This window comes from Mytilus galloprovincialis, chromosome 4, assembly GCF_965363235.1.
Source record: "Mytilus galloprovincialis chromosome 4, xbMytGall1.hap1.1, whole genome shotgun sequence".
Lineage (NCBI taxonomy): Eukaryota > Metazoa > Mollusca > Bivalvia > Mytilida > Mytilidae > Mytilus > Mytilus galloprovincialis.
In genome coordinates this window covers 38,954,088-39,017,942 of record NC_134841.1, presented here as the reverse complement: position 1 = coordinate 39,017,942, position 63,855 = coordinate 38,954,088, and the positions used below count along the sequence as shown (strand labels likewise).

The following is a 63,855-nucleotide window of genomic DNA, read 5'->3' as shown; positions in this document are numbered from 1 at the left end:
TTCCACAAGAACAACCAATCGTATGATAGATTACAAAAATGAAAAATAAATAAGCCAATCAGAGCGTTATCAATATCATGGTTGTTAGATCGCACGAACCACAACTAGTATACCTCCTTAGAGACAATTAGGTTTTCGCGTTTATCCACCTGTAAATTACGATTATAGTACTATAATATACAGAGACTCTCTGTATTCTATTTTTTTTTTGAAATATTTACTATCTAAGGGGTCATACCAGTTGCATATATATTGAAATGAGTAAAACATGTGGAAACAAGAATGTGTCCATAGTATACGGATGCCACATCGGCACTATCATTTACTATGTTTAGTGGACCGTGAAATGGAGTAAAATCTCTAATTTGGCATTAAAATTAGAAAGATCATATTATAGGGAACATCTCTACTAAGTTTCGAGTTGGTTTGACTTCAACTTCATCAAAAACTACCTCGACAAAAACTTTAACCTGAAGCGGGACAGACGGACGCATGAACGGACGAACGGACGAACAGACTAGAAAACACAATTCCCATAAATGGGGCATAAACATTTATTGTTGAAAGAGAAAACTTTAACCTGAAGCCGGACAGAAGGACGGACGAACGGACGAACGGACGAACAGACTAGAAAACATATTTCCCATATAAAATGGGGCATACAAATTTATTGTTGAAAGTGAAAGTAGTGATTTGGCCAAAATGAAAGTAGGGTATTGATAAGAGGGAGGCAGGACTTATTCGGGACGTCGGGATCGGTAGTTTTTAAGCGTAGGATTTCGTGATTGATCTTTCCGGGATGCGGGAATTTTTTTTTTTTTTTTTAATTTCGGGATGTCGGGATATAAATTTCGTTAAAATACGCACCTCGGGATTTCATTTTTTAAACCCGGGATTTCGGGATCAGGGCCCCTCAGACCACCCCTCAAATGAGCCTTAGTCATTTATACGAGATTCAAATCCTACCATTGGCATGTTAATAGGGCTCTCAAAAGGGAAAGCACTGAGTGATGGATTGTCCTAGAAGCACATTTTATTAGAATAATAATGGTATAAAAGCAGTTCCATTAATTTCATGTTTGAAGCGGTGCAAATTTTTAATTTAATTTGACTTGTACCAAAAATGCATGGTAGCAAAGGGAAAGAATAATTGTGGTATAAGGCCAGAAACAATAAAAATAATTGAATTTAACAGAAGGGAAACACATAACGGACTTTGGAAAAAAGGGAGAGGGCTTTTGATACCTTATATGAAATTCTCCAGTCATAATATGTTTTACAAAACTTCTTCCTACAACAGTTTACAAGCTGTATATGCCCGATATTTCGCGGGTGTGTTCTAGTCTTCTATATATTTATAAAATGCAGATAGTACATTGGGATCCTCATCATTCATTATCCAAATTAATTTGTTATCAATATTTAAATTTTGAAAGTTTTGACATGATTTTAATATATTTTGCATCAATTCCTCTCTTTTTAATAAATGAGTGTCACATTTAAATAAAAAATGAACTTCACCCTCAACCTCACCTGAGGTGCACCTGAGACAAATTTGGTTTTGTCGAAGAGTACCCTGGTATCTACCAAATTTAATTTGTAATTTGTGAGCAGATATTCTTAATCTAGTAATACATTTCCTTTGCTCAAAATGTCGCATTATTGACAAATAATTTTCAATCCTATATATAACACCATACAGCGTATAGATATAACCTACAAGACAAGGCAAATATCGCACAGGTTTATGTTTAATTTATTCTCTATGGTATTAATGAGATAAAAAGTCGTTCACAGCAAATAAGCTACTATGTAAATAAAAACTGACGTTTTTCGATGCTGAAATACAGTACTGGGAAAGACATAAAAAAAACAATATGGTTTACTAATGTTGAACTAGTTCACATTTTCATTCAGATGCCAGCTAAAGTTTAACCTCTGGGTGCGTGACTTTCTCTTTATGTTAAAAACCTGTTGTTGGCCATGGACTGTTTTTTTCTGTTTTTTGGTAAGGTTGTTGTCCCTTTGACAATTACCCCATTTTCATGACAATTTTACCTTCCATCGAAAAATAAATTTGAATGAAACCTATAAAGATATATCACCACATTCTTTACAGGTTCTGGGCTTAACATGGCAGGGTTAAAAGAAAATATGTTCTCAACCTCATGTTCTATGCATAAGCTGAATCAATAAAGATTCGCACAAGATCAGTAAGTAATTGAAAGGGACTTTTATCTATAGCATCAAAATTAAACCAAAAGATACGTACAAAGCATTCCGAATCAAAAATTACAAATCATACATTGATTTTGTAAATGATTCATGATGACGCTACGTAATCTGCCGTTTTAGAAACTCCATGTTCAAATACTAAAATGTCGGCCTTTGTTCATTTGTGAAGTACAAGAGAACACGATTTTGTGGATAGCATAAAGTGTCTTTTTTTAATACATAATTTGATATAGTAAATGTTAGTCATTTCTCAAAAAAGAGGCGATCCATACAAAGGGACAACGAACTCATCAGTTAAAAAGCAACCGACGATTTCATGGCTAAAAAAAAGGCAAACAGACAAACAACAGTACACAAAACATAAAACACAACTAAGGACTGAGCAATACGAACCATACCCAAAAATGGGGATGATTGAATGTGCTCCAAATCTGGCACCCGTGGTGCTGCTCATGTTATTACATATAATTATTTATCAGTTTAATTTGATACATCATATTCTGGAAAAGAGTGATGATAATGTAGAGAAAACCATTGGAATATATCCGCTATCAACTGTGATAAAGATATTCCATAACAAGCCACTAACTCATGGTGGAATCGAAACTTACAGCAGGTTGACTACACCTTTACAACTGGAAACTCTATGTTTAATAGCTTCCTTTTGAGAAGCAAAGGAAATCATGATAGGAAATACCAGCCCTGAAATAGTTTATCAACTGGGGGATATAAACTCCGTATGCAGGCTGCTTGAATGTTGCTACATAGAAATTGCATGTTCACAATTGAAAAGGGGTATCCTTCATCTTATTCAATTGAAGGCAGGCATTCAAATAATGTGTGATAGAATCGATGGAATGCGTTTATTTAAATGTTCTACATTAAAAACAATCGAAAAGGTCCTTACAAAATATTTTTTTAGAATTTATTTTTGTAATTAGGTCTCTGTTGACAGGTAAAAAAAACTTGTGATCTTTGTTAAACACACAATTTACTGATGATGTCGAGTAATATGAATGACGTCTGAAATTTATAGCATTTATAGCCTATTTCTCGGAAAGGAAGTGCCTTGTTTTGCGTATTCAACATTACTGTAATCAGTGCAGTACTCGTATGGTCTGATGTTTAAATACATATATATTTATCCTGCTCCATACATTCTCCGAGAGTGAGGAAACACCATAAATTTAGAAAAGCAGAAGAGCATACAGAACTATATAACGTGTATATGAAAGAGACATGTTCACTGTTGTTCTTTATCATGAACGTTTCTGGTTGGTATTAAGCGATAATCTTACAGTATCATATCTTAAAAAAAGACAACCACTGTCATCAACTAAAGAAGTATGTCTCGGTACATTTCGAATAGTCTTTAGTAATTTTCAAGGAATAGTCGATAACCTGCATTTAATTGAATACATATATTATATGGAGTAAAGCACTAAACATCTATCTAAAATAATAAGGTGTATCTCATTTATAAGATAAACTCATTATTTTAATGAAAGTAATTTGATTAATATTTTTATTTTAGATAAAAGACATATTTCATCATATGGATCCACATCACGCTTCCGGCTTATAAACAGCACGTGACTTCAGCCTCACATTTGAACTAACCGCTCTAGATTAGTGAAAGTTACAAAACACCACCCACTTCCCTTACAATCTACGTATAATTTCTTTTGTCTGCTGCTGTTTAATTCATGTTTTAGGCTGTTCAAAGAAAAGGCGATAAATAATATGTCATTGAACAAAATGAAGATGAAAATACTAAACCGATTGATTTGCTTGCTGAACAAACTTTTGAAGACTAAATAAACTCATCATAGATACCAGGACTAAATTTAGTATATACGCCAGACGCGCGTTTCGTCTACAAAAGACTCATCAGTGACGCTCGAATCCAAAAAAAGTTTAAAAGGCCAAATAAAGTACGAAGTTGAAGAGCATTGATGACCAAAATTCCTAAAAGTTTTGCCAAATCCAGCTAAGGTAATCTATGCCTGAGGTAGAAAAGAATACAAAAATTCAAAAATTTGTACACAGTAAATTTATAAATATAACCGTATCAATGACAATTCATGTCAGCATTGAAGACTAACTTAGTGGAAAATTTTAGTGAATGTTTTACAAAGATAATCAGACACCAGAAGAATGAAAAGGAACAACCATAATGATTCATTAGTTTATACGCCAGGACACATTGAACTTGAAATTTTTTATTATTTACTATCAGTATTCATCTCAAAGAATTTTTTTTTTAATTAATTCTTTCATTATATTGTACTACAATGATGAGTCACAGTTAAAAATGTTAGGCGGGATCTGGCAAGATTAAGGGGTTATGATCCTTACTGTATTGTACTTCGGCTCATACAAGTTTTATACTTTCCTGCGTTACAACAAGAAGTTCTGTGGAGACCATCTCGTGTCTACTATAAGTGGCCGGTTCATAATTGGAATCGCTCTGATCTTAACTGTTTTATGATCTAGACATTTTTAATCGCCACTCCTCTGACACCAGGAGGTGATACGAATAATACCCGATGTATTTGGGGAGCATGGCCCTCGTCCTCTTTAGTATTTAACCTGAAGTATTTTAAGCATCCATTGTAACCAATTGTGCACAGACAGGCATTATATTATCATGTCACACTTCGTCATTCGAAGTGAACTGTGGCCGTTATTTCCACATACATTGTGTGTTTGTTATGTTTTGCCTTAAACTTGAGTCTTTAATTAAAACGATTCATTAGTTTGTTTAAACAGTAAAAATTTAGTATTTATAAATGTAATTTAAATCACAGCATTGGTCCTGACTGAGAAATATTCGTCAAAACTAAAATAGATTATTTTGTATCAACTGGTTTTTACACTATAAAAGAACAGACATTTTTCCAAAAATTATTTGTTAAAATAAATATTATCAGGATTTCAATTGGCTGGGGAATAAGTTCATGCACCTTTTCAAACTTGATTAGGAAGTAGATTAATGTATTGTATTCTTCCAAAAATTGCATTTATTTATAAGTAGTAGTCATTTTAAAACATGCATAAGTAACTTAATATACAAGTACGTCAAAGTTAAATATACACTATGATATATGACACATGCATGATAAAATAGTGATTTTTGATATTTAAAAAAACTATTTCATTTATTATACATACCTTATCGTGTTTTCTGCACATTGATTTCGTAATGTATCATATGTGGGTCAGTATTTAAATCTCGTTTTGGATAATGAGGGCAACGATCAAACCCAACAGCTTAAATTGTGTTGATTGGGTTATGAATTAAGATATAAACATACATAAATTTCTCGTTTTTGCCTAACGTTCTAATTCTTGTAAATTTTTGCTTTCTTCTTACATTTACTAAACTTGGGTTTCCTTACAAAGATATACCTTTAAGTTTTCTTATCGCATTTAGATGTGGTTGAAACGTATCTTTTCGGACAGCGTGAATCATTCGTAGATTATTGTGCGGCTAAAGGTTAACTAGTAAACCAGGAGTAAGATAAAAAGAAGCATCTTCTATGAAACTGGCAATCATGAAAACATCATATTAAGTTTTCAATCATAGCATGGATCAGGTTGGTCATGCTATTGATACTGTTAGCAGTTTACTTCATGTAACTTTATAGTAAAAAGTTTTCGCGGGATTAATTTTATTTCATCTAAACTGGTTTGACATTTTCAATATATCATCGTATGCTTTAATTGTAAGTTAGTGTCCGATGTGAACAATTTGTCTTTAAACATTCGGCACGTATATCATTAGAATAACATAGCAAGAGAAATCAAATCGACTTATAGATACCTTTCAACTGAGTATTCAATTTTGTTTTAACTAGATGGAGATCTTCAAATCTTAAAAATGTATTTAGAGCCCGGCATACGCATTTTGAAAAATTTAAATAAACTACCAAATTGTTTGTCTTCGATACTTCATTATATGATCAACAACAACTACCAAAACTATTCTTAAATATTAACATTCGGACAACCAGTTGGATGGGTTTCAACGCTTCAATTTATCTCGAGAAGGAGAATCCTAGCATACAGCTCACAGCACACAGGAAAACATTAGATAGCAAACCATTTATAAGATACAGTCTGTTAATTAATTTCGAAATAAGTTATGTCAAAATCACAACTGCTAAAAAAATTAAAATCACAATAATAATGAACTCCGAGGAAAATTCGAAACGAAAAGTGGCAAAATCAAAGGCCCAAATACATCAATCGACTAGATAATCATAATTATCATATACTTAGACTGAATAAGATATGGTTGTTACTGTATGATAATAGCATTATTTTAACGTAAATTCCGTATTTTTAAAGTTCATCACATGCTTCGATTGTTATCACATGCCTTGCCGTAACATTATCGCATGGCATTCTGGTGATACTCGTCATATGCTGGAAAATCCACCTTAATGCTATGTTTTCTATGAAAAACATTACAAAGTAGTGTACAAAACAATTATTTGGATACTGGAAAGTATATTATGTATGTAAAATAATAATAAAAAAAAAAAAAAAAAAATATCAAATAAATGCATTTTCAAAAGTTTCAAACATAATTTAAAAAGTTACTTTAAAAAAGTTGATCTTTCCAAACAGTGTTCATTATGTTTATTTTTGTCCATTCGTCCATATTCAAATATGTTTTTTCTCTGTTGATGCATATGATACAAAGATTTCATATCGAATGTACTAAATTTGGGGTCCGACGTCCGTGAACTTTTCACTCTTTGAACTTCTATTTGGGAACCACGTAAAAGGATCAGTATATGAATCTGTTATTTTCTACATTGTTGAAGCATATGATAAAAAGATCATAACATGTCATTTTTCATATCGCATGTATTTTCAGCCCTCGGTCAATATCAGCTCATGCGACTCTTGGGCTGATATTGAACCTAGGGCTGATAGTACATGCGATATGAAAAATGCCATATAATAATCTGATAGTATCACCTTAACCTTTTCCCCTTGAATACATAGGCTATAATAAAAACAAAACAATATATTCGTATTGCCGATAACCCAGACAGCTTGAAGGACAACGGATTTTAATAAGTTGAAAATACAATTTATAAGCATCAATACAAAAATAAATCAATACAATTATAGACGATTACTGAATGCTGATATATGCTGTATATTTAGTTAAATACCAAATAATAACAAATGCTCTTTCATCGACGATCCCGCAGGTCAGGAACAACGAACTAAAACGAGTTGACTCGGGTCAAACTACATTAAACACCAAGTATGTAGTGGAAAAAAAAGTTGGAAACCTGCGTCAAAACCCTATGATCGGAAGACCGTCTCGTCATTCTCTTATATTTAATGCGTTTCCCTGGGTTTTTGTTTGTGACCCGGATTTGTTTTTTTCTATCGATTTATGAGTTTTAAACATCGATATACTACTGTTGCCTTTATTTAAGTATACCACGTTACTTTTGTTAATTGCAATCAGCGATTATGTCTTTTTAACAATGGCTTCTCATTATTTAAAGCAAAAAGTAAGCCCACTACCGTTCATTTCTCTATATTCAGAAATAGTAAAAGGATTAATGTTCTAGAATACAGAGGTGGTATACCGATAACTGCTGACATATCATTGGAGTGAAACAAGAGAACTAGCAATCGTTTTTTGTTTATTTTTTTATTGAGTCAAGATCTTGAATTCATTAGTTGTCATTTGTTGGTGTATATCACATTTGTTTTTCGATCATTTTTTAGTACATAAATAATATTACTTCTCTAGTTTGAATTGTTTTACACTTTTGTCTTTTGAAAGCTGACCATGGGGAAAAGATCGATTTTAATATAGTCATCTTAAATCTCGAACAAGGAGAAGTAATAAACATCACCAATTAGAGTAGTGACAAGGGCTCTTGTTAGTTTAGTGAACCTCCACAATCAATTATGAGTATTCTGAATTTAATTTAATTTTCGTAATCAAAATTGTTATGAATGTTCAATATTTTATCCCATACAGCCGTACGGGTCTAAGTGTAAATGATCTCCAAATCCTCAGCTTTTTAACTGTATGTCATCAATGAAAACAAATATAAATCAATTGCTTATTGAATGTGAAGTTTGCATACCATCTTATAGAATATGGTTATTAACACTTGATTGTGTGGCTCACTTTTACCTACGAAATCCAAGAATATTGGTAAACAAGGAATAATAATAAGTTCACAGTATTTGAATCTCGATAAGTAAAATTCTAGTACCTGGAACGGAACAAAATCTGTAGTATAGGTTAATCTAAAAACAAAATGTTAAAGTTTACAATCATAGATTAATGTAAAATTATGAATATTGTATTATTCACTTTATAAACCACTGATGATATAAAAGGAGTAATGACAGGATGTTTTTCCTAAATTGCGTATCGGCAAAACAAGATTTAAAAATTTCTTTATTTAGATTTAAAAATCAAGAAAACCCGTGAAAAAGCTGAAGATTAGCACTCACTGCCTATACTGGTAATTCATTGATATAAGAAGATGTGGTGTAAGTGCCAATGAGTCAACTCTCTATCCAAGTCACAATTTGTAAAATAAATGTACTAGTTAACATGCCTATGACATGTTGATCGTCTTATTATAGGAAGACTTCCTGTTATCCCGTTACAACATTAGCCTATTAAAATTTAACACGCATGGCTATCCACAACTATTGATTCATAACATAATGACAATAGTTCTTTCATTCTGGACGTTTAGAATTTCAGTAATTAATTTAAATATCAAGTGTTTTGCTAATATTATCCAACAAGGAAGTGATAGATTTCTGAAACTGGAAAAAAACAAATGCTATGATTTATTTTAGGCAATTGCTGTCAATTGTTTTACTCTAAACGACAAAGTTGCTTCTTTGGCGATCATTATCACTCATTTGAAAATGTTTTATGCCATATATACTGTGATATTTATGATACATATCTGTCTCTCTGATACAAGTAAGTGTTTTTATTGAAACATTTTATATTTCACCAACTTACATTTGATAGAGCTTTTAAAAGCATTCGTTTTTGTCGAGTTTTTAGTTGTGATGTGTTGGTCATAATGATATATGTTCTTGTTTGTTCTTATTCAATCTTATTTTAGTTTCAAATTGTACAGTGTCCTGTCTTTTGTGCGTCATTATTGATACAATGCAGGTATGATGGGTGAAACTATATATGATGCACAAAGTAACAATATACAGACTACAATTTTTCTTTGTCTGATAGAACATGGTTTTATTCGATAGTTATTATTGGTTTTGTACTGACTGTTTTAAACTGTGGGTACAATTGTACTCGTTTTCCAGCGCTCTGTGTTTATTGTTGTAATGTGAGTTATTTTTGTGCCTCATACTCCTTGTTTTGAATTATATCTATTGTAATTGATTTTTACAGTTGTGCTGTAACACCACTGTCTTAGGTGTAGGGTTGGTGATGCGCTAAAAATCCTTTTAACCCCGCTACATTATTTATGTGCCTGTCCCAACTTAACAAACTGTAGTTCAATTAGCGTTGATAATCTTTCATATTAGTTTTTCGTGAATTGTTTTGTAATAAACTTTATTAATGTCAAGCGCATAGTGACATTTTAATATGTTTCGTATGTCTTAAAACCACATATTTCCTCATTCAACTACTTTAAATATTTTTCTGACATAGTATGAAAACGAAAGCATACTGATATCAAATGGATAATAATTTGGTTTTTCTGATTTAGATTTTGATGCGTGTTCAAACTATACCCTAATGAAATATGTCGATCGAAGAGCGGTAGCAAATAAACTAGATTTTGGCAGTATAAATGCACTTAGTGATGACTTTTTGGACAGTGGATGGTATCGTATTGATAGTGCAGCTGGAGAAAATATGCCAACTGAGCCTCCAGGATCATTTCACTGTGGAACGTGGTATCCAATCTGGCTAAAAGGTACAGTATTTTGTGTTTTAACATTAAAATCTCTCTCTCTCTCTCTCTCTCTCTGTAAATTTGAAGTTGAAAAAGTAACAAACAACAAAGTGACTACCAACACGTCTATGGAAAGATGCAAGTAGTTATGAATAACTTTTCAAAATAAACTTTAACGGCCAGAGTGTTTGCGAAAAAAATGACATTTGTCAGAAAAGACGGTTGATACATATGTAGCAAGATTTGATTGGAACTGAGAACGTCCTTTGGGTTCATGTCACTTAGTTTTTACATTGCTATGTTGTGTTTTGTATGTCATTGTTTTTGGTGTTGTTTTGTTTTGGTGTTGTTTTGTTTTGGTGTTATTATTTTTTTATGCATTGTACTATGAGTTTATCATCGATCTATATGTTTGAATATCTCTTCTGTATGCGGTCTCTTTTTAAACTGTTAAAATATAGACATAACAAAAACGTCGTCACATGAGCTTTCAATTACTATAATGTGGCGTTAGTTGAATGATTTAAATATAAATGGAAGTTCATGAAGTATAATATACAACATAGAGGTAGGAAGTTTATTTTTATGATTTTTTTTTAACCAAAGGAACATTACCAACAACTATTGGAGAAGAAATAGTTGGACAAGTGTGCCTTCAAGGCTTTAAAAAGAACTGCTCCCTTACTTGGAACATTGACATAAAATACTGCTCAGGCGGCTACTTGGTATATAATCTGGTAACATCCGGATCTGCTAATTCAGGTTATTGCTTTGGTAAGTATATAACTAGTGTATCGCAGAGCATTTCAATTTCTTCAAGCTCGGTAGAAGCTTCTCTAATTATATTACTCGGTTGTAAACTACATGATGACGGTTTCTGTTTTCGTCACATATAATAATAACCTAAAAACTAACATAACATTAAAAAAAAGAATGGGGTTTGTGTTGCTCAGTCTTTATTTTTTCTATTATTTTTTGTTTTATGGAGTATTTTTGTTTTATTGATTTTTATCCATGACGATGCCAGTTTATTTTTGACTTATGAGTTTGGAAGTCTTTTATGTATCATTTGCCCCCTTTTAACAGTTGATGTTTTATAAAGTTCTGTATTTGCATGATTTGTATACTTGTAATGCAGTTTACAGGGTGTAAGTAACATTCTGAATTGTTGTAATGCAGAAACATGTACATGCATTACTGCTATGTTCATTGTACGTTTAAGGATATTGCGAGGAACTTGTACTTTTCCGAAGTTGAAATGCAGCATTCGAAATTCAATTGATCTATTCATATACGTTATGTATTGCCATTTTGTTAAATGATTATTAATAAATTTAAGATGTTCAGACAAATTATACTTATTTACAATAGAGATAAAAGAAGGTATTTGTTTTTCCTATTGTCATTTTTTACGATGATTTTCCTTTCCTTAATTCCCAATTTTCGTGTTAAATTTCCATCCTTGACTCTGAATTCAACATATAAAATCTGGCAGTAAACATTTGATACAATGATTGCAATTAAACAGATTACTGCAATCTTGTCTTAAAACCATCATCGAAATAAAGGTTGTGTTTCAATGTTTATCACTTCATGTAGAAAACTTATTACCAACTAGTATCACATCATAACTTTTGCGAATGATTTTGATATTACTTGTTCATGTTGTTCATAAATAAATTGTATTGGTATTAAGCTCTTTTTTTTTTGACGTTATTGGTAGCAAGTGTTTTGAATGATTTATGAAGTTTAACTCAGGTTTGTGTAGAATTAACTCAATATTTTAGTTTGTAAGTGTATCTCAATCTCCGATTTAATTTGGGTCGGTATATCTGTTTATTTAGCATATTAGCAAAATGTCCATATAGCCATATAATTGAAACTCTATATCGTCAATCACTTCAAATGACATTTTAGGAACTGAAGCCGTGACAGCTACAACGGAAACACCAAGTACATCTATGATGGGAAATACAGACAATCCAACAAATGGTATGTTAAGAGTTTACATGATATATTTTGTTCTTAAATTGTACAGATGTTTTTTGCAATTTATTATTGTATAACTCTTTTGATAAAATAAGATTTAAGTAATGAATCACGAATAAATCAATCAAATGTCAAAAGGATTAAAATGTATCGTAAACTGATACATAATTAAATTGAACATATAAATAATCTATCATATTGGAAATTTATTTTGTATTATATAATGTGTTTTATAAGTTATTACAATATACATATATTATTATACCTTATTATATTGAAAATCCATATTCATCTACCCATAGTTTTTCTTTTCTTTTTCGTGATTGCTGTTTAAAATAAAATAAAACGATGTTAAAAACGAATACATGCAAAAATGAAAGCAAAAACATATGTTTCACACCACCTAACCTTCTCTATATTTTTGTATACCAACGTTTTGATTAAACAACACACTCAATGATTTGCTTTGGCAGCTGGATATACGAAATTTGTATTTGATTAGTGAATAACATACTACAAATCAATACTAAAATTGAGAATGGAAATAGGGAATGTGCCACAGAGACAACAACCCGACCATAGAGCAGACAATAAGTATGCATAGTAAGTATATCACAGGTTTTTGTGTACACGTATTAATTCTTGTCAAGAAATATTTATTGTATTTATCTTCTTTAACAATTCAATCATTTTAATTTTTTATTGAGAAATACACTTTTTCTTTCTTGACATTGTCGTATGTTCTTAAATAAATGGTGTTAACATTAACGCTGTATCTGTTTCATAATTCTCATTTCATTACTTTGTGAAGGTATTGATCCATGCACCCAATACAGCATGATAGAGTATCCGGACAGACGAGCTGCTACACGGTCTTTGGTCTTTGGACAAGACTATGCAATCAGTGATGATTTCCTAACTAGCGGGTGGTACCGGGTAGAGAGAAGTACATGTGAGAGAATGCCTACTTCACCACCAAAACCTTTTCATTGTGGAACATGGTATCCAATTTGGTTAAACGGTAAATAAATGCAGAAATAGTATACACGTGTTCAAAAGTCATAAATTAATTGACAAAAAACAAATCTGGTTTACAAGCTAAAACCAAGGGAAACTTATCAACTATCAGAGGAAACCTAAGGAAAAACAGGAACACTGAACAGCAACTAAAAACAAAAGCCAACATACATAGAACGAACTATTTGATAATAACTGCTTTATTTGTGACCCGGTACAGAATAATTTAAGACATAACCTGAGAAAGTATTATTACAGCCTTTCATTAGACCAAAGCATCATTATCAGCTGAAACGATCTTGCTTTAACTTGTTTCAAAAGTTCTGAGAAAGAATTTACTTTGAATTTTGTAATATTGCATATTAAAATTTTTGGAGAGTCAGAAACTCTTTGGATATATTGAATAAATTATGTGCTTATGATGGTCTGGTTAATTCAGTTGACAGTTATGATTTGTGTACTCTTTATACTGAAATACCACACAATTTATTACACAGACGTTTTTGTATTCAATCAAGTTGTTCATTTGAACTTTCAAGCGGTAATTAAAGCTGCAGATTATCTCTTTGACAACATCAAAGTACGTTTTTAGAATAAAGTTTATCAACACATGTATCAATCAAATGGGCACCAATTAATCACATTAATAACAGACTTGTTCTTATATTATTGGGGATATTGGTTTATGGTCAAACTCGGATACTGCATACAAATAATTAAAACAACAGGGACAATGTTTCGTTCCAGGTTGTTGTATATTTTACATCTGATGATGTTCATTTAAACCTTTTTTTTTAAAAAACTACATATTCTAGAGGTGGCATGAATCATATATGGATACTCCTATTATCCAAGATCTTTTAGAGTACATTCAATTTAAGACCCTTTCATCTTGCAATATCATTAAACCAAGTATTTCCCATTCCAAACTAAAACACAAATTGAAAGAGCTGGTCCTGCTGTGTTTCATGAAAAAAAGGAGATACATCTTTGGGAGGGATACATGTAACTTTGTAAAGAATCACTCCGATTAAAACAAAAAATTCTCTGACGCTAACATTATCAAGATGCTTGTCTGCGCTATATTATTTCGCAATTTGTTTTTTTATTACTAAGTTTTCTCATTTAGATAGTTTTACATTTTCTCATGATGGGAACTTTTATAGCCGACTATGCGGTATTAAACTATTTGAAGGAAACATGGTTTCACATTATAACGCGAACTCAATATAAAACAAACAAGTAATAAGTAAACATAAGTTATTAGAAATGACAATCGAGTCGTTTAAACATCTCGTTGTATGTTTATATAATTATCTAAAATTATTCAATCTGATTTTAAGTATATTTTTTTTAACGATCACGTGTATGATAATACTCACGGATTTTTGTGATTATCTAACGATTCGTATTATTGCATGAACACACAGAGATTGTTGTTTCATTGAACCTATTATAATTATTATCTATTGATTTGCATACATACATAATTGTACTATATTACAGTATAAGATACAAGTGAAACAATTTATATATTTTAGGACAGTTACCAACAACTCCGGGACAACAGGTACGACAAACAGTATGCTTGCAGAGCTTCACACAGACATGCTTATATTCGTGGAATGTAGACATAAAGCTGTGCGCTGGAGACTTTTTTGTATACAATTTACGGACGAGCAAAACAGCCTCATCAGGATACTGCTTTGGTAAGCTTTTTAATTTAGAATCATTTGGGTTTAGACAATTAGATAATCTATTGTTAAAATTTCATTAACATTAATATTAGTTGTTTTAGTTTATGAATCTGTAAAACCTTTCATTTCAAGTGCTATAAATAATAAGTATATCGTTTTACAATATGTAAACAAAACATTTAAGGTAAAACCTGTTAGAATTTTAAACTATGAATACATGTTTTGTGCTAGTTTCGAACTTTATATACATTTCATATGTAAAAACTGTTTTATACTTATAGGCACTTCAGAGATATGTGAAGAAATAGTAGAAAAGAATACTAAACCGCCAAAGGGTGAGCTAATATGCGATCAAAGAGTTTAAATCACATGTGATATGTGTAGCAGCATCTGTTTTCCCCTTTCATTAAATTAGATCATTTCCGATATTTGGCAGGGTTTGTGTTGTTCAACCTTCAGGTTTATTTTTCTGTAAAGATTTTTGTAAATTGTATCTTTTTGTGTCTTTTTTGTTTTGCTACGGCGTTGTCAGCTAGTTATGGACTTGAATATCCCTTTGAATATTTTCCGTCTGTCTCACAAAGCAGTATTATGATCAACATTGATTGTAACGAATCAATGCAATCTTATCTATTGTTTGTATATTGTTGACAAACAAATTATTGATTATTCCCTCGGGTTTAAGAAGTCTTTTCGTCTATTGATTTCAAACAAAAGTGGTTTATCGACTTTTTATGCAAATATTTCAACCAAAAATGAAGTTCTTCACTTTAATAATAGTATTTTATATCTCCCCATTGTATATCGGTATGTCCCTATTGTAATAGACCTTTTCAACATCTCTCAACACCGACTAATGACACCTACAGTATACAGGTAAAATGAATGGGTCGTCTCAAAGACAAAAACCATCATGATTATCAATACGTAACATAATGGATTGGCGGTTATATACTGTCTTGACTATATAGCTTCAGAATATAATTATATCAACCAAATAAATAAATAGATATATGTCACTGTCATATGATATTCTTATTTTATATGTATTTACACGACATTTCATGTTGAATGATTAAAACAAATACAGCAACCGTTCTGCATCCTAATCCGCTTTCTCTTCAATTTTATGATTATGTGAGTCCTTTACCAATTATTTGCCGCATGTAAAAAACGATTAATTTGTTGGTGTAAAAGCTTTCATGAAATTTTCCAAAATTTATGAAAAATAATTACTGGACTGTCCGTACGTCCGTATCACATTTGTGAACATGACCAAATTGGTATTTTTCAACCGATCTTCACCTACCTTAGTTGATGTACATATTCAATTTCTAGAGGGATAATCACATATTGATTTTGAAGGTCTAAGGAAATTCTCCGCTTCAAGATATTTTGTTAGAGTTGATGTTTTTCATGATAAATTTTGAAAAAAAATATAATTGACTTCTCGTTTTAATGTTACAACATTGTAAGCAGTGCATTTTTTACGTACCTGTGTATAGAATTTATATTTCAAGTTGTTAGTTAATACTATAGGGCTTGTTGACATTGCAAAATCAATATGGACAGTGCTAAGCAGGGGTTTTGAGACCGACGGCTGATGTCCCGAAAACAACATACATTGTCCCTTCGTCATAGTGTCCTTCCCCCGTTCTTGAAAATGACCTTTCGGTTTCTTACAAGAAGTTGATCAAATTTCGTTGATTTCATTTATACACTGCCATTGCTATATTTTGTTTTGTTTTCATGGGGTCAGAATTTCTTTCTCTATTATCCAATTTCTGGAACAAAGTTTTCTACCTTTTTCATATTTTTCGTATTTAAGTTTTTTTTGTATCTCATCTATGATCATACATAAGGGAGGTTTTTGAATCAAAACAGGGAGAAATAATCCGCTGCATTTCCCTTAGAGACAAAGTTTATCCATATCGTCATCCTTTAGTTACACCATTTACAACACCTCAAATTAATCGTAAGCCATAACATTTGAGAGAAAGAGCAGAAAATTTAATCCCGTGATTGGTGAATACAGAATTCAAGTGGAACACCAAATTGGTGAATTAAAAATATACAAAGTATTCAGTACATTACGGAGGCACACAAGGCCAAAACTAACAGACATTGTGGAAACATGTGCCGCCTTTATCAACAGACATAAAACCTTGTTTAATTAAATATCAAATTCAATTAAACATGCTTCTTTTCATTTTCCAAATTCCACCATGACAGCTAGAAGCTCAACGTCTAAAAAGATGAAATGTGACTTAAGGCCATCATTTTCTTTATAATAAATTAAAAAAAAAATCTATGTTATTTGAACTCTGTGGGAAAGTTCTATCATTGTCAATGAAAGCAATAAAATCAATAATGCTTTCATTTTTTGAAATTTTGAGACGACCCCTCACAATTTACCTGTCGTAGTCGTTCTCAACTGTAGGTGTCGAGAGATATTGAAAAGGTCTAATAGAGTCATCAAACATCAATCTTAACAATATTTCGATTGACAAAATTCAACAGCTTAATGATTGTCCAAGAAGACATGAAAAATTAAGCTATGAAGAATTCGACAGTAGTCATTAAGTTATAATTACATGTATGCATCCATTCAGCTATTTAACTTTTGCATGATACATATCCCTGCGTTAGTTGTTTTTAATTCTACATATCTATATAATTATGATTGCTCTAAATATTAGCACAACAATGTATAATCTAACAAAAGGGTAAACTATAAATGAAAATCCAACTAACGACGAGTGTTCAGTTATGTTTTTTCTTGTTTTGAATGACAGTTTGTATACCAGGACACAAGAATTGTGATAAACAAAATTGACATGATTTCTCATTGTTTAAATAAAAATCTAGTTTTTTTTGTACATGCATGCATGTATGCATGAAATGTTCTCTGAATCAGTGAAAATATACCTCCAAGTTTACGATATAACAATTATAGATGGTATTCATGCTTATTAAATTAATTCCGGAGAAAATGTAATCTTACCTGTACATGCACAAATTAAAGTCATCAAGTTCAAGAAAAAAAGTTCAAATAAGCCTTTATTTTTCTGACTAGAAAAAATGTACAAATGATATGCAGTAAATACCACATCGAATGATTTATACTGTTTGCACTGTTGAAAGTAAATTTACCGGCGCTGATAAGACATTTTTATTTGAAAGCTTCGCAAGTCGACACTATTATGCATTCATCTGCCATATTTTAAACAAAATTTGTAGTACAGTGATGCTTTTTGAAATTAACTAGGCTAATGGCATTGTCTAAGTTAAATGTCAGAGGCTCGTTTCGTCTATAAAAGACTATTATCATTAACGTATCAAAAGTACAGTTGACATTGACCAATTGGTTTGTAACATTTAATAGAAAGTCACGTGGATATCAACTATAGTTGTTTGTGGACAATAATATTGGTTTGGTGTAAAAAAAAATTTCCACTTCTTTAGAGTCGTATACAACTAGAACATTTCTTGGTATGTTAAAAAAAACCTTGTGTTTGATTTTAAAAATAATTACTTGGTAGTGAAAAGTTCAGCTTAACCTCGGTTTTTGTTTATAACCCGGGTTTCTTTTCGCTTAATCTATTGAATAGCAGTATACTACTTTTTCTTTATTTAATTATTATGCCTTAAATATATTTACAAAAAATGTTTATGCTACTGATTCATTATTACTATTTATTGTAGTTACAGATAATCCGGAACATGAAAAGAAAAAGAAATCTACAGATTATGTAATAATAGCTCTCGTTGCCATACTATCTGCAGTCATTGTAGTTTTGGCAGTATTATTGATAGTATATTGTCGTAAAAGTAGGAGTGACACAAATAGGTTAGTTGTGTTCTGTCTATTTTTTCGCTCACCTGACCTCAAGGTTAGAGTGAACTGTTCATATTGATTGGCGTCCGTCTTCGTCTGTTGTTAACTTTTACAAAACACTTTCCTCTATAACAACTCCGTCAAATGGAAGCCACCTTGACACCATCTATGACTGATATATTAAGTATATAAAGGTGTCCGATGAACGTGACTGCTAAAATGTTAAAATGAATGGCATTGCTTCTTTTAAGGCAACTAGAATAGTATTTCTCTGTCTTTATGCACAAACACGGTCAGATGACTTCTTACAGCAAACAGAGCCCTTAATAAAGACTTTAACCCTGTTAAATTATTATTTTTATCTTTTATCTTTAAAACTGAAATAAACACTGAGAAACTTTAAATGGCAATCAGAAAAAAAGATCCTCTAATAAGTTTGTAAACTTCCTATAGAAATGTTTATTCTTAAATGACGATTGTTATCAATTATTATATTTTCAGAGTTTTTGCTTATGATTTTGAAATACAAAATAAATCAAAACATTCAGAATGTAATATTTTGATAGAGTGTGGATTTCAATGTCTTGTGACTCCACTCACGTACATTTTGTACCTTTTGGAGTTGATGCGATTCTTTCTGGTTTTGTTTGTAATTGTTTCGTCCACTTAATCGATTTTTGAGATTCAAACTTCGGTAGACTGTTTTTTTTATATTTTCAGTATTGCAAAATGCATATAATTCCAGGTGAACTACACAGGCTTTCTAGTTATCATTGAGGCGACCTTCGTTTTTTCTATAAAAAAAAACCAAAAAAAAACACATTAATTTTATAACTTTGAAAAAATATGAAAATCCAATATTCACAGAAAAGCGATGAAACGTTTTTCACATCAGCTGTTATACTATTTTTCTGATTTCTGGCATAAAAACATGGACATTCAATAAAATAATGTAATGTTTTACAGCAATACAATACCATCTAAAGGAAAAACCAACAAAACTGGAAGCATTCCAACGGTATATACAAGTGAAAGATCGTCTAGCCCTTTCCATTGTAAGACTTACACGGATAGTCCACCTCCATATCGTAGCAGAGAACCATCGGTCGCTAGCCTCGGAAATTTTAATCCAGAAAGGAAACTTACACCATCAGATATATTTACTGTGAAAGATAAGAATACATGAAATTTGACCTAAAAATCAAACTTTCAAGTGACATATATCAAAACTTATATTGAAGATCTTACATTTGCAAATGTAGATAAACTAAACACTTGTGTTGTGTACATTTCTTTTTTTCTTTTTTTTTATTGACGGCTTTAAAAGTGTGACATTTTATAATGTTATTGTCAAATAGCCTGTTGTTATGCATTTGTTCGGTTGATTATCTTCAAGATAACATTAGCCGCAACTTTCGACCTTTTCAACATAAAAGTGTTATCAGAGATATTATATGAAGGTTACATACATCCCCTTTTATAAAAAAAAAATATGATTGTTCAGGCATGAGTCCAATGTTTAAAGCAAAAACCTTTTTATTCAAACAAATAGTAGTCAAAATTATAATTTTCTTCATAATAGTGCTTAATTATGACCTCATAATAACATCATCATTTAATGCGTCAATGGTTGTTGATTCTGCATTTGGTAAAGGAACCAAGCATTCCGATGACACAATGTTAATTTCTTACTCGGCGTTAAATAAATTTATCAAAGTTACACCTTTAGTTTTATCTAGTATATACCGGTATTTGGCGTTACAATTAGTTTGATTTGATATGAGCTTAAAAGTGTTTGAAGTCTAACATCACTACTGCTAGTTCACGAATTTACACCTTGCTAATTAATTAACCTGACAAAAATATTGTATAACCAATTATGTTTTGTTTGCATATCGATCAAACTATAAACATGTTAAAGTATTAAAGCAAACCTGTTTTGATAGGTAATAATTGTTTAGTCTGTATAATAAAACCGGAATCCGGAACACACAGGGCCTATTTACATGATGACTTTAAAAAAGACTAAATTGAAGATGATAACCTTGATACTAAATTGAAAAACATTTCAGTAAAGTTTTTAAAAAGTATTTTAAAAAAGTATTATAGGAAATATCGATCAGCTTTCAAACTCATCCAGTTGCTATTAGTCACGATATATTAAGAAGTAAATAATAAGGGTTATCTATAGAGTCAGCAGAAAAAGCTTAATTGTATATATTTGATAATTGTGTCTTACATTTTGTATTCATTAAATATATCATTATCCGCCTTTATACTGCGCTATATTGTATTTCATGTAAATGTTTGTACTTATATTTTGTTTTAACTAAAGGAAACAGTATTTTGTTAAATATATTGTAATGCGTGTTATTGGTGCATATAAATAAGTCATCGTTATATAAACAGTTTCTTTTAAAACTAATTGTATGTCTGTTAAGGGCATACCATACAGTTACAGGGGAGGTAATGACGTTGCTAACGTAAAATGTTATTTTCGCGACGTCAAATTGTGACATATCGGGAAAAGATGCATTTTTTGACTGATTTTCATCATTCAAACTGATTTAATTTGAAAACGAGTGCATGGACCCCTATTTTTTAAAACGACATTTTGTTTCATTTTGCAGGGAGATTATGTGGACCAAATTTTATAAATTGTAAATAGTGCATTTTTTTAAATTTAGTATACAGCAAAAAATTAGGTTTTTTTTCTCAATTCATGACCATTTGATAAATATGAGTTATTTCTGAATAAAAAATGCATAAATTTTTAGGATACTTATAAAATACAGAAATTACAAATTATTTAACAAGAAACAATTTGTGTTTCTTTTAAAACAAAAAAGTTAGACGGCTACAAATCCGATTTTTCAGCAAATATACAACATTTCGACCTCATTTATCTCGAAAAGTAGCATACGAAGGTATATTTTTTATTACATATTTGATTTAATCAGGCAAAACATAGCCTATATGGAAATTTTCATCAAACTGTAAATACGGGATCAAAACTGTATCGTTTGCCATTAACTGTATGCATTGATGTGTGATTGTTTTTCTACATTGGCTAGATGTAAAGGGATGTAGATTGACATCTCACAAAACATGTATAACCCCGCTGCATTGTTTGCCGTTGGCCTTTTTCAGTCTTGTATGATTTTTAATTTTAGTTCATTTATATGTTTTAAAGTTTAGTATGGCCTCTATGTTCACTGAATTAGTACACATTTTTTATTATAGGTCAGCTAAAGCACGCGTTCAGTTGCGGTATTTTCACGCTGTGTTTAAGACCCATTACTAATTTTACCTATCTGCTTTTAGAATACGACATTTTGTTCTTTTGTATGCATACGTATATAAAGTTGAGAGTAGCATAAAAGGGACACCCATAATTATACATACCATCTATAAATTATTGGTAAAAGTAACTAACATTCTAGAGAAATTGGAGTAATAAACAATATTATTAAATTGAGAATGGAAATACGAAACATGACAAAGATACCAAAAAGCAGAAAACAGCATATTCTATGTTTATGACCATGGCTTAGAGGAATCTAATGATTATAGACACGGACGATGTAGAGCTAAACCATTTTGTATAGATACCTGTTTATTGTTTGTAACACATTACCGACAAATCTGTTGGAATTGTCGATCATGGTGATTTACTGACTCTTGGTGTACATCTTCCTAATGCGTTCACTCTTATTGTAAAGTGTGAAGTGGATGTAAGCAAATATATGATACGTACGACTTTCAACAATGACAAAACATCATAACGTATAAGCGACTATGAAATGGCCTGACATAAAAAATATGAAACATTTCAATTGATAAAAAAAAAACTGACTTTATTATAAATTTGATGAAAAAGTATGTGACAAATAGGAAACAACAACAACCACTGAATGACAGGCTCATGGCTTTGGACTGGCACATTCGGATTGTGGCGAAGACCATGTCAAATTTCAATAAAATTAAAGCGACCAATCCTTTCATTGATTTACGAGTTTTTAATGTACATTAATAAATCTCTAATGCTTATTAAAATACAATCCATTTAAATGAGGTGTTTATATACCTTGCTTTGTCCTAAATCGACTAATAGGACCATACCTTTAAAGTACTAACTAACGAGTTAGATGTTGTGCTAACGGTTTTGAAACTGTTCTAAAGTTCATTGAATCAATATCTAGCGCAGATATTGAGTGTAGTGTTACGCAGTATTGCACCGTAAATTGTCACTGAATATGAAAATATCATAGTGCCACAGGATCAGGATCAGGATGTCATAAAGAAACGATTTGGGTTTTTTTGGGCAATTGTTATGTTAATATTTTTTTACAGTATCCTTCAACTTGTAAAGTCATTTCATTTTGATATATTACATGCAGTCAAATATAATTGAAATAAGTTTGGTGAGCAAGGGCATTATAACGTACTTCGTCAAAGTCATTCGGACGATTTTAATGTCTATTTAGTACGCCACACTCATTGTATTGAATGAAATTTGTATGTTTGACTCAGTGTATTACGTATTACGAAGTTATCGGAACAAACCACACATGCTTGATAGCAATGCATATTGATTGTTGAACTGACGATGTAACGTTCTATTGAATACATATAGGGAATATGTATTCCCTAGCGTGACAGATCCCCAAGTTTAAATCAAAACTAAGTATGAAAGTCTAAACAATGCTTAAGGATAGATAAATAGCGAGGATGATAAACTTTCAGTCTAACTTCAATCTAATGAATCGCCTAGTAACGGTACTGATGCGTCATCAAGCAATGACAACTGGCCATCATGGTGTATATAATTTCTCAACAAATTGCGCAAATCCCACCTGACACATACTTAAGAAACAAACGATTATCAAAGTACCACAATATCTACGATCTTGCTTATATACCATTTGAACTAAACAGTGCACATAGCATATAGTTTTTCGTTCTACTTATTGCTTGGATCTAAGTTGTGTTTATTTAATTTTGTGTTTTAATTCAGATATATGTGATATATATATATATCAATATATTATGTTACCAATTTGGTTCGAAACTGTGAAAGTGTTAACCGTGTTCTTGGACAATTTAGTACCGAATACAAAAGGAAATGACTTTTTATACTGCAGCCAAAATTTCTGCAGTGTAAAATAATCGTTTGGTATATTAGTTGCCTTATGTGAGTAACATCTCGTATCTTTAAAGCACAAACCTTGTAGCTTTGATTTGACTATATCTCCGAACCGGCTGTAGATTTTTTGAAAAAGATTAAAATATTCTGCTATGTGCTTTTTGTATGTTCAGTACAGGAGTATTTTATCTCGGCCTACATACACACCGTCCAGATTTTATATGGTTAAAGATGTTTTTTTTTGTTTTTGTTATTATTTATTGTTATTTTCCTACTGATATTGATTATATTTTTATAAATAAAATCGTTCATATAATGATGTTTTCCCTTTTGTTTTAGATTATATTCAATTACATAATGCATATCACACTCAAGGTGTTCTCCTTTTTAACTTTTTTAATTCTCCAAAAGATTTGATCAATCCATGTCATTATATAACAGAATGGTTGTAGTTGGTTTTGGACACTGAGATGTGTCATTTCGACTCCGGCTTATCGTGAGTATATTTTGATTTCGCCCAAATGTTGACTTTATGACAGACGAATCCGTTTACTAGTATCGTATTGCTCTTTTTAATATCTCATAATATATCTAGTAATCGATCGAACTTAAAATGAGCTTTATAAACAGTGAAGTTTGTTGTTTTCCTCTAGTATTTAATTGAACCTATCACGTATCTATTATTTGTGGATAATTTAATAACAAATTTTGTTTCATAAGTGTACTCAGGCGCGTAGCTACGTTTACGTCAAAACGCCCGGGCGTACACTTGAATTTTGATAAAAAAAAAATTATCTCCATTAAAAAAATCTGGTTTAAAGCACATCAGTGTTGTAGATCAATCTTCAATAGCTTGACATTGCTTATAAACGTGACGAAATCTACTTCCGATCACATAGTACCGTATTATATATTTGTTTATTTTCATTCGGTCTGAATCTCCTGGTGATTCTTCTTACTTTCCATTAGTTCAAAGAAATTCATAATCAGCTGAGATTAGATATGTGCTTTGAATTTTAGCCGAGCCTGCAACATTTATGACGCGAAAAAAAGAAATAGCGAACAAAGATTTTTTCAGCGGCGTCATCATTTAGGTTCAATATGTGGTTATTTTAATATCAATAATTTTGTCAAACAGTCATGAAGTTTTACGAAAGTTGGACAGAAGCTTTTTATTCTTAATAGAGTATCCAAAGCATAATGATGAATTTATATTTTGAATTTTACCGTATTTTACTGATAAAGGGATTTTTTTTTTGGTGTTTTTTGCAGTCAAAGAGTAGATACAGTCTGTGGTTAAAGTGTGTTACACTTCAATTACTTTGTCAAACCTTCATCGAATTTTATAAAACTTTTACAGAAGCTTTTTTTGTAATTAATGTCTGAAGCAACTTTTAACAATTAACAGACGGTCTGTGGTTAATATTGTTTTTACTAAACAAATTTTGAAAACCTTCAGATATTGTATTGAAACTTTGGCAGAAGTTGATATTCCAGATCAAGAAAGAAAAAACATCTTAAGAAATTTAATATTTGATTATTTTAAATCTTGTAATGTAATGGACTGATTCATGGATTCAATTTTTGAAGGGGTAATCTCAGACGAGAATCACGGTAATCCACGGACCCCTTTACGAATTTTCATAATGTACCTAAAAATCTATGCAAATTTATCATTTCATATCCATTTGTACAAATTCGGGGGTTTTAGTCAAGAAATTGCTTTAGCCCACGGTTCCTTTAAAACATATTTTAAAGTAACTGGTCTGGATATTTTCTCTAACACCAATGACCATCAAATTCCAAATCAACGAAATGGTTCATTAACATAAAAATTAAAAACAATAGTCTCTAAAGTATGTTCAACTTGCTACATGCAGTTCGTTTTAATGATAGAAATGGGACTCCCCCTCATCCTACCCACTACTATGAATAGGTTTTTATAACCTGGATCCGATTGGAGCTTTCAAACTCCTCGCCGAGGTTGGGGCATACACTTAAAAATAGCCTAGCTACGCCACTGGTACTTCGTACTTTATTTGGCCTTTTTAACTTTTTTGGATTCGAGCGTCACTGATGAGTCTTTTGTAGACGAAACGCGCGTCTGGCGTATATACAAAATTTAGTCCTGGTATCTATGATGAGTTTATTTACAAAGGTTACAGACAACGAAATAGAAATGATGAGGTAATCGGTTGTATTTGTATGAATTTCAAAAAAAGTTCGATAAGATGAATTAACAAGTTGAACATCTATACTTAACCTGATTATTGTCACATATTTTTGACTTTCGTAATTATCAGCAATCAATCAGTAAAAAAAACACTTAGTAAATATCAATTTTTATTATTAACATGTTTTCCCTATTTGATATCTATTTATTTCATGACAATTAATATCTCGTTTATTCATCATTCACGTCTTGTGAGTTTACCTATCTTTAACTATAATGCAACTGATATATACCGCACTAATGGTTTTTCGGATAAAATTTGATACATGCACTCCCTTTAATTCGGAATTCTGGTGCCCACGTACATTCCATGTTGAAAGAAAAAAAAAATTTCTGACTGGTTTTCTTGAATAATAAAGAACTAGTGATAACAAACTCAATGCTAGGAAGAGATTTATTCAATTGATTTTAAAATAATTTCTATGGCACTATATGTTAAGTTATTTGTAGAGCTTGTAAACTTAGATTAGATATTAAAGTAAGAGGTTTAGATAGCTATAAAAACCAGGTTTTCTATTATAGAAAATGCCTATTCCAAGTCAGGAATATGACAGTTGTTATCCATTCGTTGGATGTATTTGTTATTTTATAGTTTGCTTCTGTTTGTGCTATCTTAATGTTGTGTTTCTGTTTAGTCATAGTTTTCCACTTTTATTTGATGCGTTTCCCTCAGTTTTAGTTTGTAACTGGATATGTTCTTTTCTCAATCGATTTATGTATTTCGAACAGCGGTATACTACTGTTGACTTTATTTAAGCTTTTGATTTTGAAATTTGATTAAGTATTCAGAGTTCAGTATTGTCGTGATTTTACTTTTTATGCATACTCGAATACTCATTGATTCTTTGAACAAACTTATTCCTAACGATAATTATTTTATATTGGTTTTATTTTATCATAAAAAAAATCACGATAATGCTTCAAATAAAGTATTATCTGTCCCAGCTGTCATTCATTATAACATATATTCAACTGCGATTTTTAAACTCCCAATAACGACTAAAAAAAAAAAAACTATTTTTCTAATTAAATTATATACGCGGGGGTTTTCATAGATAACTATGCAATATTGGCTTTGCTCATTGTTAAAGTAATTGCGATGACATAAACTTGTTTATTCCTGTGACATTTGGTCTGTTGTGCGAGAGTTGCCGTATTTACAATCATACCACATCTTTTTAATGTGCATTTTCCTCTATACAGTTAGAATAGAACTGTGCAGTCAAAAACTTTTACTTTCAACTAGCAAATGGCAACTTGTGTAATGAATGCTCCAACCAGTTAAAGTACCAAAGAAAAATTTATCATGAAAAGCCAACTTGATACAGGACTGTTTTGAGGGTTGGTGAAAAATTTCAACTTTGATAAGTCCACTTTTGATAATTGACTATGAAGTAAGCCTCTGCTGGTTGCTTTTTTCATTACCAGTCTTACCATATCTCTTTATTTTATATATTTACACGTCTAACCTGTAGCATATATTTCTACCTCGGCGAAACAATTTCCTATATACAGTCAGTGGACAAAAGTGAGTTCTCACTTAAAAAATTTCAACTAAAATCAATATTTAAAAAAAAAAAAATATTTCCAAATAACTGCATGACTGATTTATATGAAACAAATACCATAAGATATAGAAATGGCTTAATTTGTTATTTGACCTCGATATTACTCAGGCTCATTTTTTTATTTTCTGATGAGTTGAACACAGAGATAAATATTTCTGGAAAGTTTGCTATCCTCTAGTATTAGAACCAGATTAACATTCTAAAAAAAGCAATTGTGTTTAACCCGTCAGCTAATGAAAACAAACGTTTTGAACAAATAAATAATAAAACAAAATTAAAAGGGCAAAACATGTAAAAAGTTAAAGAGCATTGAGGACCAACAATTCTAAAATGTTTTTGGCAAAAACAGCTAAGGTAATCTATTCTTGAGCCTTATTTTTTTCAAAATTTCACAGGTTTGTAAACAGTTAATTTATAATTATGCCCAGCTGAACAGAGGTGCTAACAAGTGGGCTGGTGATTCCCTCGGAGAATAAAAACTCCACCAGCAGTGGCTTCGACCCAGTGGTAGTAAATAAACTCATCATACCCGGATAGTAATTTCAAATTTGCGCCCGACGCGCGTTTCGTCTACAAAAGACTCATAACTGACGCTCGAATAAGAACAAGTTACAAAAAGACTTATTTCAGTTTGGAGTTGAAATGAAACTATTGCAATGCAAAGTATAAAGGGAATTACAAAAGCAATGCATTTATCCAAGAACGAATGTCTTTACCGGAAAATATCCCAACTGACGATTAAAAGAAAGTGTTGAAATTAAAATATTCTTATTGGGTATGGATGGACAATTGGTGTTTTTTTTTTTGAAAGGTTGGAGGAGACTTTGGGAAAATGAATATGTCTAACTCTTACAGTTACGTCCTTCAGATGTCCCCACGTTTATCTTTATGAATGAAAACAAATACTGCTGCACCTTTTTAAGTGACTCAGCTATGCAAATAAACAATACTGTCTAGAAGATAAACAATAATAAAGTTATCAAATTTCGGTATATTCGTTTCAAAGAACCCAAAATTATATGATGAGTATATACGTAGCGTTTCATATCATTTGCAAATATATATATATATTTATCTTACCTCCTATAAATTTATGGGGATATGATTGGTTAACGGACTTCACGTGTTGACTTCAAAATTTGGTATAGGGTGCCCTAAAAAATACAAGGTTAGTTACCATATAGGGTTAGCACCTATATTGGGTTTGTAAGCAGTTACTTCCCTTTCAAAACGGCAAAAAAGAAATCTGAAAAGTTTAAAAAGACGACGAAACTGATAATGAACGAATTAAGATACATCCATAAAACAAATTTGAATATAACACATTGTTATTGTCTTTATATTTTTTTTATACAGTAGGTTCTTAACCATGTTGAAACTAAGTATTAAAGAGTATTGAAGACTTAATCACTTTAATAGACCGATAGTCTAAATACCACCTGGAAGACAATCGGTAAGATAAATTCGTTACACGGTGTGCTAGGGACCTAATATGATATATATTGGGTCTCACTCCATTTAGAATTTGCTAACCCCATATATATCGTATATTTTGTCAATAATAAAAACGATTATGGACGACGGACAATTCCGGACGACAAATATCAAGTGATTCAAGAGCTCTCTTTACCCTGTGGTTCAGGTAACCAAGATAAAAGTTTAAAATTGTCAAGGAATACGAAGCCGAAGATAAAATTAAAAGAGAAAAAACGTCTCGTCAGAAACTCAATAAGATGGTTGATAACAATTAGTTTTGTCATGTAACAAACATTAACTTTTAACATTTTTTTAATTTAAAATCTGTTTGTAACATACTTGATCACTAGTTTCGGACTTAAATATCAAATTCCATGTAAAATATAAAGAAATACATTAGAGATAATTGTTACAGGGGCGGAATATACCAAAGGGAGAATTAAATCTCTTCTTAAAAAATAGAAAGACAAAATTAAGGCAAAACAATGGTCTCCAAAACTACATAAAAAACAACTGAGCAATACAAACCCCACCACAAGATGTGTGTTAATTTAGGTACTCATGAAGATGTTATTCAACATGTTGCCGACAGTAATTACACATTCGATGTAAGTCTCTTTCGTTGGTGACAAAATGGAGTGAAAGATGACGCTACAATGCCTACGACAATTGTAACATATTCACATGGTCAATGTGAAACGAGTATTTCATAGCGGTAAACCAATTGAACATGGCACCGTTTAATTTTTGAAGAGAGACTTCTGTCTTACCATTTGGAACCTTTCATTTAATAACAGCAACATGCATCAAGCTTTTATATTTCAAAAATCAACTCTGGTAACTCGTATCAACTTAATGATAAATATTCCATATGCTTAAATAATCTGCTTTATGGTATAAATGTTCTCTTAACTTGGAAAAATGTTTAATGATAAGGTTGAAGATGAGTTACATTTAGCACTGAATAATGATGCATTTAGTGAGATATAATTTATACAGGTACAATAAGATTCAACATAATGCTAAGGATAAGGGTAAAGTGTCGAATGGTTTTACACCATTGCAGGTGGTTAAAGTCCTACATTGTTTAGATATTAACAGAATCTATACTTTTATTAATATCCACATATTTAACATCGCACCTAGAGGTTTCAATTCTGTGATATATAGACAATGCAATTTACCGTAGGAAATTCTTTTCTGGCTTAAACTGTTTCTACTTTTACTATGAAGATGGAAAAAAAATATATCCTAGAATAGAAAGCTCACATGCACTCAAATTTGTTCAAAGGTCAAAATATAGAGCAGTGCAGCAAATTATCATCATTTATATGACCCGAACTTATAACACTTCCAACTTCTACTAAAATTCGGTACCACCCCTCCCTTCACTTTGGGTATACCTCAAAATTCAATTTAGCCGCTATCCATGTGTATTTCTACTGGTATCGTTCAAAAGTAATGTCTCTTCGAGAAAAAACATAAAGATCATATCCATTAACCAGAAAGTTAACAAAACAGAATATCTATAAATATTATATATCTCCCAAAAGAGGCGTGGTTTGTAAAACAGCTGTTTGTAAAAAGTGCAACCTATTGTTGGTTAACCACATACACTGTGCCAAGCATTGTTTGCCAATTAAATGAATGTTAATAATTTGAAAAAATTTTGTGGCGCATTTACCAGCACTTGCAACATAACGATGTCTGTATGAAGATTTTAGTGATTGTGGTATCCATTACATTGAAGGAAGATCCAGTGTAAAATCATCGAAATGAAACAGAAACTTTGTTTTTTCTCTTAATTTTATTACGAAAACAAAAACAAAAACAAGTATAAAAACATATAATAATTATTTCACCTCAATTTAAAACAGATGGTTAAGATAACATTAACAAATATTGTTAGATACGATAAAATGACAATGGTTATAATGACAGAGTAAACAGACAATGACTTTCTGGAAAGTAAAATAAAAACAGTGTTTTTGCTTTTTGAGTTGATGTTTAATGGGTGTTATGAAATTTAAGGAGAAAAAAGCCCAAAATAAAATAAAATGTGTAGTCGGTGCAACTAATTGTTTGTACTAAGAAGTGTTAGCAATTCGTAGATAAACATTTAAAATGCATTATATAGTTGCACACTCAAAATACAGGTTTATTTTATAATGTCAATTTTTTTTATGACGAAGTTTCGTGAAACTGCTTTCTATGGAAGAGCACAAATGAGTATTTTCTACGTCACAATAACCATTCCAATTTTTTGTTTCCATATCATCGTAGTAGGAAAATATGTTTTCATTATTCTTGTAAAAGAGTAAATTTGTTTGACAAATATGTAAAAGATAACAAAAGCATTTAAATCGGGTTTTTATCGACAGTTTATACAAATGCGATATTCATTTTAAGTTAGGACTAGATCTGATGACTGAAATATTATGCCTGTGATACTTAATCTGCTAAATAATTAGGAATACAATTTCTCCATCTAATAATTTGATTCGAACTTAACCAAAGTTATCTGATTTTCTCTCCATGAATACTCAGCGCAGATTTTTTATTACCTACTGAAATTAGCTAGTTGGGTTAAACTACCGCTGGTTAGACCTAAAGGTAGATAGAACGTCACAGGTTTGGGACTAATATATGGTATCTACTTTACGGCAGAAAATTTAAAAGATTCATTAAGAGCGATTTAATTTTACATTCTGTAAATATTTAAATTGTAAATTGGTTTTCATTTCTTTTAAGTCTATTCTATATTAAATGTGATACAACAGTATTAATTGTTTTTTTACAGAAAATTATACTCATAAATAGATATTTTCCAACTGATCCGAGTAAAAGAAAAATTACGATACTAACTATGTAAACATTCATTCACATGTAAAGGTGTTTGTAGACATTTTGTAAAATATTCCTGTACAAGTATCTTTATATAGAATATAGTATGTATATCTTACCAAAACGACAAGTATGAAAGACATGTTTTCAAAATGTGGACGGAGTCATAAAACATAATAAAGCAAAGAAGATATTCATTGTTAATTGTTTCCAACGGAGAAAAGTTCAACAGGTGTTCTTGATCTTGATATGTTGTCGGTCTCAAGATTGAGAGATAAATTTCCTAAAGAGTTGTTACTTTTTTCTCTGTGATATTGGTCTGAAAATTGAGGCTTCATGGCAGTTTGCTTAGGAGGAACTTGACACTGGTACATCAAATTGTCTTCAATATGTCTGAAAGTTGAAAATCAGAAAAATACTCAATTATAATACCGCATAATTAAGAAGATTGAATAAAGTAAGTAAGAAAATTGTTGGAATAAACTGTTTTTATTTGATCATGTTCATTTTAAGTAAACATAATAAGAGACGAAATGCAAGGAAATGCACGAGATTTATGGTAACTCATAGTCTACTCTTAATTTGTTATGGACAAAAAAACTTCATACTTAGTCGGAATTACAAGAAAGTCCAAGTATATGTATCTACCTTGAAGATCTAACGGCAAAAGTAATTATCACAAAGTTCGAGAAACAACATCAATAACGACGCTGACTTATGTGTAAGACCTTTTATGATTGTCCCAAGTCAGGAGCCTCTTGCCATTGTTGGTGATGTATGTTCCTTAATCTTAGTTCATTTATATGTTTTTTGGCTTTAATGTGACGTGCAAATTTTCATTGGCCTAGAATACATTTTTTTATAAGTGGCCAGCTGAAACCTTCCACCGGGCACGGGATTTTCACGCTTTGTTGAAGACCCTTTGATGGCCTTTGGATGTTTTCTGCTCTTTGGTGTGTTGTTGTCTCTTTGACACATTCCCCATTTCCATTCTCAGTTTTAAAGAAAACTTGAATACTCAGGAAATATGATAAAAAGTCCATGTATCGCCACAAAGGTAGTCCCTACCAGGCTGATCTATAAATTCTATGCAGAGTACAAATCAGCATTAAATTTATAGTTAAACACGCTTTAACTGATTCCCAAATCAATACAAGGTGGTTCGTTGTCAACAATCATCAAAATAAAAACAAGCAGGTATACATGTATATAATAAATTTATTGCAAAGTCATATAATACACATACTTAATTCAGTCTTGTATGTACGTGTTTTTTTTATATTTATTACGAATTTTTAACATAGTTTAGACAATTGATAAATTATATCAGTGATTGTTGATCGCAAACCTATTAACCGTCGAGTTTTTTGTCGAAGTGTACCGAGTCGTTACATTGATACACAAATGTGATACCTATAAGTGAACAAATCGACCCATGCTATATTTTCTACATTTTCCATTTGTTTCTAACTGTAAATTTAAGTTTTCCTCAACATTTGTTTGATAATTTGTTGTATTAAATTTGTTATTTAAGAATCAATGATAACTGTTTACTCCCCGATCATATGTATCAAATATTTTTTTAACGTATTTTCCCTTGCACTTCGGCTGTGCGGTTCTCGAAGTAATATAACGAAATGTCGTAGCTAAGATCATCTTTTTCATGCAAATATCGACGAATAAGTGTACGGAAGGTAATTAATTCATTAGCAGTTCATTAAAGAAGACTATAATAAAACAAAGGATATTCTTTTACAACAAAGTTCACGTACAGATGTTAAATATTAAAACTGTGCAATTCAAGTATATTAAAATATTCAACCTTTTTCTTCAATTTAAAGTTTCAAATGACTGCCAGACAAGTTTCCAATAAGCACATCTAACTTATATTATTACTTAAGCCGCAAGTCGTTGTACGATTAATAATAGATACATACCCATTTTTCCTTAATTTCGTTTTGTAGTAAATCATACCGCTAAGAACAAGAACTATTATCAACACAACTCCTATTAAGCTTCCTAAAATAGCCGCTATATTATTCGATTCTGTGCTTTCATCTGTAAATAAATGTTAGAATAACGTATGAAGGATTCACGAAACTAAATAGCACAACTCAACAATTAAATTGGGGTTCACGAATCAATATGCTAACTAAATTTCTTTTTTTAATTTATAATCGTTACTTACTAAAACGTTGAATGCCGGGCAATCATTCATAAAATGACAATAACATAGAACAGGATTTTTAATTGTTATAATGTACTCATTTAGTGTACTAGTTTATTTTGGATTGCAAACCTTCACGTTTTTGGCGTCGTTATTTGTAGAATATGTTTTTTACTCGCCACACAAGTATTTATATGTAGATACATAATTTACCTAGTTTTCTACTTTTATTTTATCTATAATGTCGACAATTTGAAAACAGGGTACCAACTTTTAAGACATCTCAACATGACCGAAATTAGGTGAAAAAATGTCCGGATCCTTAGCCCAGCTTGCAATTTTTTTATGTAAGGCAAAGAAACTGATGCATGCTAAGCCAATGGTCATAGATTGTGAATTTCCTAATATACTGACACCAGCAATTACTTCCGGCTTTTTTTCTCAATCAATATATGTTGTTTAAAATTCAGAAATTTTGACATGTAGTTTGGAAACAAATTTCCTGAATGGTCGGCAATCAATATTTTATTATATCGTAGTAGCACATACAACCTTTTTCATTTAAATCAATTCAGAAATATGAACATTAGAACTTAGAATATTTGAATACAAACTTAGTTGTTAACACAATTCGAAATTTTTTAAAAGGAAACAATTTGGAATGCATATTATGAGTATGTTTTATATCCATTGTTGATAACATCCTAGAAGATGATTGCAAAATTTGAGATTTTTTTTAAACAAGAAGTTGTTTTTAGGTGTCCTATTTTTATTTGACCAATCACTCTGGTGTAACTTAATAACCTATATATAAGATTTTGTTAAAATCGTATTATTAGAAGATTTTTCTTAGTACTTGTGATTTCGCAGAAAAATGTTCCTTAACAAGCCAATGTAAAACAAAAATGATATGCAAATCTATATATCATGCACAACAAAAGTGCAAGTTTTCATTGACCTCCTACCTATACTGAAGTCAATCCCTTTGAAATTACTAAATACATCTTTATATCAGCTTTTTCCAAAATCCTTTTATAAGAAGACATTTCTCTGATTTTTTGACTTTCAAATAAAAAGTCAAGTTCACAAAAATATTATATGCACATTCACATATAATAAACAACAACATGTGCCAAATTTAATAAGCATCCAACGCATACTTATGAAGTCTTCCCGTTAAAAAGTCATTGCCGAAAAATTTATGAATTTTTACCAAAACAGAGATTTTCAAAAGTATTTTTCCGAATTTCGCCAAAATATAATATGCAAGTTAACATATGAACAAAGACTGTGCAAAATTTTATTGGCCATTTACGTCTACTTTTGAAGATTTTGCAACAGCAATAGACATTTCGAAAAAGTGTAATCTCTTCAACAAAAACTATTCTTCTTTCCAAACTTAAAGATTTTATTTTCATCAAAATAAAATATGCATATAGCGTGTCTTTTTATGTTGTAATGTTACACTGTTGTTTCAGACAGTGATGGGGTTTGTACCTCTTAAAACGTTTAAACCCGCTGCATTTGTTTGCAACTATCCTATGTCAGGAACCTGATGTTCAGTGGTTGTCGGTTGTTGATTTCGTTCATAATGTTTCTCGTTTTTTTACATAGATTAGACCGTTGGTTTTCCCATTTGAATGGTTTTACACTGGTAATTTTTTGTGACCCTTTATAGCTTGCTGTTCAATGTGAGCCGAGGCTCCGTGTTGAAAACCTTATTTTGACCTTACATAGTTTACTTTTACAAATTTTTATCCATTCGTTTGATGTGTTTGAGCTTTTGATGCCATTTGATTATGATCTTTCCGTTTTGAATTTTCTTCGGAGTTCAGTATTTTTGTGATTTTACTTTTTTGGATGGAGAGTTATCTCATTGGAACTTATACCACGTCTTCTTATTTTTTAATATGCGTATCATGCAAAAGATATTTTCAAAATTTCATTGGTTTCCTATGTAGACTTTTGGAGCTTTAGCGTATAAAACATTGCAGACAGACAGACAGGTTCTTCCACATACGTGAAAGGGGACAACTAGAATTAGAAGTAAATCTGGTTTACATGAAATGTACACTAGCATATAACGGATGAAATAGGTTTCCTCTGTTAAATGTATGAAATCAACATAAAAATGCATCAAAATATTATCATCAAATATATGCGGGTTAATAACCTCGTTTATGGTTTTTATACTGTTGTAGATATCAAATGAATGGCTCTAAATGGACAAATTTCTGAAAAGTACAAAAATCATTCGTTACTGCCACCAGCATTTTAACCAAAAGTTTGAAGTGAATTGAATATAGATATGTTATTTTGTTGTTAAATTTCTTACTTTTTGGAGTACTGGTATTGCTGCCGTCTGTTTTGTATTCAGATGACATTGATTCCGTTGCCATTAAAGTTATAGAACTTCTTGTAGTGGATGTTAATTCTCGTGGTGTCATTGATGTTTCAGAATTAAATGTTTTGGATTTAGTAGTTGTAACTGGGGGAACATTTGTAGATACATATTCTGTCGTAGATTCAGTTGTTGTTTCTATGGGACATGTATCCTAAAACCAGAAACAGGTATCTAGGTAAATTAGATGAAAAGTTATGAATATTGCTCTTGATACATGTGTATATATTTTACGTTACTCAATAAGTATTTGTCCATAATAAACAAGTCATCACTTATTAACGTAGTCTATAGAAATACCAATGAACTTCTGAATGCATATTGAAGATCATGCACATTTTCGGTTTTTTTCTCTGTTTCCTAACGTTTCTGTCGTCTCACTGTGTTTTAGAAAAAGTTAACTAGAATATACAAAACGGAAAATCTAATAATTAAAGCTATGAAATCTATATTTTTGTATGTTTTTAATTTGTTGCTCTCCACAAATATGCCTTTAAAATCATGAAATGGATTAACATCGCTCATTTCGGATTGAAAGTATTAACAGGTCATTTTAGTATAAATAAAGATTTTTGGTATGATTGCTGATGAGACTACTTTCTATAACAGACAAAATGACGTAGTTGTCAGAAACTATAGGTCATCTTATAGAGTTCGACAAGCGACAAAACCGTAGACTGGCATAATTAGAATGTTGCGGTATGAAACGTGTTTATTGGCTCCAAATTAACATAGTTAAATTGCACAACATAAAAACAAACTATTAAAATGAGTAAAAAAGGACTTAAGTCATCATTTTTATACAAAGAATAAAACAGAAGTCACACTAAAGACACAAAATACCGATCTGCGAGTACTCGTAGTAATTGGAAGTAAAAAGTTAAGTTAAGGATACTGGTAATTCCAGTACGACGGCCACATAAGAATAAAGGAACAAGTTGGCAAGAAGATGGGCATAGTTGGTTCCATTGTAATGCCGATAGCTTATTGAAAAACACGTCCCCAAAACGTTACAAATATGTTGTCAATCAAGAATCAAGCATCTTGTGACGATTAAGTGTTAATAACATTACCTCCTACAAGCAATGATGAACTTCGTTGCAGAACGTACGTATTGAATTATGTTTTGCTTACGCTTTTCAATAATTTTCATCAACGTATTGTCTAAGATATTCAACAAGTTTTATTAGCTGTAAACTTTTATCCCTTACCAGCTGAGTGCATGTATTGTTTTCCATATAACAGGAAAAACACTCTAGGTCGTATATCATAATTTTCACGCTGTCGCCAAAGTTATTCCCGTCAGTAGACAAACTTATTTCATAACCATCAGCTATAACTGACTCTGATATTGACCGCTTTTTTCTTCGAGCTGTTGGTAATGCGCATGAAACCAAGTACGAATTCCTATATTGTCCATCATATGTCTGATAATCTGAGATGTAACTCCAACTTCCATCTTTCAATATCTATCAATTATTTGAATTGAAAAATGATGATGAAAATAAAATAAAATAAAAATGATGATTTAGTTTTTACGCTATGTATATCTATCGTAATTTGAAATGTACTAAAATTTACACGTTATGAAAAAGTTTGAAAGAAAAATAGTTGATTTAGTTCTTTGTATGAACAAAGTATTGAAATCGTTTAATCTTGAACATATTACTTTTATACAGCAACTTTAGACATTTTCCTTGTACAGCTCATCTGGTACATTATGGTTTAGATTCTAATAAACCTATTTATGTATCTTGATTGACAGCTTACCTAACGGTGTTTATTTCAAAAAAGAGGTTTCACACTAACTTTTTTTATACAATGTCAACGAATTTATGTAAGATTTTATATACCTCCATGTGTCGTGAACGGCATGTGATGTTTCTTGAATTGAAAACGCCTTGAATATTTGTCTTAGCACACAATCTGTCTCTGGTATTACAAATACCATTCATGGGAACAGTTATATTTCTAGGTGGTAAAGTCAGGTCTTCTGAGCAGTCTTGTTTTCCAAAACCATGATTACAGATACAGACGCCTAAAAAGAAAAACGGAAAATTGATTAAGAAAATATTAATGACATAGAAAGTTTATATGTCAATTCCAAGAAATGAATTGTAATATAATAAAGACCTAGTCAGTAGAAATTTAACAGTCAAATGGTAATACATTGGTTCAAGTCTTATACATCCGGGTTACGTCATGCATTTATGAGCTTAAAAGATCAAATCTTTCAGAGGAATTTAGTCTTTTCACCATTGTGTTTTTATATTTGTCACAATATTTGTGGCATTTAACTTATCGTTACAAGTAGTTTTAGTACATTATTTAAAGTCAATATAAGTCTGTTCGCAATGTAAATATATTTTATCTTTTATTCCAATGTTCAGCAAATAGCTACGTAAAGTCTGCTGAAAAGAGCTGTCAATTAATGATATGTTAAGCCCAAGTCCCACTAGACCACGATCGCACTACGCTCACCGCAATCTAAAAAAAATTCAGATCGTAGTGAGGTCGCGGTATGAGCGGCATGAAAATGTAAATTTTCGTTGCTTTTACGATGCTTCTACGTCCTCATTACGCTTCTACAACGATCCCGCTACTATTATACCACGTTCTCACCGCGCTTATTCTGCGACCTCTCTACGCTTATCAAGATCTTTCTATGATCATCACGTTCTCACTACAACCATACCACGAGTTATCCGATTGCAACACGATCTTACCACGCTTTTACTGCGATTATAGTACGTTCTTACCACGATTATACTACGTTCATATCGCGATCTTACTACGTTTTCAGTAATAACGTCAACATCGTGTTCCATATCAATACAATTCCCTTCCTTCTATTTCTGATTAATACATAATTTTCGGAAACAACACAGTCACACCACAAAAAATCTTCTAGAACACGTGGGCGTTGTGGTATGGTTGATGTAGAGGCAGAGGGAGCTCTGATAGTAACGAATCCTGATCAAGCAGAGATTTCGGACCGACCAATCCAGGAAGATATGATATGAGTGCCAATGAGATAACTCTCCATCAAAGTAACAAATTATAAAAGTAAACCTTTATAGGCCAAGGTACGGCCTTCATCACGGAGCCTTGGCTTACACCGAACAGCAAGCTATAAAGAGCCCCAAAAATTACAAGTGTAAAACTATTCAAACGGGAAAATCAACGGTCTTATCTATATAAACGAGAAGCATGGTTGAGCCGTTAGAGAAAATGGACAAGAACTACGTACAGACAAACAAAACCTGGAGATACATATTATAATATATTTTATGTGAAAATGACAATGAGAATGATGGTCGTAGTATGGACGTATAGTCAGGTCGTAAGAATAGCGTGATGAGGACGGCAAGGGCGTGCTAGAATCGTACTATGGTCTTGAACAGCGTGGTGTTAACGTGGTATAGTCGTAGTGGAAGCGTAGTTGGGTCGCGGTGAGAACGTGATGGTCGTAATGAGGTCGTAATAACGTCGCTGTGAATTCGTCGTGCAGTCTCTCCAAAAAGAATCACGCTCTCACTACGATGGTACAGCGACCTTTGCGATCTTACTACGACCTTAGTGCTCTCTATCTACGATTTCTACTACGACCTGATTTCGCAACGACCGCACCACGATTGTTTTGAACATGTTCAAAGTTGACCACGCTCATCACGATCTTGAAGACCTCACCACGACCGTGATACGACCTTACTGCGATCTACAAGATCGTACTACGATCATCAAAATATGCATTTTTTCACAGATTGTAGTGCGATCGTGGCCTAGTGGGACTGCGGTATTACGACATTAGAATAAAGCTTTATCATTCATTGTAATGAAAACAAAATAATATTTCAATTTTACCTTTTTGGCAGACTCCGTTATTACTACAGTTATTTGAGCATAAACCACCAAGCAACATCTCTCCAATTGATTTCTTTGTATTTGATGTAGTTCCATTTTCATTCTCAGTTGTATTTTCTTTTATAAATAAAGACATATTTCTTGATATCTCAGATATTGCAACCTCCTGCAGAGAACTTATAGTAGTCTCTAAGAATCGTGTATCTCCCGCTAACTGAAAAAGATCTTCTGCTAATCAAGACTTAACCGTACTGTAATGTTAAAAGCTAAAACAAATTTGCTATACTGTAAATGATAGATATAAATTCCATTATAGCTCAAGATATTATCAGCCTGGTATCATTGGTGGGTCTTTAAAACACTGGGTCGATGCCACTACTATACGTTTTGTCCACGAGGGTATCGCCAGCCCAGTTTTCAGCACCAAATTTTTTCCATTGTAGACCAAATTTTTAACTGCGTACCTAATTGATAGACCGGTAATTATTTTGTTTAAAGACAGAATGAATAGTAAACAAAATTACTTGACACATACTGGTTCACCCTGACAGTGGAATATTCTACGAACAAATAGTCATAACCATTGATTCTATCAACAGAAAAAAATGTGTATATTGTATATAGTCATTAATACACTAGCAAACTATTAAAGAAGAACTATTTATATCGTCTGCTTCTTTTTCAAAAGAAAGGGATTGTCTTCAAGTTTTTATATTAGTAATCTCAAAGTTAACGAAGCACATATTCTTATATATACATTGTACATCATATACACTAGTATTTCAATTTACCCTAATGTCAAACATGCATGTATCAATATATCCATCTGACTGTGTATGCGATGTCTCCAATATTTCGTCTGTAATTGACTTTGTAATTCTAGACTGGCATACTTCGCGTGCTTTGATTTCAGTCCAATCGCCAGGCCATTCATCATTCTGGTCAAATAATCGTAACACAGCTTTATTACTTTATGAAATAGTTGTGAAACTCAATCATTGATGTCATGTTTCCTTGTCCAAGAACAGTGAAATTTAATTGAACAAAATATTCTGAATTTTAATCATACATTGGCATTCCTTTAAAAATGAGATTAATCATAAGTTATCTGGCACTAACACCATAAAGATGCAATATTTTGTTTTTCTAATACATAAGTGATAATATGTACCTCAGCAGGTAGCAAAATATAGTTGTCTACAAAATTTGTGTAAATGAATAAAAAAGAATGGACATATGATATAACATCTAGTGTTTTTAACAATTAAAAAGAAGTTTTGATGTAGTACTATTATGTAAGAAATGTATATGTCATTATTTGCTTTTCAATGTACAGTTAGTGAAGGGTAGCACGAACCCCATATAATGAACAATACAACCGATACTAAATTCATGTATTCTTCAATATACATATTAGGACAAACAATACCTTTAAAGTTAAGCACATCAACAGTTTTCAATTAAGCTGAGAATAGTTATCTTCAAAATCTATGTTAAAATGTGCATATGTCGACGCCGCTAGAATTTCACATGATGAACGATTGCTGACATCGTTTATCAAAAATCACTTTATACACCTAATTGAACATATTGTCATAATCTAATTAAACACTATCAATTAACAAAATTGTAAACTTACATGTTTTGTTTCGACAGCAGAAAGCTCACTATCAGGAGCTATATATATTTCTCTATTGTCAATTATGTCATCACTGTCTGTTAAGCTTTTTGTTATGATATGATGACCATCGACTGAACGCTTTCTTCTTGATGATGAACATGTTGTATGAAAATTTCCAGCATCTGCTGTTTGCGCTAAGCAATTTTGAAGTGGACCTTCCAAACCACACTTATATGCAAATTCATTTAATGATGTTCCGGGAGTGTCTTTTTCCTCTCCACAAATACAGTATTGTTGAAGGTGTATCTCTTGACTCAGTGCAATAGGATGGTCTAGAAAGAATCGTTCATTATCACGAACCCTAAAACATGAAAAAAATGCCATAATCATAATTTCGTGACAGCTATATTTGAAAGATAATTTCATGACAGCTATATTTAAAAGATAACAAAATCTTAAAAATTGTATTAAAATTAATACGTGTAAAGATACTTAGTTACGAAATAAAGATTGCACGAGTCGATTTCTTATTGTTGTCATTAATGTCTTTGTCGTTCTCTCAGCATATATCGATCCTTTCAATATTTTAAACGAAATAAATGCTTTATATAATGTATAATATTACTTTATGTCAATGATTGATAAAAATGAAACTAGATATATATTTTAAAACCAGATCGATGGTATATCTCCTTAAACAAATAAAATACGAGAATTTTAACATCTATTTGTTTTAGAAAACTATTAATCACATTTCCCATTGAATTTTAATGACTTATTCAGCTAAATAGACACCACAAAATATGATAGTGTTGAATTTCTACTATTGTTTTCGAAATTTTGCTTTAAACATTTTGTAAACAAAACTATCTTAAGTTTACAATACAATAACCAATTATATTGCATGGTTCAAACTTAATTTATGAGTATGCTACAGCAACTATTCATTCATTTTGGGGGTTTTAAAGAACTCAAAGATCGATGGTCTAAGTACGATTTAGAGATAGAAAATAAATTCAAATTTTTATTTTTTTATTCTAGTGATGTATTTCCAGAAAAAATGGTGTTCTATCTATTAAAATCGTTACTTTATTAAAACCCAATCGTACAAGACAATTTGTTCGTCGATTCCCTAATTTCGATTCCTGCATAACTTTTCAAATGTCTCACATATTGTGCTTTTTAATCTTCATGTTTGATGTCGTACATGTACAACAATGGGAGTTGTATCATTTCAACACACACACACACGACAATGTATTTAAACATTTTTTATTGGTCATAATTCTACAAAAAATATTCAATATCTCTGTTATTCTATAAATCTGACAGTACTACTCTAAATTTTCATTGAAATAAAACTGAATGTGCAAATATTTCCATGAAATTTGTTTCAAGTATCAATTTTAGAATAATTGCAGTATGGAGTCTATCTATGCTAAGCGATAATGTACAATATATGATATATCCGTAACTTTTTTATAACTCAAGACATTTATGATGAAAAAAAATGCTTTTATCTTTTTCCATTTTGTACACACAGGCAATTGAATCAATTTAATGCATGTTGAAAAAAAAACATTTCACGTGATACGACATACTGGAAATAAATATACATAATATTTAGAGTAAAGCACACATATCATACCTCCACTCTTCTGCAAATGTTTCCCAATTATCCTCTGTAGTGTCTATAATGGTCCCATCCCTCAATGTGAAATCATCACTTGTATCCTTTGACCCACTGCTAACGTATCCGCATAGTCCTTCTGAATTTTCAACATCTAATATTGATGGTTTAACATGTATATAACCAATGAAATGTTCGTGTCCCCATCCTGATGGTGTTGAAAATTTAATCTCAGTCCCAATCGGTAGGGTCACCTTTAATAAGTATGGGAATATGTTAACTATATTATCTCAAATATTGTATTCTAAACAAAGATGTCTCAAATACTATAAAAGATAATTGACCAACTGTTATGAAATCTTAGTTAGTTTATTATATATCATGTATGCTTTAAAAGATTTGTTTATGCTTTTATGCAATATATAATACACTTATCTAGATATCATAATAACTGTGAAATTTATTCAAACAATTTTATAAAGATTTACAGATTTTCGATAGTCATCTCAACGAAATTGATTTTCTCGCTTGAGACTATGGCGTATAGTTTCTAGCGATAATTTTTCATATCACTCTACTGTGCTCAGACAGGAAATTATCAGTCAGTAAGATCAAAGGAAAATTTCATAAAACAGCGATAGTATTAACTAAAATATAGTCAATCGAAATTATGTTTTATTCCACCATTCTAACTATATTCTAACTGACAGCATGTTTCAAGTATGCATACAGTGTAGTAAGTCATAATGTTTTATAAGACAGATTTAAATAAATAATATTTTTTCTTGTTTCTGGATCCTATTATTTATAATATATTATCTTATATAGCACGATGTGCTTTGTTAAATAAAATAATTGTTTAAACGATGTTTAAATATTCAACTAAGTCGTGTGAATAGTATCCTTATTAATCAGAAAGTGTAGTCTAATATATTTAAAAACGTTCAAAAAGTATACAATTGCATCGAAAGGGTAAACAGTGGAATACGAAATACTAAACATAATCATAAATCGGTACTCTCATCGGTATCAGTTTCTAAACACCAAATGACGAGTTTTCTTTAAAACTTTTTATAATCCTGATCAATATTTTGCGAAAGATTACTATTAGTTTAATGTCTGGAAATTAAGATAATTTTTTTTATTATCACTTTTATTATTCATTTATAAAATTACCGTATAAATTCCTCCATTTTCCTTAATGATCATCGATGAATCATCACAACTTCGCATTTCTATAGTAGGAGAGTGTGTGCGCGTTTCATATTGTGCAATATAATCACAGGTCCTCATTACAAACATTGAGTGACCACTTCTTATTGCTACGCCACAGTTACAACTTGCGGCGACGTTACATAATCCATACAACGCATTCACCTGAAATTATTTTGTTTACGGAACATGATTATAACATAGTTTTAGCAGGTTCCTGATAACAGCTTTTAACCATAAAGATATTGTTACAAAAAATACAGAAAGTACTCATACATTGTACTATACTCAAGTAATATTTATCGACTTCATATTTCAACCTGTTGTTGCAAAATAAATGGATTATACAAGCCCGATGATAATAGAAATAAGAATATGCGGTAAAGGTGCCAATGAGACACCTCTCCATTTAAGTCACATTGTTTTGATAGTAAACAACTATAATTGTTACGGCCTTCATCACGGAGCCTTGGTTCACATCGAACAGAAAGCTATAAAAAAAAACGAAATGACTAGTGTGAAACTTTATAGTGTGAATTTATAGGTAAATACTGTATAGTTGAAATGCTAATTTTAAAGAAATTAAATGCACACTAGAAAATTAACGGTTGTATTTATTTTTCCTTAAAAATTCTAGAAATAGTTTACATACTTGATAAGGTTTTGTTTTATGTCTGTAAAGAATATATTCCCCTGGTTTGTAATTGTCCCATCTGTATTTATCTGCTGTATAGAAGTGGGGGTCGTTAAAGGATTCGCACACTCTTCCAGACAACTGTTTTTCACCATCGCTGACTAAGATCTAGAAACATAAATTATAAACACACTGAAGTGCTTTTATAAAAAAAAAAAAGCACAGTGATGTCTATAGAATAGCACAGGGATTTTTGTAACATAGCACTGTGTTGTTTGTAAATACATACTGTGTTGTTTACGTAGTATTTGTACTTGTGTTTTTTCCATAATGTTGATCGTATGATAGGCTTCATGTAAATACTTCATACGCTATTTTTTTTAGGGAGGGGGTGGAGTGTTTAAGATTACTATTTTATTGATGTTAACTCGTCTTTTCATTAAACAATCTTTATCTTTTCACTTTCGCGTTTGAATTCCTATATAGCTAGTTTAATTGCATAGCGATTGTTTTCTTATCGTTCTGAAACTGAATAGAATAGAATTATTATTTTACAGGATCTTGTGTAATTTAAATATTTGTCCTTTTCGTGCACATTAAATACATAATATATATCGAGGATCTTGAAAAGATATAAAGTTGTTAAACAGCTCATGAGAAAATATCATTTATTTAGTTTGTCATATTTATTTCAGATTCTATATTGACCGTTGATTTTATGTGTAAAAAACCAAGATCGCCAGTTTCCGCCAAAAAACAATAAAATACGAAGTGAAAAATTTTCATACGCTAATCAATTGCTCTGCAACCTAGCTCAGTGTAAATAAGTACAGTGTTGTTTGCGTCATTGCTCGTTGTACTTGTGATTGTGCTTTCCCATTATGTTGATCGTATGATAGGCTTAATATTTCCGATGGCATTAGTTTAATTTCATTTATTTTGAGGGTTTAGGATTACTATCTCATTGGTGTAAACTCGTTTTTTCATTGAAAAAAAAACATATTTCACTTTTACGTTTGAGTTTCGATTCAGCTTGTTTAGTTTCTTAGCGATTGTTATATTTTCGCTCTGAATCTGAAGAGAATTATAATTTTACATAACCATGTGTAATATAAATATTTTTCATTTTTATGTACCTTTATGTCCGGTATCACTACATTATCCCATGCAAAATTATCTCCATCAATATAGAAATTTTTTTCTTGTGATAAAACTCTTAAATACGTTGTTCTATCCTTAAAATCGTACTGTCCATTAATATATCCGGTAACTTTTAAGATAAGAGGTTGATCCCACGTTGCAGATGTGACGTTGTAGGAGCAATCAGCACGTTCAAATGATAAATCACCTTCCTGCACAGTTCCTTTACATATACCACAATCATTTTCCTCTTTACATTTAACTTGATAACCAGGTTGAGCTAAACGTAGTTTGTATACACATCCTTTTCTATCCGTATCTTTGTGACCCACGCACCCAACAGGCATTGAATTGAAAAGCTTGATTTCTATCTCCTCTTTTTCTGCGACTTGATACTCATATTTTTCATGCTATATAATAGAAACGACTTATGTTATAATAAACAAGTTAATCATTGATTTCAATATTTCTTTTGAATGTAAGTATATTATCAGCGGATTATCTCATTGAACTATTATTATAGTGTATTTTTAAGTCGATCGAAAAATAAGAAAAATAAATTAATGAACATGTAAAGGAAACCTTTCTATTTCAATATTTTTTTAATGGTACAATAAGTCGAATAAGAGAGATTCTTTGCAATAGTTGCAGCATCATGCATTCTCTTAATCATATTTTTAAAATATCTAAGCGCATTCAACACTATGATAAACCAAAATTTGATGGATATTTTTTTCATTTATCTATCCTTTTATCATTTTTCGTAAGTGAAAAACATCTTAAAATTATTTTTTTTTAATTTGAGACGAAAGTTAGTCATATTTTTCCATATCTCAATCACTGACTTATTGATAAGGAGTACCAATTTCTACAGGTAGAGCAATAACGAAATAGGAAGTATGAAATATAAAAAAAAGAAGATGTGGTATGATTGCCAATGAGACAACTCTCCACAAGAGACCAACATAACACAGAAATTAACAACTATAGGTCACCGTACGACCTTCAACAATGAGCAAAGCCCATACCTCATTCATAGTCAGCTATAAAAGGCCTCGAAATGACAATGTAAAACAATTCAAACGAGAAAGCGAACGGCCTAATTTATATACAAAAATTGAACGAAAAACAAATATGTAACACATAAACAAATGACAACCACTGAATTACAGGCTCCTGACTTGGGACAGGCACATGAAAGTATGTTAGGTCCCTATTATTTCTTAGATGCCACTTAGAGAGGGTTTTTTTTTTTTAATTCCTTTAACAAATCTTAGACTGAAACACAATAACCACAAACACAGTTTTAGAAACATGTTCAAACAACAGATTTCTTTAAGTTCATATGGTCAAGTCAGTTTGTGTTGCATTTTGTAATTTTTTTCAAATATCGTTAAATATTTGTTTTGGTGAATGTAAGTAAATGTCTTTCTTCCATTGATTGAAGTCTTTCCAATTAAGAAAAGACAATCCCGGTTTGTAGTATATTAAAGGCAAATTAAGTGGTTTCATTGAAAGTGAGAGTATGTTTAATGCTAAAAATTCGGACTCTTTTCCAGACATTTTTACAATTATAATATAAGAGTGGTGGAGCATGTTGTCGTTCCCTTGGAACCACCGTATGGTATTTATAAATCTCATCGTCATGCATGAAATAACGCTTTTGGTTATATAGAAAGAATTATGTGTATAATTATCAAAAAATAATCAAGGGTTTTCTATATTACAACCTTGTAAAAACGTTTACTAAACTTTATCATCGGTACAATAACATTATTCGCAAATATAAAAGCAAATATAAATCAAAATGTTTAATGTTGCCAGAAAAAAAAAACATTTATTTGCTTTTCATATACTGGTATAATTAAAAATTTTATTTTGTTAAAAATTATTTGTTAAAAAATTAAAAAATTAATATTACTGTTATGCCCGCGTCACACTGTCCCGATTTTTATATACGATGGACACCCGAATGCGAAAATTGTAAGTTCGTACGAAGTTGGTCCCGATCTCGTTAAAATACCAAAAAGTGACCGAAGCAAGTACGATGAATAACGAAGTCTATACGATGGTGCCGAAATTATATACGATAGCAAAAGATAGACATACGAAAGTTAACCGAAGACGGGTATTTAAGCTTCATATCTCAGCCGAAGCCTACACGATGGATCACGAAGGCTACACGATGGATTACGAAGGCTACACGATGGATAACGATGATGGCGCGATGGCCATAAGATGTCTTAAAGATACGAACAGAATTTCGACAACATATCGTTTCTGTACAAGTCTGTCAGGCATGGCGGCAAATCGATCTTTTTGTCTAATTCTTATAAAACTTAGTTTATTATCCCCTCGCCTACTACATATAAGTTGCGTGTAGATAAAATTGTTATGGACACTAGCTCTAGAACCAAAATGCTCAAAACTTGGTATGGTGTTACTCGTTAAGAATATCTTAAGCGCTATTGACTTTAAAGTTCAAAGGTCAAGGTCACAGTGGCAGTTGTAATACAAGGCAATATCACCCTTGTGGACACTCTAAAACCAATATGCTTCTTTTTAACCACATTTGGTATATTGTTCCTCCTTGTAATGATCTGACATTTTTTACGCTCAAGGCCAAAGGTCAAGGTCATGCAGATGGACTTATTTTTTCCCCTTTAAATAGCATAATACACAGGAAATTGGTTAATCATTTTTTTTACCTGCTGGTTCTAAAGACAATATTAAAGGTATTTCCAGTTACTGAATGTTTTGGTTGATTTCTAAAAAAATAGTTTATGTATCAAATATGCATATTCAATTTACCATTTTCTGCATGTGTCATATACAAATATAGTGTCCATATTTGTCCCCAATATGTTACATGCGAGGGGATGCCACGCTCGGCATTGCCTTGTTTGAACTGTAAAATGTGTGCACTAGTCTGAATAATCACCCATAATTATGCCCATGTTTACTGATCTATCTTAAAGGTAAGGTAATGGGTTTGTTGATCCCTTTTATTCAAAAAGAGCTCTTTCCAGGAGAATATCATAATAATGTAGACAAAAGGAACGATGTGGGGAAAGCAACAAATGCGGCAAAATATGACATATGATCACATATAGAAAACAAAATGGTTATGGAGTAAACATTCGTGTGACAACAACTCAGACGACACATAAAAAATCAGAATAATGAAGAAAAAGTTGGTTTCCCTATATACGTGTACCCGCAGTGTTGGTGTACGAGGCGCGTTTATGATTTTCATTATGTTACTTGATATGAAAAATTGACAAAAAATAATATTTTACTTGTAAAAGTAAATCCTGAGCCTGTTATGTATTAGCTGCTCTTCTTGTTCCATTTGAATTAAAAGAAACTACGCTGTCGCCTTTCTTGTTCTCATAGAATCATATGATATGAGCTCCATTTTTTGTGAACGTCTTTCTTAACTGTCGTATTAGACTGACCAGTGCATATCGCGCATGGCACTTTAAAAGTATTTTAGCGAGAAAATTAACTTACATTTAGCTGGATTTTTGACGTCGTAGTTCCATCTTGTCGCCTTCGTACTTTTATTCGATGGCAACACGACGGGATTACGAGGAGTTCACGAAGTCGTGTTGCCATCGTAAGACCTTCGGGTATCTTCGTGATTCATTCGTGTAGACATCGTCATGTCAAAACTGCCCGATGGAAACGATGGAAACACGAATGCAATACGATGTGCAAAGATGCATTCCCGGTGACATTACGATGGTGAGGATGGTGATACGAACTCAATACGAACCCTCAACATCGGACGCACCTTCGGGGATTTTTTAACATGTTAAAAAATTTAGAACCCTTCCCGAAGTTGTCCCCGAAGGCTAGAAAAAGTGGCCGATGGTTCTACGATTGTTAAAGATGGCACTACGAATAGCCCGATCTGGATACGATCAGTCCCGATTTTGAAAATTTCCATTATCGTGTTGCCATCGGCGTAAAAATCGGGACAGTGTGACGCGGGCATTATAAATTTTATTTGTATATACAGTGTCTCATAAGTCTTTAAAGGCTGAATATTGATACCTTATGTTTCATGATGTCATTTTATTGTAGTTCAATGTTTGACACTTAAATAAACTTTTATTTATCATATCTTATCTATCATACTCCGACATTTGCTATCATTCTAACCAAAATTCATCTTGGGATTATTCAAAATACCAGACACGCAGAAACGACAGCCTGTTTTTTTCTGCAATGTTTTGAAATTCTTCTAGGTAGAATGAATCTTGCGAAGACTGATACTTGACTCATGACCATGCAAACAACTCAAAGATTATCGTAATTTTTGTACATTCACAGTAAAACTTACGTATATTCCTGCAGAAAAACTTGCACTATTGACTTCGTGTCCTGGTGTTAATCCCACATTATATCTCAATCGTACTGAACATCTTACCTATAAATTTATAAATAAAAAAATATTTAATATTTTAGCGTCTTTTTATACAACCGCAAAAATTTTAAACTTTTTGGTCGTATATCGGTATCACGTTGTCGTCGTCGTCGTCAGCGTGTTTTTTTTTTCTGGTTAAGGGACAATTAAGGTAGATTCATGGTATACCACCATTTTGCATTGTACAATCGCATTACAAAACCAGTTTAGTTATTTTCCCAAATCTGCAAATGTGGAGACAGATTTGCAATTTAATGGTTAGACTGTTTATTTATATAAAGAAAACTTAATGATTTATTGTATTGTTCAAAATATTTAAACAAATATCATTTCATTTTTTTTTTAGAATCATTTTTTCAAATGAGTCATTTAAGGGGAGATAACTCTTTTAGTAGAAAAAATATACTGGACTAATAGGGAAATGTTTAATTTTTACTTGTGGCAAAAAAACAAGTTCGATGACACCATTTTTATTTTTATTTTCTTACAACATATTATAAAACCTATCTTCTGACATTTTATTTCAAAATTCTATCTCATAGACACGGCTGGTAATCTACACACGCAGAACATTTGGTTCTGCAATGAAAACCCATCTTCGCTAGCCAAGGGTTACGATCCACTCCCGCTCTCTTCACCCTTGGCGGATTGAGGTAATATTTCGGAGACACAAGATAAGGATTTTTATTGGTTGCAGTAGAAACTCGCTGCATCCAATCAAAAGGCGCCTATAAAATGATCACGTGTAAATGTAGAAAGTGTTTGTAAACAATTGCCACGTGTTTATTGTGCAACAAGTCTTTACCTCACTAAACATACGACTATATTTAGTGACAACTTGAATGTTTTCAATCAACTAATAGAAGTTCCTGTGTATGTTTCATGCACAAATCATGAATGTTGACGTATATTTTCGTTTCCGGCTTTACCAAGTGGGTAGAATCTGGACGCTACCCTGTTTTTACCTCCAAATTGAAGAGTTCAAGTGCTACCATTGGTCAAGAATAATGTATTCGGAATGGGCGTGACTTTAATCTTCCGATAGATGGCGCAACATTGATATCACAAATGTTGGCTCAATCTGCCAAGGGTGAAGAGAGCGGGAGTGGATCGTAACCCTTGGCTAGCGAAGATGATGAAAACCGTGAGAGGATTTTCCGGTTGTGCTTGAGTGGAGTAATTTTCACCGCTTCAAAAGGTATGTACATTTCTAAATCTCAATTTTCTTATTCAACTGATCAAAATATTCAAAATCAGAGAATGCTATGCTGTGGTGAATACTTTAACGAAGAGATACATGTATCATTTACTGTTGTACGTAGAGTTGAACTACAAAATCAGTTGCCCCACGAGAAATTGCCTTAAAAAGTGACATTTCAATTTTGAAATGGTTCTATTTACAGACCTACAAGTTCAAATTAAGGTTTTTTTCGGGCAATGGGTATGAATTTTGTTTTTGGCGGCGTGTACGCTGTCCGGTGTTGATAGACGTCTTAATAATTCCAAAAAATACATTTTTTCATTAAGTCATGCGTGAGGGGATCGGTTCTGATTGAGGACATCGTGAATGCGTGAGGGGAAGAACAAACATTTTTTTTTAATCATTGGCTTTGTGACTTTTGTTGACTCAATAAATGTGATCAATGCTGATTAAAAGCACAGATTTATCCTAATACTTTAATAGACAAAAACGGATCACTGATTCAATGAAATCAAACTATTAATTGTTTGTTCAATTTCAAAAAAATGCCATTGTTCAAAGGAAAAAGGAAAAGAGGACTGAAATTGAATCTCTACAAAAAGCCATGGAGATACAAGTTATCCCCGCCCTCGAAGCGAACTAAACCCTCTTGGAGTAGTCCTGTCGTCAAATATACGTCACAGAGATCACCAGATATATTTAAGAAAAGTATATCGCCGATCAAAACTTCAACACCTATATATATTAGACGTAATCTGTTAACCCAAAATCACGAAATTTTCGAAACAAAAATGGCAGATCAACAGAATTTATTATTCACGAACATCGATGAAAGCCAAGATAATCTCGAGGAAGACCATAAGGAAGAGCATGTAGTAGACAACGAAGAAGACATAGAAGAATACCACGTAGTAGACCACGATAAAGACCACATGGAAGACCTTGAGGAAGAATATAAAGTTTTTCAAAGTGCTTTAGATAAACTCTCAGACGTAGGGAAAAGGGAAAGATTTTTGATTTTTTTTTTTCCATTAGTACAGAGTGGACGTTTTCCTTTTAAACAACATTGCATTCGACTTGTTTTTGGACATTGTTGAGTAGTTTGAAAAGGACGAATCCAGACGAATGAGATACTCACCAACATCTCTCCAGTATTTTTGGTTATCATTGACAACACTTTTTCTTTTTATTCTTCGTGAAACATATTATTAAACCTAGGTTCCCACAATTTATTTCATAATTCAATCTCATAAATTTTTCTCTAAGCACTGTTTTTTTCATGAACAATGTTGCCTTATTTCGGTAAGTTTCAACGACTCATAGCTTGAATATAAAAATATGATTTGTACTTCCCCTCACGCATTCACGATGTCCTCAATCAGAACCGATCCCCTCACGCATGACTTAATGAAAAAATGTAGTTTTTAGAATTATTCAGACGTCTATCAACACCGGACAGCGTACACGCCGCCAAAAACAACATTCATACCCTTTGCCCGAAAAAAAACTAAATTTGAACTTGTTAGTCTGTAAATAAAACCATTTCAAAATTGAAATGTCACTTTTTAAGGCAATTTCTCGTGGGGCAACTGATTTTGTAGGAGTTCAACTCTACGTACAACGGTAAATGATACATGTATCTCTTCGTTAAAGTATTCACCACAGCATAGCATTCTCTGATTTTGAATATTTTGATCAGTTGAATAAGAAAATTGAGATTTAGAAATGTACATACCTTTTGAAGCGGTGAAAATTACTCCACTCAAGCACAACCGGAAAATCCTCTCACGGTTTTCATTGCAGAACCAAATGTTCTGCGTGTGTAGATTACCAGCCGTGATAGAACTTTTTTATGCACACAAATGTGTTTTTTCATGTACAATCTTACCAAATTTAGGCGATTTTCAACGACTCATAGATTAAAAAAATAGCACGGTGACCCATTTTTTTTATTATATTTTTGAAAAAAGCATAGTATAATCTTCATTTTGACAAATTATAAAAAAATTCTGTCTAAAAAAATATATACTTATGAATTTAAAACCAGTCTAAGGGAGGTAATCATTTCCCAAATTAAAACAACAATGTTTAATTACCTCCCTTACACTGCTTGTAAATTATGTATTAAGAAATGATGATTGTCTTGAGGTGATTAGCTGTCAATTTATTTTTAAAAGTTACTTTTAATTACTAATAATTTTAGCCATTTTATATTTTAGGAATTGTATGATGTATTTAAAAGGGTAATTATTGTTGCAAACTTTATTAGAAATTTGAATTGAGATAATGACTATATCATGAGGAAATAAGGGAAAGGGGGAAGGTGAAAAAAAATCAGGGGGGTAAATAAAAACGGGGGGGGGGCCTATTTTTTCTCATTTCAGATTTCAGAAATTAAAAAGAAAATTTCTAAATATTTCTTTTGGGGGGTTGATATTCAACAGGATAGTGTATTGCACAAAAGCAAAAAAAAAGGGGTTAATTTTATTTAAAGGGGGGGCAATTCGCAACAGCAAAGTGTATTGCACAAAAGCAATAAATTGAATATAACAAATTCAAATCATATAAGGTCTTTGACTGAAGTTATTCTGTGGCAGAAACCTATTATGTGTCAAATATTAAATTACAATCCAAATTCAAACCTGTATCAAGCGTGAATATTGTGTCCATTTTGGCCCCAACTTTTCAGGGTTGGACATCTGCGGTCGTATCCAGCTGCGCACAGCGAAGCAATTTATCTGGGTTTACATTCACAAGTAACGCTCAAACGCACATATTTGAAGGCCCAGGGTGTATTGGCTATTTTCTTAATGTTTTGTTTTGGTCAAATTGTTCTTCATATAACCAAAAAGGGACTTTGATAAAATAGCCAAATCAATCTTAGTTCGGCCAACTTTGCCCGAAGGAGTTGGATATTTTGGGCTTTTTTCATGAATTATTAACGGACAATTTAAGAAAAGTTTGTTCTAATGTTTTCTGGGTTTATCTTTTTCATAAACGGTCAAAACCAAGTTTATCGAATTAAATCATACAAATGTATGAACTTTAATATATGTATTATTTAGTAAGACAGAAATGTCTCAAAGTGACTGTGTCAAATCTTTCTTAGGTATTTTCTTACTTAAAATAATTTATATTTCGTCTCAAATTTAGCCCTCACCGGGATTCGACCCTTGCGTCTGTGATATCGTTGCAATACCTTCTGTACCGTGTCAGGAGCTCTAGACCACAAGAACCACCTAGGCTACATAAACAGATAGCTTTCGGTGGTCGATGTAATTCCTTTCCCCGTTGGATTTATCTAGAGTAACATAGTACATGATGTATAGTGGCAAATAGATGCACAAAGTATTTCCAAGTTTATAGGAATGATCATGAAAACAGCATCCTGTAATCATACAGAATTAGATGAGTGAACACTTCATAATTCTTTGTGTATTGCGTTTAGATGTCTTTGTTTAATTCCGACGACCAGGTAACACCTCCCGGAACGAATGCTGATTTTTATCAACTATATAACAGTTTGTGTGTTTGCACATGTCCTAAGTCAGGAACCCCATGTTCAGTAGTTGTCTTTTGTTGATGAGGTTCATAAGTGTTTCTCGTTTTTTATATAAATTAGACCGTTGGTTTTCCCGTTTGAATGGTTTTACACTAGTCACTTTTGGGACCCTTTCTAACTTGCTGTTCGGTGTGGGCCAAGGCTTCGTATTGAAAACTGTCTGTGTCCATGGTGTCTGTGCAATGTTAGGCGGTGTTCTAGTAGAAGTAAAAGTTAAACAGGTTCCAGCCCGGGATGTTGAGAAGGTCAAGAATCAGATCTTCTCTAACAATGTTAGGTTGATTTTCTAGGCACATACATGAGCATCCTTAATTTATAAGAAATTACTACAACTCTTATACCAATTATATATTATATGTTTAAAGGACAAAATACTAAGACAATGTGTTTTTTGTTTGATAGTGATAAAGTATCCTTTAAAGTTCAGGTTGAATACACAGTAAAATATAGGATGGTTACCTTTCAATATATATAACACAAATAGAGTGAAAGCTGATCATTGTTAATAAAAAATATTGTTTACCTTAAAAATGATATACAGAAAATATCGAAGGAAAAACAAAATATTTTAGAAACAAGAGTAAGAGCAAAATCATAAAAAAAATATGTACTGCGACCTTGACCAAGATACCTGAAATTGTCAAAACTCAAAAACTGTATTAAAAATTACATATATTAACCTAACACTAATAAAAAACGACTTAAGTATGTACTTAGGTGAGGTTTTGGAATTTGTGTCAAATGTCTGGACTCCTTGGTGTTTTTCCATACATTACAATGTAAAATATTTTGCCCCATAACACCCATTTATTTGTTCATATAAGACTTAATAGCTCATGAATGGTCATTTACCAAAATTTAAGAAGATTCTTGATTTTCTTTTTGTTTTGAGACCCAAATAATACCAATGCAAATATAAGGTTAAAGTCCGAGTCAGCCTTTTCCTGCCATATTTTATATCTCAAATATCTCGAAAAGGAGGTCCATGGCCTAACAATATTTTTAGCTTATCTTTTTCCTTAATTGATGATCTACCAACTTATAGTATCAATCTTAATTTCTTTTTTTCTTAATTTTTACCTTACCTCACCTAAGTACATCCTTAAGGTGTCTGTTTATACTTTGAAAATTATATTTGAAATTTTCTTCAAAAAAGGAGAGATCATTAGTAAACTTTTTTTCTATTATTTAGTTGCTATTTGTCCTTTGGACGCTCTACGGATATTCAAAATATTTTTTTCTTTTTTCTTTTTTTTCTTTTTCAATAACTTACGATCATGTTTAGGGTATGTTTTCCGATCCAGTCATTCTCTGTAAGATTGGTACTTCCAATATTGCTGTATGATATTCCGGTATGTAAAATAAAACTTTGCCCATTGATGAACCATTGCACATCATACAAAAATTCACCCCCGTCATCTCCAAATACTTCATTAAATTTACATGTAAACGCTGTTGATAAACTGAATCCAAATGGTAGTAAAATTACAGGACCAGGAACTAAGTCTACAATAACTTCTGCTTTCGTTATAGTTTTGTCTGGGAAATCCACTTAAACAGAAAGAATGAAAACATGTACATGTATTAGAAATATTCTCCGTTCAGGATTAAAATTTTACTTGTTCTTTAATATACTCAAAACCCGCAAAACTATTGTGATTTTGTTTCATTTGTAGCATATGTCGAAAACTCAATATGTCGAATTGAAACAAGAAAAATTTTGAAAAATATGGTCAATGAAGACCCCATCATCTACAACAGGAGACAATCTGAAAATATTTAACGTCATCTAACAATTCTTTTTATATATATTGTATGGTTTGTCACTTGTTTAGACTTGTTTGTATGATATACTTATTTCTAGTGACTGTATAATGAAATACATCATGATCCCATATGATATATAAAAATTGTTGAGTTAGATTACTGACAAATGAAAAATACATTGTGTATAAAAATAATAATATAACATCTACACACGCTTAAGGTAGATCATAAGTAAATGTTTTTTGAGACAGAATTTTCTTATAATTTGACAAAATTAAGATTTTCCTATGCTTTTTCCAAAAATCTAATAAAAAGTATGGGTCACCGTGCTATTTTTCAAGCTATGAGTCGTTGAAAATTGCCTAAATTTGGTTAGTTTGTTCACGAAAAAACTCATAACAGTGCATAAAAAAAATTCTATGAGATAGAATTTTGAAATAAATTGTGAGAAGATAGGTTTTATAATATGTTTTAAGATAATAAAAAGAAAACATGGTGTCACCGAACTAGTTTTTTTGCCACAAGTAAAAATAAAAAATTTCCCTATTAGCCCAGTATAAATTTTGTGCTAAAAGAGTTATCTCCCCTTAAATAGCTCATTTGACAAAAAATGATTTTAAAAAACCCAAGAGGTTGATACTTGTTAAAATATTTTGAATAATAAAATAAATTAGCAAGTTTGCTTTATATAAATAAACAGTCTAACCATTAAATTGCAAATCTGTTTCCAAATTTGCTGATTTGGGCAAATAACTAGACCGATTTTGTACTGTGATTATACAATCCAAGATGGCGGTATACCATGAATCTACCTTAAAAAACACGTGTCTCATGTCTATCTCTAGATTATCCTTCCATGACAAGGTAACACTACGACTATTGAAGTTATATTTTAATATAGCGGATGTGGTCGAGTGGTCTAGAGCGCTGGGCATGAGGCTAAGCGATTGGTGCTGTAGTGTATCAAAGGTGCGAGTTCGAATCCCGCTGAGGGACGAACAAAAAATTGTCAGTAGATAGATAATCTAACCTCTAACACTGTTTGGAGTAATTTTCAGACTTATATAAATATTTATATTAACCATGTATCTCTATCACTCTGAGATCCAGTGGGCATATCTATTGTATGGTTTGTCACTTGTTTAGACTTGTTTGTATGATATACTTATTTCTAGTGACTGTATAATGAAATGCATCATGATCCCATATGATATATAAAAATTGTTGAGTTGGATTACTGACAAATGAAAAATACATTGTGTATAAAAATAATAATATAACATCTACACACGCTTAAAAAACACGTGTCTCATGTCTATCTCTAGATTATCCTTCCGTGACAAGGTAACACTACGACTATTGAAGTTATATTTTAATATAGCGGATGTGGTCAAGTGGTCTAGAGCGCTGGACATGAGGCTAAGCGATTGGTGCTGTAGTGTATCAAAGGTGTGAGTTCGAATCCCGCTGAGGGACGAACAAAAAATTGTCAGTAGAAAATCTAACTCTAACACTGTTTGGAGTAATTTTCAGACTTATATATATATATATATATATATAAGTACGTCTGAGTCAGTCTGAGTCAGTGACAACTCTACAACAGATTTATCCATCGGATCACCAGCTATGATGGTGATACATGGCTGTGTACATTATGTATATACAATATATATATAAAGTACAGGTTCCAGCCCCGGCGCCGGGGAGGAAGTTACGAATCAAATCTACTCTAACATCGTTAGGTTGATTTTCTAGGCACTTTATACATATTCTAAGGCCTGGTAATTCTTAATCATAAGAAATCCGATGGACAAGGTATAATTTGCAGTTGTCACTACACACAGGCAGACATATACATAAAAAAATATATTTATTTACAGTGATTGTATGCTTCTAAAAATAGATAAGCATCCTGCAATTATACTGAAGAGATGAGTAGATGATCATTTCTGTACACTAAAAATAAATACTTCGTGTATTGTATCAGAGATCCTTGTTTAATTCCTACAAGAAGGTAACACCTCCGGAAACGAAAGCTTATTTTTATAAGCTAGAGTTAGAGGAGGGGATAAGGTCTCTGCGCAATGCTAGGCGGTGTTGTCGTAGAAGTTAGAAAATAAAGTACAAGTTCCAGCCCCGGCGCCGGAGAGGATGTTACGAATCAAATCTACTCTAACATCGTTAGGTTGATTTTCTAGGAACTTTATATATATATGTATATATATGTGGGACTCTGAACTGCAGTGGAACTTTGAACAGCGATGATCACGCTGAAGTGCATCCAAACTCATGCATGTCATCGATACCGATTGCAAAATGCCATATATGTTTTATAGATAAAATAAGTAAACTCCTTCGGCTGTTGTCGGCTGTATGGTCGGGTTGTTGTCGCTTTGACACATTCCCCATTTCCTTTCTCAACTTTATTCTTATAATGATTGCAAATTAGTATATTTAAATCGGATAATTAAGATATAATACTAAAAGAACAAAATTCAATAGATATTTCAGACAACAAATATATTTCGTTAGTACGACTAGCTAAAATGTTGTCCTTAGCTATGCTTATTTTCAAAACATCTTGAACATGATACAAATTAAAAACAAAACATTGTTTGCAGAAGAATAATAGTTACAAATAAATAATCTTGAACTAAATACAAATCACTTAAAAACAAATCCGATGGAAAGTTTGGTTAGAATGAATTTTCGCCAATTACAGTTTTGAAAAGGTATCAATTACGCCACTCCTTTTTTTATTATTCTTATTTTTTTTAATAAATAAGTAAACTACGCTCGGAGAAAAGAATGTTTAACATAAATCATTACTTGTTTGAGAAGATGTGCATCGGGTTGGTAATTAATACTTACTACTGCAATTTGGATAAAATCCAGTTTCTGAGGAAAATCCATACGGGCATTGCACAGGTTTTGATCCTGCAAATTATATTGGAAATATACATATCGAAAGATGATTTCACAAAATATGTATGTACAAGTTGGTCTTTCAAAATATTTGTATTTCAAAATGGAAATTAATATTAATCTTAACATTTTTGACACGTAGCTTCGCATTAACATGTTAAAGAAATTGCACTTTCTATGTTTCGTTATTTTAACAACTATGATTTCTGTTTAAGCCAAATTGTCCTTGACAAATGGTCTTTTGTCCATTTAGCTCGTGCTTTAGAATATTTTGTTATTCTTCTATCTAGCAGCTTTAACAAAGCCAATTCCAACATGAATCGAGTGTATCGTTTTATCGATCATGGGCTTGTTCCTCTTTGATGAACTCACTAATCTAACTTTTAGTATAAAAAAAAATCATGTTATGTAGTTTTAACACAGAGAAAATATACCACTGGTTGCAATACATAAGAATACGATAAAGTATTACAAGTATTTGGCCTTCAAAATGTAAATTTTGAAAGACCATGAGGTACGGCATCCATAAAACCCGGGTTGTACTCGCAGAAATTTGTTTTAGGATAGCACTGGTATTTGAAATATATATACAGTGTTCATTGTTTTATGGTATGTCACGAAACTTATGCTACTTTCGTAAATCTCGTCACCGTGCTTTGTTTAGAACAACTTAATCTGTCAAGGTTTCAAAATGTTTGCTTTCTAAACTTTGTGTCTTACAGCTCGTAACTGATGATCTTTGTTTTGCAACACTTAACCCAAACGGGTTGTTATCTAGGTGACTGCTATTTTATGCTTTTGTTTCTTATTATTGAACTGCATAGCGATAGTTGTATTGCCTCAACATATATTTTTATCAAAATTAAATATACAATTACGCCTAAGTAATAAACAGCTTACCAAAGCAATATGCTGAATTTTCTGTAATACTACTAACTAGGTTATACACAAAGAAACTGCTACAGTTTTTAATGTCAATGTTCCAGCTTTCCGAACACTCAAATTTGAAGGACCGCAAACATACTTTTTTACTCACTATATCATCAGTAGCAAGGGGCAAAGTATCTGCATAAGAGGTTTAAAATATGTTTTAACAAGAACTATCTTTAAAAAAGATATCCGACGTATTTAAATTTGAGTATATGTTTAAAGCTATCATTTCGATAACCTTCAGAAGCACAAAGATAACATTTTAATAACGTTTTCTCTGTTTGTGTTCAGTATTCTCGGTCCTCGTATCTTTCTGTTTACATTCATTAAAACCCCGCGGAAATCTCACATGCGTAGGTGCGTTCTAAAAGCCGTTTACGTTCGTACAAAAAAGTTTACATTAAAAATTATATAACTGTCCCGAATAAACAGCTGTCACGGATACAGAGAGCTATTGGATAAACAATATTTTAATAAAAATATAAATCTTTGTAAGATCTAGTTCAAATATTTATAGTTTTTCAGTTGCTTTCCATCACAATAGAATTTACGAGACGTTTTTTCAAACACAGCCAAATCACCCACCATGACAGCATTTTGTCCAATCACAGAAAGGATTTTCGAGCATGCGTATTCTGTTGCCATAGTTAAGCGTCCTTAAGTTCAAAGGGCACAAACCGAAACTATACCGACTATGTCGAAAAAAAAATAGAAATTGATCTGGTGACGAACTGTAAGCTTCAGTTTAACTTGAATTTGAAAGTTCACTTCTTGTATTTTGTTACCCCTTCAACAGACGATAAAGACAGGGAACATAAAAAAATATGTATTTAAGTCCTAAATTGATATTAACTTATACAATTAAACAAAATCATTACCGTTTAACCAGATTGGATACCATGTTCCACATTTCATAGCATTTGGTGCTTCCGTAGGCATATCATCTCCGTTGCTGCTGAATATTCTATACCAGCCATCTGTCAGCATAACATCATTAATTGGAGTTTCCGTTGACATTTCTAGTTGATGATCAGATGAACGCTTCTCCTGATCTTTTAGTGTCACATAGTTAGTACAGGGATCTATGAGCAAAGTATCACTTAGTGTCAACGTTAACATACCAGATTGACGAAACAGTACGTTTATCTCCAAGTATTGCCATCAATAAAATTCAAATAAACAGTACCAGTTTCAGACATACTGATCCCTTTAATAATTATACATTTGTTCTTATCTAATATATTCCGTAATTTTTATGAAAAGTTTTAATTCTGAAAGATTATGCAAACATACTATGTGATTAAGATTATGTTAAATTATTGTACTTGCCTGTTGCATCTACCGACAAGCAAATGGAAAGGATATGGTAAAATACGATTCGCAAGAAGTCCATTTTTCATACATTACAGATATTTTAGTATGATCCATTTTATAAATACTATTATATGTTTGAAACGCTGCCAAACCTATTGTTTCGCAAGCATGTGCAAGCATCATGGAAAAAAATCCCGTTGGCTCAGAATCAAAATTAAAAACGGTTATTCCTGATTATAGTCGTCAGGAAGTTAATATCAAAACCCAGTACTGCATGAAACTAGTAAGAGAAGTACTAGGAAGTTTTAATAATTTTTAATTTGTAAAAAAGACCTACATGTATAAATCAAATAATTGTCTGCAGTACTCGAAAAAAAAGATATAGATAATATTCTCATTATTTCTTTATTTGTTTGAACATTTAAATTCACCGCGTTGGTAATTTCAAAAGCACTTATTATATTCTGAATTCTTAAAGCATGTCATGGCCATGTTAACACAGTGGATATGGTTATGACGATGAGAGAGTAATTCATAAAACTTGCATTTAATCCATTATAGATCAATATGTCCCTTCTATTTAAAGTAAAACTACTGTTGATATTATCAAATGTTCCACCAAGATTAACCCGAAACTTCGGACTATGTAAATTATAAACATTGTCAATAAAATTGGTCCGCATAGAATAATTATAACATAATTTATGATAAATAAAATGTTTCCTGTATCTTTTGCTAAACATTCAATTTGACTGGTAAGAAATTTTTTAGAATAAGAATTAATGTCTTCGACTTTTCATTGTAATGCCCCTTCGTTTGGTTGAAATGTATCATATTTATACTTTTTTTTATTTCAGTAAGTACTAAGTAATTAAATATGTTTTCAACTAGAAAGGAACATATAAGCATAAAAATATTTGCACATGTAATTTTTAAGTAAGATAAACTTACGCATATAATCTTCAGATTAAATTAAAAAAAAACCAGTTCAAATCAAGTTCGATTGCTTTATACCCTGGATGAATTTGGCGACGCCTAAAGGTCACGAAACTCTTCAGTACAAACA

The 63,855-nt window shown here is 31.7% G+C and overlaps 2 protein-coding genes across 2 annotated transcripts; one reads left to right on the top strand and one right to left on the bottom strand.

The window, feature by feature from the left end:
* The first annotated feature begins 9,013 nt into the window (after nucleotides 1-9,013).
* On the top strand, nucleotides 9,014-24,184 carry LOC143072099 (uncharacterized). Its single transcript, XM_076246892.1, has 9 exons — nucleotides 9,014-9,229; nucleotides 9,993-10,202; nucleotides 10,788-10,955; nucleotides 12,099-12,173; nucleotides 12,982-13,191; nucleotides 14,729-14,896; nucleotides 15,166-15,219; nucleotides 18,590-18,734; nucleotides 19,689-24,184. Exons 1-9 carry the CDS (start codon nucleotides 9,172-9,174, stop codon nucleotides 19,906-19,908), a joined length of 1,308 nt encoding a protein of 435 aa, XP_076103007.1. The 5' UTR covers nucleotides 9,014-9,171; the 3' UTR covers nucleotides 19,909-24,184.
* Nucleotides 24,185-30,943: 6,759 nt separating this feature from the next.
* On the bottom strand, nucleotides 30,944-62,584 carry LOC143072097 (von Willebrand factor D and EGF domain-containing protein-like). The gene is made up of 17 exons (XM_076246890.1): nucleotides 62,354-62,584; nucleotides 61,446-61,610; nucleotides 60,492-60,557; nucleotides 57,127-57,404; nucleotides 51,007-51,093; nucleotides 46,655-47,068; nucleotides 45,537-45,686; nucleotides 44,849-45,049; nucleotides 43,691-43,926; nucleotides 42,061-42,403; nucleotides 41,213-41,359; nucleotides 40,422-40,635; nucleotides 38,411-38,595; nucleotides 37,769-38,026; nucleotides 36,492-36,711; nucleotides 33,927-34,047; nucleotides 30,944-32,382 (listed from the first exon to the last, which is right to left on the bottom strand). The coding sequence occupies exons 1-17, from the start codon at nucleotides 62,490-62,492 to the stop codon at nucleotides 32,190-32,192; spliced, it is 3,417 nt and encodes a 1,138-aa protein (XP_076103005.1). The 5' UTR covers nucleotides 62,493-62,584; the 3' UTR covers nucleotides 30,944-32,189.
* Nucleotides 62,585-63,855: the final 1,271 nt, after the last annotated feature.

Bases quoted from the DNA above. Each gene is read 5' to 3' on its own strand.
- LOC143072099 (XM_076246892.1), top strand. From the start codon at position 9,172: ATGTTTTATGCCATATATACTGTGATATTTATGATACATATCTGTCTC. The intron at 10,956-12,098 runs GTAAGTATATAA...ATGACATTTTAG, and splicing joins TAATTCAGGTTATTGCTTTG to GAACTGAAGCCGTGACAGCT. The intron at 12,174-12,981 runs GTATGTTAAGAG...TACTTTGTGAAG, and splicing joins TACAGACAATCCAACAAATG to GTATTGATCCATGCACCCAA.
- LOC143072097 (XM_076246890.1), bottom strand. From the start codon at position 62,492: ATGTCAACGGAAACTCCAATTAATGATGTTATGCTGACAGATGGCTGG. The intron at 57,405-60,491 runs GTAAGTATTAAT...TTTCTGTTTAAG, and splicing joins ATTTTATCCAAATTGCAGTA to TGGATTTCCCAGACAAAACT. The intron at 41,360-42,060 runs GTAAGTTTACAA...TTATTTGACCAG, and splicing joins CTGCTGTCGAAACAAAACAT to AATGATGAATGGCCTGGCGA.